Here is a 72,089-nt window from a genome sequence, read left to right on the forward strand (position 1 = left end):
CTTAGATGTGAATTCACCTCCTTGGTTTGATCTTAAGCATTTGATTTTCTTACCAGTTTCATTTTCAACCATTGCTTTGAATAGTTTAAACTTTCCAAGTGCTTCTGATTTTTCTTTGAGAAAAGTAACCCAGCACATTCTAGAATAGTCATCTATGATTAGCATGAAATATCTATCACCTTGCAAGCTTTTAGTTCTAGCTGGACCACATAAATCAGTATGAATTAAATCAAGAGCATTATTTGATTTCTCTGGAATACTTTTAAAACTAGCTCTAACGTGTTTTCCAAATTGACATTCCTTACACACTGTGTTGTGGGGTTTGACAATTTTAGGTAAATCTCTAATTGCCTTAGTAGTACTGATTTTTACCATGCAATCAAAATTTACATGACAGAGTCTCTTGTGCCATAAACAACGTTCATCAATGTGTGCAATCAAACATGTCTTTTCATTGTTGTTCAAATGAAAGATATTACCTCTAGTCTGATTATCGGTTGCAATTTCTAAACTAGTTCTATTCATAATTTTGCATTTTGCATTTTTGAATTTTAACTGAAATCCTTTCTCTACTAATTGACCAACACTCAAAAGATTATGCTTTAAACCTTCAACATAGTAAACATTTTCAGTGTTATGCTCACCATCAAGAGATACTGAACCCTTACCTTTAATTGAACAAGCTTTGTCATCACCAAATCTTACTAGACCTCCATTATATTCTTGAAAGTTCAAGAATTTACTTTTGTCACTAGTCATGTGATGTGAGCATCCTGAGTCAATGATCCACTCATCCTTCACTTCAACTTTTGCTGCCAAGGCTTGTTCTACTAGTTGCACTACAGGTGCCAGTTGATCTTCTGTTATAGCAACAAAAACCCATCCATTGTCTGTCGGATCCTCATCAAAATCATCGGTTACTCCTTCATCAACAACATAACAAGATTTGTCCTTATTTTTCTTGAATCTATATTTCTGATATTCAGGATTAGGCTTGTATGTTCTTCTAGCTTCTTCTCTTAACCTAGCATGTCTGTCAAGGCATCTTGAAGCCATATGACCAATCTTATTGCAGTTGAAACATTTAAAGGGTGCTTCACTTCTAATGACGCTTCTGTAGATGAAGACCATAATAAACCTTTGCACATCGAAGCCCTTATCCAGAAGCACAAGGTCAAACATATCTTGATAGATGGTGGATCCAGACTCAATTTATGTATATACAACTTAATAAAACAATTGGGCCTTTTGAGGACCTGGTAGATACATCAGGAAGAATCACAATAAAAGCACATGATGATGCAGAAAGAGTTTCTACAGGTATGATCACCTTGCCTCTTCAAGTGGGCCCTAATACAATTGAGAACCCTTGCCAAGTCCTAGATCTTGATCTCCCTTACAATATTCTCCTCGATCATCCATGCATTCATTCCTTGCAGGCCGTCCCTTCCACTTATTATCAATGCATCAAATTCCCCTTCAATGGAAGAGAGATCACTATAAAAGGTGATCCACAACCCTTTCAATATTGCAAGCTCTTAGAGGGGAAGCATCCATATCATTTCCCACTAAATAGACCCTCTCCAACTCCTCCATCATACCCATCAAACATCGTCTCCACCTCATCCCAAGCAGATCCTGAAATCAAGATCATGGATAATGGCTACGATGAATACAAACTCGAGGATGTTTTATTAATAGGAAATCTCCCCTTATCTCCCAAGTTATTCGATGAACCAAAAGAAATAAAAAAAGATCAAAAAACTATTATACAATACAAAGATACCACCTTTCAACAATGGGGTCCACTTGATGAGGAGAGCCTTGAGACAAATGTCTCTTCATGGTTGTATCAGGAAGACGATGAAGACCCAACAAAAATACCTAAAAAAATGTATCCAAAAGTATAAGCTATAGTAGAAAAGATGGGTTACAAAGGACACGGCTTGGGAACAAAGGAGAAAGGAAGAAAAGAACCAATAAATCCTATCTCATACAAGTATAACAGGGGCTTGGGGTATACTCTAGTGCCTAAGATCACTATCACTGGTGTCCCTTCAAGTCCTTCTTTGGATGTCAAAGACTCCGATGAAGAGGAGTTCCATGAAATTCCTTTTGAATACAAAGATGACATCTTCTTTGATGTCCACATCAACACCATCACTCCCATAACCCCTCCCATCCTGAACTTATAGATCAGGGACAATGAGAAAAACTCGCTTTAGATGTCTATGCTGATGATAACGCTGTCATAACTCTCCTCACTATGCATAATTTGGAAGACTATAACATAGTGCATGAGATTCAATTGCATGAAAAAGGGATACTTTGGTAGTTAGGTCAATGCCCTTAGTCGCAAAAATGATAATAAAAAGAAAAACCATGATTCCCTAGGTGAAAACCTCTCCAAGGCAACTTTGGATGAGAAAAAAGTCAAAACAAAGGGCGTATCCAAAAGTGAAAACCTGGAAAAGGCACTTAAGCATGAGGGACTTGACCTCCCTACCATTGGTCATCTTCCACAAGATAGGTAAAAGTTGCTAATAAAGGAAACAAACAATATCAATATGGGCATCGAAGACATTCCAAAGAACGTGTTCATTGCCAAGTCCCTCACGAATCAAGAGAAACAAGACTTCATCAGTTTCCTCACAAAGACAAAAAACAACTTCTCTTGGTGCTATGCTAACATGCTAGGCATAGATCCGGACTTGGTAGTTCATAATCTTGTTGTTTGTCTAGATGCAAAACCCATAAAGAAGAAGTTACGCAAGATGCATCCACATATTGCACTCCTGGTCAAAGAAGAACTCCAAAAGATGTTGGATCCAGAATTCATCAAACCAATAGACTACCCTGAATGGGTATCCAACATTGTACTTGTCGAAAAACCTGATGGGGGCATCCGCATCTGTACTAATTTTTGAGATCTAAAAAGGCTTGCCCAAAGGATTATTTCCCGCTCCCCAACATAGACATGATTGTAGATCTCACAACGGGACATGAGATTCTATCACTTATGGATGGATTTTTAGGATACAATCAGATTAGGATCATAGAAGAAGATCAACATGAAACTGCATTCACAATATCGTGGGGGACTTTCTGTTACTAGGTCATGCCTTTTGGTCTCAAAAATATCGGAGCTACATATCAACATGCAATGGGAATAATTTTTCATGACCTCTTGCACAAAATCATGGAGGACTATGTGGACGATCTTCTAGGTAAATCAAAGACAAGGCATGAGCACATCCCTATCTTAAGGCAGATCTTTGAAAGATTGGAAAAATACAAATTGTGCCCCAATCCTAAGAAGTGTGTCTTTGGTGTCACAATTTGAAAACTGCTAGGTTTCATTGTTTCTCACAGAGGCATTGAGGTTGATCATGCAAAGGTGAAAGCCATCATGGAAATGCCTATCCCAAAGACCCTTAGATAGTTGCACAACCTCCAAGGGAAACTCTAATCTATCAGGTGCTTCATCTCACAGCTTGTAGATAAATGGCATCCATTTGCACACCTGTTATGCAAAGACACGAAATTCAAATGAGACTTCCTGTGTCAAAAGGATTTTGAAGAACTCAAAGAATATCTGGAATTACCTCCAATTCTTATGCCTCCTACTCCTGGAAAGCCCCTTCTTTTGTACATATCTGCTACTACAGTGGCATTGGGGGCATTATTGGCACATACAGATGATCAGGGAAAGGAGCATGCCATATACTACATCAGTCGAACACTTGTGGGGTATGAGCTCAATTATACCTCCATTCTGAAAGCACTCTTAGAATTCATCTTTAGTACACAAAAACTCCGACACTACATGCTAAGGAACAAAACAAAATTGATTGCTAAGATTGACCCTCTTAAATATCTCTTGTCAAAAGCTGCCCTCACTGGCAAGATGACTAAGTGGGTCATGTTGTTAAGTGAGTTTGACATTGAATATGTCGACATAAAAGCAATCAAAGGATAGGTAATCGCAGACCAACTGGCCGATACTCCACTTCCAGGTGACCATCCGATCAAATTCATAATGATTGTCACCACATCCTCCACATGACAGTTGTACTTTGATGGCTCTTGCACCCAAAATGGATTGAGGGTGGGAATACTATTAATCACACCTCAAGGAGTTTGAATCCCACAATCATACAAGATAGCCTTTGCATGTACCAACGACATCGCATAATATGAGGCACTAATTACTAGACTACACATGGATATCCAATGGAAGATAGTGGAATTACATGTTTATGGTGATTCCCAACTTCCCATCAAACAAGTCAATGATGAATATCAAACAAAAGATGACAAGCTTCTTCCTTATCATAGTATGGTTGAAGATCTTAAGCAACATTTCACAACAATCAAGTTTGATCAAATTCCATGAACAAACAATAGAGTTGCAGATGCAATGGCCACCATTAGCTCCCTCCTTCAGATGCTGACACATAGTCAGAAGTGTGAGTTGTTGGTAGAACAATTATTCATAGTGGCATACGATTTACTACAATATGAAATGGTGTGCGTACTCGTTGGTCCCAAATCCCCTTGGTATCAAGAGACCTTCACATACTTATAAAGACAACACCATTCCCCCACACCTCACCAAAACAAAAAACAAACCTTCATCTGTTGATGTTCTCGTTACACTATCCTTGGAGATACCTTGTTTAGAAGGCATTTCGATGGTTCCCTCCTAAGGTATTTAGATAAACAAGAGGCCGAATGGGCACTACATGAAGTGCATGAAGGCATCTCAGGGCACCCTCAAGTGGGATCACCTTGGCTAAAAATCTCTTGCGAATAGGATATTACTGGCCTAAAATGGAAGTGGATGCATACAATTATGTGAAGAAATATATCCCTTACCAGAAACATGGTGACAAGATCCATGCGCCATCACAAGAATTGCAACTGTTCATTACACCCTGGCCCTTCTCATAGTGGGGGCTCGATCTCATTGAGAAAATCCACCCTCCATCCTCCAACGATCATAAATTCATTATCACTACCACCGAATATTTCACCAAGTGGGTGGAGGCCATCCCTCTTACATTCACCACTGGTAAGCAGATCTCCAAATTTATTCTAAACTACTTCATCGGTCGATATGGAATCCCCAAAGTTATCATTATAGATAACAATAGACAATTCAAAATTCAGGATGTTAAAGAGATTTTACAAAAATTCAACATCCAACAATGCTTCTCCACCCCATATTACCCACAAGGTAATGGTCAAGCTGAGGGTTCTAACAAAACCCTAATCAAAATCCTCAAAAAGATAGTCAATGAAGTTGGCCGTGATTGGCACCTCCAACTCCACCCTTCTCTATGGGCTTACCGCAGCTCCATCTGCACACCCACATGCTCCACCCCATATTCCCTTATCTTTGGCTCTAAAGCCATCCTCCCTCTTGAGATCGAGATCCCCTCTCTAAGGTTGTCGCTGTAGGATATCCTCCCAGACGAGGAATACAGAGTTGCCAGACTACAAGAGATAGAACTGCTAGATGAAAGGTGCCTCAAAGCCTTAAACCATCTTGGGGTATATCAAAATCGCCTACACTTGAGTTACCACAAGAAGGTTAGAACCCAGGAATTTGAAATTGGTGATCTTGTCCTCATGGAAAATCAGAGAAACCTTCAAAAAAGAGAGAAGAAAGGCAAGTTTGAGCCTAATTGGCTTGGACCATATGTAATCACAATGAAGTATGGATCAGGGGCATATCAATTGGCTACTCCTAAAGGAGATCCTTTGGATGATCCAATGAACATCATGCACCTAAAAAAGATTCTATGCCTAGTCCTAAGAAAGTAAAAAAAATCAAAAAATAAAGAAAAACACAGAAAAAAATGAGAAAAAGATCCTAATAAAATATCATAACTCTGGTGAAAATTTGGTAAACAGGTGCCTTGTGATACAAAAAAAAATATAACAATGAAAAAAGTAAAGAAAAATCAAATTCGTCCATTAGTGAAAACCACTTTGTGGCACTATGGGCAAGTACCTTGGTGAAAACCTACATGCAGGCGCTGAGGTAAATAATCTAGATCCATTGTCTATCAGGTTAGTGCTCCATCACCTTATATCCATCATCCTTACTATCCAATTCTCCCACCATAACATTAGTCCACACCTGCCAAAATAATCACTTGTATGATGATGAGTCTTTTCCTAATTTGTGAATAAAGATTGTCCCATCAAATTGAGCTTTCATCTCCCATTTCCTGAGCTTTTGCCTCTGTGTGAGCTTCATCAAGTCTTGAGGTTAGTCCTGAGTCCGCAAGTTAGTCTTCAAGGTCATCTGGTCAATTGCCTAGTCCAAATCCACCCACCATATCCTTTTCCCTAGGAATGAATCCTTCCCTCGCCTGGCAGTATAATCCTCTATCCTAAGCCTACTCTTGGCAAGAGGCATCAGTTGGTCATGTATAGGTGACTTGTTTGATTTCTTGGATTTTCATTTTGACTTGCTTTTGTCCTATGACTGCATCTATCTATGACTGCTTGGATCTTCCATATCCGGGTATGTTTATGATAGGTGCATACTGGGGCATATTTTCATGGCATGACGTGTTTTGGACCTCTCTTGTATGAACCGATGACTTGGTACTAGCGTTTATCAACATTTACCTTCTCGTGTATTAGAGATATCGGTGTGTTTGATGGTTTCCTTGCACATACCCACAACTTTGTATCAATGTTCATCAACACTTACAAATTTGTGTGTAAGGAATTCTCGTTTGACTGTGGGTCAGTCCACGCCTTGGGTTTCTCATGGCATCCTGGCTCCTCTAATCAGTGGTGGGGGTTACCTAGGGAAATATTAAACTAGGTTGGCTCTCCACATATTTTGTGCACAAATCTCCCCATCATTCCATAAATTCCTAAATTCTATCCATGTAATAACCCCGTGGAGTCTACAATTCACCCCACCCTCCCATGCTTCTATTTCTATCTGACATCATTCTATTAGTACGAGTATATTCATAAAAACATTCTACATTTAGAATGCATCACTCATTGCATTATCCACTCATTTCATTATCCACTTAGGTGGCATCATTCATTTCATTATTCATCTACATTACATTATCTATTCATTTAAGTTACATTATCCATTCATTTCATTACACTATTCACTTTAATTATTTTCACAAGTATTAACCATTTAGATTACATTCATCATTAATCTTGCATTATTCAATTAAATTGCATTATTTTGCATAGCGTTAATCATATGCACCCACATCTATTCACATCATCATATCCATCATATATAATCATCCTCATATACAACATATATGCACATCAAAACATCTCAAAAACGTATGCACCCGCATAATCACTCATCCTGCATCCATAAACATGTCAGTAATTCATCATAAGCATAGATATATAAGCATCCATCCTGCATCACAAATAGGTCAGCATAATACATCCATAATCATCATCCATGCATCACATCATAAAATAATAAATAGAGTCCATAATAATAAGATAAATACATCACCGCCACCAAAAATCATATATATATGAGCTCAAAAAGATGAATATGTCTATCATAATACAATGATCACCCCAAAGGGTCAAAATATAACACATAAGCCAAAATGGAGCTAGCTCTCTCCACCTGTCTCCCCAGCCCCCTCCTCAGGACCTCCTCCCCCAGATCCTCCTGCTACCCCTTCTCTAGGTGGCCTAAAACCCACTGATCCACCTATCTGTTGGCTCTGTGTGGGTCACTAGCTATGTGTCCTGTGAGATCTCACTCTCAGTGTACGAGGCTGCTCGCTACTCTGTAGGTATCACTCCCTGATATAGCCCCCTATAGCAGGTCGCCTCCCGACCTGCCCTCTCCGCCCTCTCTCTGTTGCGTCATATCATAATACAACTACCCAAACCCTATAAAGACCAACCTCTGACGTGCCACATCCCTCTCCTCCCACAGACATGTAGCATTTGCCTCTGCCCTTTGTACCCAGCCCTGCAGCTCCTCTAGCTCATCATCATGTTGGTGGAGAACGTCCTATAAGGTGCTAGTCGCGGTCCCTAACTGTACCTCCTCTAATATCTACTCAGACTCCTCCTTGTCCCTCCTCAAATCATCTACCTCTGTTCTTGCTGTATGGAGGCTCTCTATCAAGTCTTCTATCTCCCATCGAAACCGCTCCACCTCTGCCTCTAGACTCTGCCTCCTATCTCTCTCTATATGTAGATCATCCTCGAGTGAGTGTAGTCTCGCCCGAGTGGTCTCTCTCTACTGCTGGAGTCTGTCAAAATCAGCTTGTGATACTCCTCCCCTAGCCTCTGACTCAACACCCTGTACCTGTGCCTCTAGAATGTCCATAGGTATGGCCTCCTCTGCACCACCATCCCCTCCCTCAGCTGCCCTACCTACTTGTAGTGCTCCTGCCTGTCCCTGTCCTGCCTCAGGTTCTCTCCTCCATACAACCCTAACCCTCCTCTACTGTCTACCAACACCCCTCCCTACTACAACCACAACCCTCTCATCAGGTCCATCATCCTCTCTGCCCACTACCTCATCTTCTTCTGGTTGCAGCTCATCATCCTCCAAAACTCTAGGAATGGTAAGGCGCGTTGGAAAATGTCCCTCCTACCAACTCCTGTATCCTCCAATGGTCCCTGAATCCTCTCCTACCCCAACCCACTCATCCCAAACTGAATATGGTGCCATTTGGAAATTGGTCTTGCCCTCCAGTGGACTCACTGTCGGGCCCCAAAACCTCTCCTCTTGTGTCGTCCAAGGATACAACGGTATGTCTCCCACTATGTCCTGGACCAGGCCGAACTGTCTCGCTACTCTATAAGGGGCATAATACTCCATAATATATACAGACCTACCAAACAACCACATCTCCACTCCGACCCAATGCAGCTGCTAGTTCGCCCTCCATATCTCACTATCCAAAAATGGCTGCCATGCGAACTACAAAAGCTCATCGAAAATGCGGTGCCAAAACCATATCAATCCTATCTGTGTATAATGTAGCAGGCCCCTGTACTTGTTCAATATGGCCGTCAAGCACACCTATCCTATACACCTAGTGGTCGGGTAACTATAATATGCTCCCAAGCCCAGATATGAAGAAGTGTAACTCCTACAGATAAGCGAGCATACTCCCTATACACCACGAGATGCATATCATGGTACAACTGAGCCAACATCGTGGCTCCCTAGGCATACTCTACACAATGATGAACCATGTAATAAACACACTTGCTCACAAACCTCCCAGAGGTAAAAATATGCCACATCTAATCAAATCTAAGATGACGCCACGAATTGGGATCTTCAAGATCCTCCATACATCTAATAGAGTCACTGTCACCTCGCCAATAGGTAGATTGAAGGTGTTATACCTGCTATCCCATCTCTCCACTAAGGCGGTCATCATTGTCGTGTGGGCTCAAATCCTCAGCCACCTACTGACAAAGTGCAACCCCACAGCAGCTAGGATCTCTAACTCATCCGACCGCAATCGTTGATATAATCTCATGGTCGCCAACCAGTGCTCCCTTGACGCCAATGGTCCCAAATCCACCTGCATCCAACAATCCATTTCCTCATCTCATATCCTTAAGCCCTATCCTCGCCCCTGATGCACCTATACCTTACCCCAAGTAAAAAATTCTAAGCTTATTTTCCATCCCTTTCTTCCCTAGCGCACGAGCTGATTTACTCAGCACTCGTGCCAAACCCATGGCACTCGTGCCATTCTACAGGTGCGCACGCTGACAGACCTCCACATGGGACCCTAGATCAAAATAGCGCTAGCGCATGCATTGCGCTACCTTTTTCTCCCTCCCTGACCTAATCCTAATCTACCCTAACGCAACCGCCCGCGCTATGATATCCCTTTTCCCTCCCGACCTAACCCTAACTTGCCCTAGCACGATCGCTCGCACCGTGCTACCCTTTCCCAACCCTAAACCTAACCCTAACTATCCCCCAGCGCGAGCTCCCATGCCAAATGTGAGTGCTCAAGCTAACCCCTATGCTTTCCCCTTTCACTCTCAAGCACTCGCGCTACCCTAGAGGCGTGCACGCTAAAATGACGATCAACGCGATCGCCTCACTAGACATTCTACCCTAATCTAAGCCCTAATTCTAGCTTAAATCTACAAAATCACAGAGGATAGTTGTACATACCGGTGGTCTATAGCCCTTGGGTCTCTCAAACCGTTGGATCCTCTCGGCATGGTGCTCATGTGTGGGAATGTGATCCATCTCTCCTTCTCTTCTTCTAGGCTCTAGGTTGCTCCAATGCTTGTGAGTAACAATGACCCTTCATTGGACCCTTTGTGGCTTATATGGACCCCCTTGTGGGCGCATTCCCTTCGTGCTCTCCCTCATCCTATCTCCTCTTCTATTTTTCTCAATCCACTCAATCTTTCTTTCTCATTCATTTCTCACCCCTTCTTCTTTCTTCTTCTTTTCGAGAATTTTCTGTCAATTTTCTAAAAAAATCTGAAAAAAATTCTCGAGGGGGCATACACCACCCGTGTCTTACGCTGGGGCATCTTTTTTTTCTTTCTATCTTTTACCCATCACCAAATTTGCCACTATGTAAAAGAGGGGCAAAATTTAGACACTTAAATTAATTATTTTAATTTATTTATTTAAATTCCTCACATAATTAATTTATTAATTGTGCCAATTCCTATTCCTTCTCAACATTAATTACATATAATTAATGTTGTCACTATAGTTTATTGATTGATTTATTTAATACATCAATCTACCTTTATTCTTCTAAAATATCTAAAATTAATTATATCCAAATCCCTCCTTTAATTAATTAATTTCAATTAATTAATTAATCTAGGTGATTCCTACAAATCACCTTTTTCCTAATCCATCATTAACCTAATGAATTCTTCTAGAAGCCCCCTAATCTCACTTATCATTATTCTTTTAATTTTTAATTCCCTCCACTCATTCTCTCTCATAGTTAAATCCTCCTAAAAATCCCATTTGCCCTAATCCCACCTAATCATTCTTCTAATCCCACTCCTAAGGAGTTTCTAGTGGCTAATCCTCATGATTAGCCACAAAGCCAACTCCTTGTCTCTTCCATCCAACCACCTTCCTTAAATGCCCTTTTCCTAGGCGAGATTCCTCTAGACATCTCTTCCTCCAAGAAATTTTTAATTCCTCCTTATTCCTCCAATCCCTATGACTATCCTTTTTGAGGAATTTTTAATTCCTCATCCCCATCTCTCAAGAAATATTTTATTCCTTTCTCTTCCCTAGGCACATTGGGAAGTCTTCCCAATGAGCCTTGAGGAGTGTGGAGGCAAGAAATGCCTTTAAGGCATATCTCTTGGTCTCCACACTTGTCTTATCACCTCCTCTTGGGCCATGTGTGGGATCACATGGAATCCTGACCCTTCATCTTGGATCAATCCTAGCCCTCCATTTCTTCTCCTCTTCTCTTATAAATTGAGGACTCCATCCCCTTATTTCACATCTCCAATTTGGCTAAGTTTATGCTATCCAATTTAGTCTAAGAAATCATCCATAGCATCCAAACTCTACTCAAATTTCTATTTATCCATCACTTAGTCAAAATCCCTCATCCATTCCATCTAATCATCCTGTGCACAATCTTGGAGAGCCATCCACATTCAACAAGGGAGCCAGTCCAATCAAGTCAAGGAGGGGCGCATCTTTGGCTTCATCAAAGGCTCAATCTAAAGGAGAAGGTATAGATTTGCAAGGTATAAATAGTTGTTTTGTGTTTTTATGTGGTTTGTTTGATGTTTTCATGTTTTTATGTGTTTGAATTCTCTATTTGCATACTAACCATATAATCTCACCTTGCTGGGTTTTCCCATCTTCACTTTCCACTTACCACAAAATTTCAAAAAAATTGTCGCCTTCTCTAAATTGAGCTTGGTTTCTTGAATGAGAACCATGTCATTAGGTATATTATCTAATGAACATTTTACCAAGTGTTTCTTGTTAGGGGCTGACAGGCCTCTGACGTTCCAAGTCATGATTGTCATTGGCCTCCAAGGGAGGGCTTAGCTCCCTTGTATTTCTTCAAAAAGTCAATCACACTAATAATACCTTTCTCCTTTGCTCTATCTTCCCTTAATTGTTTATTACTCCTCCCTCTACCCACTCTCAGCCTTCCCAGCAGAACATTAGCAGATTGGCTTAGACATCTAGAGTCAATAATGTCTAGTTCATCTTCCAATCCTATATCACCTTCAAAACCAAATTCTAAATCCATTTCTATATCAGAGACTCTTAAAGGCAAAATATTTTCTCCACTAACCTTGCTTGTGATTGTCGGATTTTACTTTGAGGAATTTGCCTCATAAGGAACCAAAGGCAATTTCCTGAAATCTTTTTTATTTGTATACTTCTCTGGAGCATCTTCTTTCACCTTGCTAGGAGTCTGTGTTGAAATAACTGAACTAGTAACCGTTTCCTGCCTTCTCTTCTTTGGGATCCATTTCTCAGATGTTTTATTGCAAACTTTACACTTGATTTCCATGTGGTTTCTCTTGTCACGCCGCAAGTAAAATCTTCTGATTTCTTCTACTTCTATCTGTTGGATCCATTTCCTCCATTCCAACGTTAAACAAATTCTATCGAGAATTCTTCTAATGGTCGCTAATTGAATCCTAGCATATAGGTAAGAGTCTTTTTCGATCAATTCTTCATCAATTCCCAACAAAGTACCCAAAAAGCAACCAATTTTCTGCAAACAATCCTTTGCCCAATATTCAATCGGCAAATTATACAACCTAATCCATATGGGCCTATCATATGGATCTGTCTTCACATGATCAAAATTTGGACACCAAGGTTGCATATAGATCGAGCTGCCATTGATCGTCCAAAGTCCATATTCCGTAATCATCTCCTTCTCCTGCTTCTCCGCAAAAATGGCTATGAAATAACCTTTGGGAATAAATTTAATTATAACAAGTGACTTCCAGTTTTCTTCCTCCCATTTCCTAATCGACTTCCTGTGTAACTTTGGTCCGATGATTCTGCAGGTAACCGATAGGTCTTCCCATAGATCAATGTCGTTGTCCACGACATCCTCCATATCAATCGTCATGATGTCTTCGACGGGATTGGGTTCCAGGGATTTCTCTGCCACACCATCCACCAATCACTCTTCATGTTTTATAATTGCGTCATTTTTTTGCAACGGTTTTCTCGTCTCCCTCGCCATTCCTCTTCTATTTAATTTAATTTTTCTTTTGTTTGATTTTTTTTTTTTTTTAAATTTTGTTTTTGTTTTATTTGAATCTTTTATTTATTTATTTATTTTATTTATTTATTTTTTATTTTTTATTTTGTTTTAATTTGTTTTAGTTTAGATTGAGTGGTTATTGTTTTTATTGGTTTGCAATTTTGGGTTTTTTTTTTCAGTTTTTAATTTTATTTTTGGGACTATTTTTGTGAACTAACAAGTTGTGCATGTTATCCTCGTATGTCAAAGACTTGAAAACAAAACTACTAACGCTTTGTGGATGCAGATTTGGCATGGTTTTTGATAAATAACTCACATTGTCATTTTCTAAATGGTGAATGAACCTTGCTTGTTATAGATTACTCCACATTTCGTTTGGTGCTTAAAAAAGAACCCAAGTGTACGATGTGTTTGGTGCATTTGCACACCTTTTGTTAGTAGATCCCAAGGTAGAAAAAAAGTATCCTATCCCCTTGCCTTCCAATGGATCTTGGGTGTAAGAGAAATTGTTCTCTCCTCTTTTCCTTTTAGAGAGATTTGCCTTGTGGGAAAAAATAAAAAACCCAAGGGAACGACCTCAAGCAATACTTTTGACTCAATTCATTATAGAAATTGGCCAGAGGGCAAAAGCCTTCCGCTTCTTGGTGTTTAGCCATTCTGCTAGTTCCTTACATATCCACACTTGTGTGTGATATATCCGACCTTACAACAAGAGGGGAAGCTCCCTTTGAGGGTAGGCAGATCTGACACTTGAATGGACATTAAGTCCTCAAATTCTTACTAGGTACCTAGGTTAGTGACCCACCCTTTTAATTGACTTGGTGTGGCGGTTTGAGTGAAAGGGATAGATGGTTTTCCCCCCAAGATACTCACTATATGTATTTCCTTGAGATGAGATAGAACTTTCCAACTTTGTATAGACAATAAATAACTTTGTGAAAAAAGGGTAATTGGGTTATGCCTCAAATCTTTGGGCCCCCTACCTATCCTCTCTAGCAAAGACAAGACTGTTAAACACTCCTTAAAGTGCTCATCATTCAAGGTGAAGAAATACCAAGTTGTGGGCTAAATCACGTTCACATTGTAATCCAATTGACCTTAGGTAGATAGGTGTTGTCTTCAAGTGTTTTCAATTGTGTTTAGAGCCAAATATAAACATTATGAAAAACAAATATGTTCAATATCGGTTTCTTCTGTTATGCATCTCTTGCTATTGGGGACAATAGCTAAATTACAGGGAGAGAAATGTTATGGGATTTTTTCTTGTGAAAATAATTTATAATAAAAGAATATATAAATAAATGTAATTAAGAAAACATTATTATACTAATGAAAGGGTGTGACTTTTGTAATCACACTTGGCATATTATTAAAACTCGTGAATTAATAGAGAATGAAGGGGAGATATACATAGAAAAATACTAGAGAATGAATAATTAAGGAGAGCATAAGGGAGGGTGTTAGGTCCCGGGGACAACTAAGAGGGGGGGGGTGGTGAATCAGTTGTCCAAATATTAAACCAAAAACCACTTAAACAAATTACTGTTTAATACCGGTGAAACAATCTGTGATACTGGTGAAATGATTTAACTGATAAATGTAATACTAGTAAAGAATAATGCATGAAACCGAAACACAAAATCATCCACAACACATAACACCAATATTTGTACATGGAAACCCTGTAAGGGGAAAAACCATGGTGAGAAACCTTACCCACAATCAGATGATACTACTGTAGATAGTAAGTGTACATAAATAGGGTCTGCACATGCAGAAAGGCCAATAGCCTAGAGCTCACTGCTCAAACACAAATGGTAGTCACACTGACTACAATTGGATGGTTAAATCCAATAAGAATGTACTGCTTAAAATAGCATCTTCATATGTTGGATTCAGTACTGGTGTAATGCTGATATGCTTTCACAAAACCCTAGCTTGACCTTCAAATGATGTCTTCGTGTATAGCTCTGCTAAATCTCGCATATACCTTCACACACAACCTTCTTCGCATTCCACATTCGATCTTGCATTTAAGATCTTATATTTATACCATAACCTAAGACCAATTATAGTAGGTCGACTCTACAAGATATTACAATAAAATCATTTTACAACTAATACAATATTTGATGCAATAACTGATTGAACATGTCGACTCAATGCATTTACAACATTAATTAATTATCTCCATAGCGTGCCATGCTGATCTGGAAGAGTTAAACCTGCCGTTATAACCCTAGATAACCTAGACCTATTTGCCGGTAAAAGCAAATATGCAAGTATGAATATACCAATGATTAATTCTTCAAAACAAGATGTCCCCACGATGTCTTCAACTTTACCAAGTGTCTTCCATGTCATTCCAAGTGTCGGTGATGATTATATCTTGCCGGTGAACCATATACCAGTAACTGTGCAATAGTTACTTGTCTGCCAGTGAATGCTGCTAGATCTCCAAAGTGCTAGTGTTTTAGTAGGTGTTGACATCAATGACAAAACCATACCAAAATACCAACAGAGGGGAAAGTTAAGGTCTGTGGCTAGGCATTGGGCATTGGAGAAGGGGCATAGAGTGTGTGTCCAACTCGGGGTGCAACGTGTACACTCGACAATGTCGTGGTCAGGGCTACATTTTATTTCGTGTTGTGAAGGCATGCGAGGTTCTGTGTAGGAACCTGTCCTCCTGGAGTGCTTCCTTGTTGTCGAAAGCCAAGACTTGTAATTGATCCTCTACTTGTTGGATAAAATCCCTCTCTAGATTTCACACACACACACACACACACACACACACACACACACACACACACACACACACACACACACACACACACACACACACACACACACACACACACACACACACACATATATATGCATAGATAGTGATGTTTCATTGGTATATTTATTACTGTGCATATATTAATATTATTAAATTTCTATGATCGGATTAGTGATGTACATTAAGGTTTATAAAGGTTATCCTATAACATATTGTTGCATAAATATTTTTGATTATGGTAAAAACAGGTTTTGAAGAGACCTGAAACCCTTTAACAAAAGGTCTTAACCAGATATAGCATTAGGCAAAACTAACCAAAAAGAGACGTTGCCCAAAACAAATTATGTTACTATGTTTTAAATGTTTATTTAATATAAAGTAGGGTTAATTCATTTATCATTATATTAATTATCTTACTTTTGGAACTACTTTAAATATTATTTAAAGACTTAATAGCAATAGATAAATTAATTATCTTAATATTTTAAATATTTAAAGACTTAAATATGTAATATAAAGTAGGGTTAATTCATTTATCATTATATTAAATAACTTACTTTTGGAACTACATTAAATGTTATATAAAAAATTAATATCAATAGATAAATTAAGTATCTTAATATTTTAAATATTTACTTAGGGTAAAAAGGGGTAATTAAAAAATGGAACTCTAATTGTAAATCAAAATGAACATTAATTGTAAACTAAATTAAACCCTAACTGCAATAATAAATTAAATTTAGCGCTAACTCGAAATCAAATTAAACCCTCACACTAAACCTAATTTAACATTCAACCAAATTAAATCATAAACCTAAAACAAATTGAACCTTTACACTAACAATAAACCAAATTGAATCCTAAACATTAACCTTATTGTCTTAAACCAAATTGAACCTTAACCCTAGCACTACACAAAATTTAACCCTAACCCTAACCAAACTAAATCATAAACTTAAACCTAGACCATGTTGAACCATAACCCTAAGCCCTAAACCTATTATAACCTTAAAACCTAATCTTAACACTACCAAAGTAAACCCTAACCATGAACCAAATTTAAACCTAAATCTAAACATAACTCTATACCAAATTAAATCCTTACCATAAACCCTCATTGTAAACCAATTTGAACCATAACTATAAACCAAGTTGAAGCATATCCCTAAACAAAATTGAACATTAAACCAAATTAGACTCTAACTCTAAACCTAATTGTGCCCTAATCTTAACACTATACCAAATTAGAACCCAACCATAAACCAAATTTAACCCTATTACTAAAACAAATTGAACCATAACCCTTGTACTAAACCAAATTGAACTCTAGTTCCCTAACCTTAATTGAGTGCTAAATAAAATTGAACAATAACACTAAACTTAAATGGCAACTAATAAAAAATAAACCATAACCCTAACCCTACCTTATACCACATGTAATCCTAACCATAAAACCTAACCCTAAACCAAGTTGAAACACAATCATAAACCAAGTTGAACGATATCCCTAAACCTAATTGAATATTAAACCAAATTAAACTCCAACCCTAAACCAAATTGTACCTAATATTAACACTATACTAAATTAAATCCTAACCATAAACCACATTTAACCCTAAACCTATCACTAAACCAAATTGATCAATAAACCTTACAATAAACCAAATTGAACCCTAACCCTAAACCTAATTGAACAATAAAAACAATTGAATCGTAATCCTTAAAACCTTAAATGAAAATAAATCCTAACCCAAACTCAAAACCAAATGTAATTATTCATAAACAAATTGTTAATTTTGAAACTAACATTATACCAAATTCAACCATGACCCTTACACTGAACCAAAGTGAAGCCTAACCCTAAACCTAATCCTATACAAATTTCAACAATGACCTTTACACTAAACTAAATTAAACCCTAAGCCTTGCTAAATTAGCTTTAATAGTTTTTATCAAAACCCTAACCCTTGTTAAACTCTAACCCAAAATCCAATTTCAACCCTAGCTCTAAACCAAATTAAAACCTAACCCTAACTTTGATTTAAACCAAAATTGAACCATAGCCTTTATTATAAAGAAAAATAAACCTTAATTGTAAACCTAATTAAAAACACTAAATGCAATTAACCCTAATCATAAACCAAAACGAACCATAATAGAATATTATTATAAGAGTGTTAAGGTTAGGGTTAAGGTTTGATTTGGTTTAGTGTTAAATGAAACCCTAATTGTAAACCAAAAGGAACCTTAATTGTAAACCAAATTAAACCCTAACTCTAATAATAAATTAAATTTAGCACTAACTTGAAACCAAATTGAACCCTAACACTAAATCTAATTTAACATTCAACCAAATTAAATCATAAAGTTAAACAAATTAAATCTTGACACCAACAATAAATCAAATTGAACCCTAAACATTAACCTTATTGTCTTAAACCAAATTGAACCTTAACTCTAACATTAAATAGAATTGAATCCTAACCCTAAACCAAAGTGAATCATAAACATAACCCTAAACCAAACCGAATCATAAATATAACCCTAAACCATGTTGAACGATAACCCTATACCATAAACCTATTATGAAATTAAACCCTAATCTTAACACTACCAAATTAAACCCTAACCATGAACCAAATTTAACCCTAATCTTAAACCTAACTCTATACCAAATTAAATCCTTACCATAAACGCTACCATAAACCAAGTTGAGCCACATAACCATAAACCAAGTTGAACCATATCCCTAAACCAAATTGAAAATTATACCAAATTAGACTCTAACCCTAAACCTAATTGTACCCTAATCTTAGGTACATTATACCAAATTAAGCCCTAACCATAAACCAAATTTAACCCTAACACTAAAAAAATTTAAACCATAACCCTTACAATAAACCAAATTGAACACAAAGCTTTAACCTTAAATGAAAATAAATCCTAACCCAAACTCAAAGACAAATACAATTATAATCCTTAAACAAATTGTTAATCCTAAAACTAACATTATATCAAATTCAACCCTAACCATAAACCTAATTAAACGATAACCCTAAACCAAATTCAACCATGACCCTTACACTAAACCAAATTGAAGCCTTAAACTTTATTTTCTTACACCAAAATGAATCCTAACCCTAACAACAACAAAAAATAAACCATAACCCTAAACCAAATTAACCCTAATTGTAAACCAAAATGAACCCTAAAAAAACATTAATATATAAGGGTAACATTAGGGTTTGATTTAGTGTTAAATGAAACCCTATTATATACTAAAGTGAACCTTAATGATAAACATAATTAAAACCTGATCATAAACCAAAATTAACCAAATTGAACCCTAACCCAGAGACCAAAATGAACCCTAATCCTTATTAAATTAGGATTAATATTTATCCCAACCCTAACCCTAATTCTATATCTAATCCTCTCTAACACCAAATTAAATTGAATTCTTACCCTAAATTTATTTTCAACTCCTAACCCTAATACTAAATTAAAATCCAAATTAAACCCTAACCCTAAATCAAATTGAACACTAAACCAAATTGAACCCTAACCATAACACTAGGTCAAATTGAACCCTAACCTTGAACCAAATTAAACCCTAATGCTAAACCTTTAATTGAATAGTAAATCAAATTGAATCCTAATCCTAAACCAAATTAAGCACAAACATTGAACCAAATTAAGCTATAATTAAGCTATAATTGAACCCTAATATTAACTCAAACCCTAATTATATTGTAACCTTAACCCTAAGTGTACTCGTAAATGATCTTGATCCAAATTTTATCTAAATATTAGCCCTATTTAAACCCTAATCCAATTTCAACCCTAACCCTTGTTAAACTCTAACTCAAATTAAACCTTAACAATAACCTTAATTAAACAATAATATAATTAAATTATAATCCTACCCCTAATCCTAATTGTAGCATAACCCTATTTGATCTCTAATTGTGTTGTTGAATGTAAATTAAATCTTAGCACTTATCCAACCCTAACCCTAACACTTTTAATAACTCTTATTAGAATAGGATATTAACTTAAACTCTAATTGAATGCTAATTGAATTTAAACTCTATGAACCCTAACACTAACCTTGGTAAAATTAGGATTATACTTCAATAATGGCTATGTTTCAATTTGAGTTTTCTTTTAATAAGATATATATATATATATATATATATATATATATATATATATATATATATATATATATATATATATATATATATATATATATATATATATATATATATATATATATATATATATATATATATATATATATATATATATATATATATATATATATATAAAGTAATTTTATTAAAGTTAAATTATTTAAATTAAAAAATTATATTTTTAAAAATTTTATTGAAACAATTAATAAGAAATAAATTATTGAATTTAAAAATTCATAAATGAGATACGAAAATGATAGAGGATGCGAACTTTCGGTGGTCTGTACTTCTTCACTGATGTGGATTAAAGTCCCCCTGAGGTGGCGGTCGTTAGAGGAGGTCTCCCTCAGCAGGGTTTGAGTTTTTCTTCCTTGCATTTCTTTCTTTCGCTGCATTTATTTCTGCTTGTTGCTCGCATTTAATTTCCTCCCTGGCCGAACGTGCATAGCCTTTATGGAGGTTGAAACGGATGGCTCGCCCCAATCTTCTCCCCCGCCACTCGGTCCCCCGCCTTCCACTCCGCCCAAACAGTCTTTCTGCGAGGTCACTGGTGGGAGCGCTAGTTCGGTGGTACAAGATGCTAGGTTCGTGGCAATGGACGACAGCGATGGAGCCAACCAGAAGGTAAGAAACCTGGGGATGGCTCCACTTCTTTCTCCATTTCTCCGAACGAATCTATGGCTAGTGCTATTGCTAGTGAGAAATCTAGGCTCAAGGACACTGCAATCTTCTTTGCCTGCGTTGACATTAATAAATGCCCACCAAGAAAATTTATGGATGACTGGTTTTACAATTTCTGGAATATTAAACTAGGTTTTCATATTTCCTTTTGTAGACAATTGCAGAAGGGTTTGTTCATTATATTTTTTAAATCGCATGATACCCAGGTCGAAATTCTAAAAAAGGTCTATTGGAATGTGGGTAAAACCTTATTTCGTGCCCTAGGTTGGTCCCCTAAAGCTAATACCAAAGAAATATTAGCTTTGTCTTGCCCCAGGTGGCTTGTGTTGAAGAACGTCCCTCCCTTCTTATGGAAATTTATCCCGCAAATGGTTGAACCACTGGGTAGATTCATCTGGATGGATGACTCACCTCGGCTTGTGCCACACCTAGATGCTAGGGTTCTCCTATCTATTAAGCTTGGGATCGATCTACCCAGTATCCTTAGATTTAATATTGAGGATGAATCCTTCCCGTGCCCTCTGGAATTCCTAGGAGGCGCAAACGCGTGCTTTCTATGTAAGAAGGACTGCCATATCCGAAAAAATTGCCCCATTATTTCTAAAAGAGCGACAAACACGAAAAAAAACCAGGCTAGGATCTAACCCCAAGCCCCCTAATGTGGTCTCCTCCTCAGCTCCTGAATAGGAATTGCCCGTTTCAGAGGCATGCCTCTCTCCCCCTCCCCCCCCCCCCCCCCCCCTTGTTCCTCCTATTGCTTCCGCTAACCCAACCCTAGAGGAGTATATAGATGAGGGCTTCCGTATGGTCTCCTCTAGAATCAAAAAATGCAGACGGTATGTGAAATCGCCTATCTTTGATGGACCTAGAGTAGATCATGTTCACTCTAAACAGCAGGACCCCACTTCGGTTCCCACCTCTACCTCTAAGGATCGCCCTTCTGACTTTAAAAACTGCTTTGATGCCCTTGCTATGATCAGTAATGACACTATGCCAGTCGATGAAGCTGTGCCTTCCCTGAGGGATAACCCTCTCTACGTTGACCTTGGAGCCTCAGCTCTCACTGGCTCCCATAGCATCACTACTGATCATTGTGAGAGCACTCCCTTGATTGTACTCAGGGAGCCTGGCAGTGATGATGTGCTCCGTGTTATCGCTGCCGACTCTGGTGTTGAGCATAACTCTTCTTTTGTTCCCACACATGTGCCCTGGATCGACATGAATGCTGTCCCCCCCATTATCTTAGCCCCCAATGACACACCCATTGGGATTACTGCGCAGGGTGAGAATGAATCTGGGGATGACATTGATGCCCCAAATAGTAACAACGCTAAAGCTAATAGGCGAGGTCGACCCATGGGTTCCAAAAATAAATCCACCTCGAGTAAGAAAAAAGATGGCAAGGCAATGCTTGCCAATGGCAGCAGCCTTCATGCTGCTAAGGATATGTAACTCCCCGCAATTGTTAGCTATGAAGTGCATCTCATGGAATGTAAGAGGGCTGGAAGCCCCTGACAGAAAATATGTTGTTAAACGTTTCCTTAACTCTCATAAGGAGATTGATCTTCTAATGTTGCAAGAAATAAAATCTATTAACTTCACTCTTGAAGCGAACCTAAACTACATTTGGAAAAATTCTATTAAGGTTTGCTCAAAGCACTGCAAAGGTAGGGGCGGTGTTGGGCTGCTTATCAGTCCTAGATTAGGCAATCAGATCATTGATAAAGGTTGTTCCCCTTGCAATAGGGCTATCTGGGCCACCCTTAACATTGACAACACCCTCTTTGGAGTCTGTTCTATATATGCTCCGAATGACTATAAAGACAAAATTACCTTATGGGAATGGCTCACCTCCTTACCAGACATTCCTTGGATCCTAGGAGGGGACTTCAACATGGTTGAAGATTGTGAAGATAAAATGGGGGGCAACCCCTTCGAGTGGAAAGGCCCGGAGAAGTCTTCCTGGGACAGAATGAAAGCCTCTAAAAACCTACTTGATCCCTTGCTTGGAAATAAGGCTGAATCCAAAGGTCTTTGGAACACATGGTGCAACTACCAAAAAGGTGGGCATAGGATTTGCTGCTGGCTTGACCGTTTTTATGCTGATAAAGATACCTTCTCCTTTACCCCTTCTGGCCAATGCAACCCTGTTGTTGTCTGCCCCTTCACCCTTTCTGACCACGATCCCATATCTGTTGAAATCAGACTTTCTGGCTCCCTCCCTACTATCAAGAGTAGGAAATTCATCCTTAACTGTGATTTGCTTCGTGACTCCGACACCCTCATGGCTATTAAACTCATCAGCATTTTTAATAATACCCATAATCACTCGGCCTCCCTGATTGACAAATGGAATCTTAATGTTAGCTCTTGGCAAAAGCTCCTTCAAACTATTGGACAACAAAGGGCCAAGGATTATAGATTTGAAGAAAAATCTCTCACCTCTGAGCTAACTCGGTTGGAGAACGACCTCCAAGCTAACCCCTCCTGCCCATCTCTTGCCACCCTGGTGGCCAATGCCAGAATTGCTCTCCACTCCCACCAATAGGTCAAAATCAAAGGTGCTAAGATCAGAGCCCGTACCCATTGGCTACAACATGGGGACAAGGGTTCCAAGTTTTTCTTTAATCTCCTAAAGTTTAAGCATGCGAGAGAGAGGATTGGTAGACTTAACATTAATGGTACTGAAGTTACTAACCCTGGGGAAATTATGGAGGCCTTTGCCCACTTCTACCAATCCCTCTTCACCTCTGAAGATTCTGTTTCTGCTAGAGAGAACAGGTCTAAGTGTAGAGCTATCATCCCTAATATGATCTTTGAAGAAGAGTCCACCCGGCTTAAATGTCCTCTTACCCTTGAGGATATTCAATCTGTTATCAATTCTCTTCTCCCTGACAAGGCCCCGGGGCCTGATGGACTCCCCATCGAGTTCTACAAGGCCAATAGTGAGTGGATTTCCCATGATCTGCTGGACTTGTACATAGAGGCTATCTCTAAGGGCTCCCTAGGTTCCTGTATTAATAGGGGCATCATAAAACTCATCCCTAAGGATGGGGACAAGGCTCTCATTAAAAATTGGCACCCTATTACTCTCCTCAATGTCTCCTATAAAATATTGGCTAAAATTCTTGCTACTCGGCTGGAGAAACTTCTTCCGAGGTTTATCTGCCCTACCCAAACTGGGTTTATCAAGGGTAGATACATCCTTGAGAATCTCATCACTATTTGGGAAGCCATAGAGTGGGCTAGGACATCTAACCAGGATGCTGCCATGTTCCTCTTGGACTATGAGAAGGCCTATGACAGGGTGGAGTGGGAGTTTATCATCATGATGCTTGAATCCTTCGGCTTCCCGGGTGAATTTTGTCAAGTTGTTAAAGTGCTTCTACATGATGCCTCTGCTCAAATCGATATTAATGGATCCCTCTCTGCCCCTATCGTGTTATGTCGATCCATTAGGCAAGGGTGTCCCCTTGCTCCCTCCCTATTCGTCATTGCTTCCAATGCCCTCTTTTACCTTCTCAGAGATAACACTATCTCCCCTAAGGTGGAAGGTATTAGACTCCCTGATAACAATGAGCTTCTAAACATTCAGTTCGCTGATGACACTGCTCTCTTCCTCAATCTTTCCAAGCTTAACTTGGATAATCTGAACTTGAAGACTTAGTTCTTTAGCTCCATCTCTGGAGCTAAGATCTCCCAGACCAAGTCCACCTTCCTTAGCTGGAGCACTCAACCTCCTGACTAGTTTGATAGGTCTAACTACCAATGGGGAGGTCCCAACAAAATTGTTCGGTACCTTGGTGCTCCCTTCTCTGTCTCCCCATCGCTCAAAGATATGTGGCTCTGGGTCAAAGGGAAAATCGACCAAAAGTTCAATAAGTGGAACAATAGGTTCCTCTCTCTGGCTGGTAGAATGCAAGTCTGCCAAAAAATCCTCTCTACCTATAGTATTTACTACTCTTCCACCTGGATGTTTAGCAACTACCAGATCCTGGAAATCCAAAAGGGCATCAGACAGTTCCTCTGGTCTGATGGCAAAGGAAATAGTAAAGCCCATTCTGTTAAATGGAATTGTTGCTATGCTAAAAAGGAGCTCGGGGGTCTAGGCCTTAAAGATCTCAAAACTCAGGGCATTGCCCTTACGGCTAAATGGATTTTTCATGCCCTTGACGGGCATGAACCTTGGAAAGTGCTTGTTAGGAATAATATCGAGAGGGTTGTCCCTCAGAAGGCTAAATCTTGGAAAGGTCTGCCTCTTACTAGCCTGGTGGCTGGAAGCTTCCCTGTGTTTGTCCAGGGCTCATGTGTGTTTAGATCCATCTGGAAGGCTTGGGAACATGTCAGAGGGTTCTTGGTCAACACCAATGTCTGCAATGATGATCATATTCATGGTGAAAGATCCCTTTGGTGGAACTTGACCCATGCTGGTAAACCCCTGGCTTTGATCAGGGGGTGCTCGGCTAGATCTTGGGCCAGTAAAGGGATCAAACTCCTAGCCGATATTCTTGAGCATGGTTCCCTTATATCATGGGAGGATCTCAGTGCTAAGTTCAATATCCCCCCCTGCCCAAAAAAGAACGTATTACCTAATCATGCATGCCTGTACATTGCTCGGCCTCCCTAAGGATTGTGATATAGACTCTCATAGGTTCCTAGCCTTTGGATGGGCGGATGGCACTCTTCTAACCAAAATCAAAGCCCGAAATATCTACTCTCTCCTGGCTTCTGATACTTCTTATTTCTCATGTGAATAAGATCTGGTATACTAACCTCTCTGTTTTGCAGTGGAAGAAAAACTTTCGCAGGTTATGGAAGAACGCTATTGATCCCAAAGTCAAGTGCTTTAAATGGTTGTTCACTCTTAACAGGCTCCCTATAAGGGGGAACTACGACTCACATGATATTTGTTCCATATGTAAGATGCCTGATACTGGCAGGGATATCCTCTTTGAGTGCTCTGTTGCTAGGGAAGTATGGCTGATGTTTGGTGTTTCCTCTCCCCACTTGATTAATATTATGGAAATTATTTCTGGTTATATTCAGGGACTGAAGAAAGATGCTAATATTTTCTGGTTTATTTTATCTGCATACATCCTATGGTTCATTTGGAAAATTAGAAATGCTGATAGATTTTGTGGCCAGTCCAGGGCTCTTACTGAGTCTTTTCGAAGACTCACATTTCATAATATTGCCACACAGGTCTCGGTCGTGCTGAATGTGGAAAGGAACAAACTCAGAAGATTCTTGCGGGATGGTCATGCTACCATGTTTGTCTTTGAGCTTAAAGGCGGCCTCGACTGGAGGCGCAATCTTGATGACCTTTCCTCTTTTGAGCATGCTTTGCGAATGCTGAACAATGAAATCAGGGAAAACAGGCAGCCGTCCTTTGAGCAATTGGAGATGTTGAGTCAAATCCAGAGCCTTAAGAACATCATTTGGATGGAGGGACCCCAGGGATGGACCGCCTGGGTGGATTGTTATGATAACATTCTCAGCTAGTGCCTTTCTCTATAGTTTATCTTTTGTGGCTCCTTTTTGGTTTTACTATCTGCTACTGATTATTTTTGGCTTTAACTGAACTCGGGACAGGCCCGTGGTGGTGTCTGTTGTTCCTTTTTTGCTGGTGAGGCTCTGCCTCTGTATTTCTACTCCCTCTATCTTTAATATAAAAAAAAAAATTTATAAATGTTGTTTTTGTTTGATTTCTTTTTAAAATAATATAACTTTATTAAATTAAAAAAATTAAAGCTTCCATATCTGTCCCTTACTTTATATGTGTGAGTGAGTGAGTATTATAATACATTTATAATACATTAAAACATAATATAACTATTAAAAATATTATTATAATAATATGTAGTAAAAATTTAACATAATTTAATAAATAGTTTAAATATAACTTAATTAAATTCTAACTATATAATCCTAATTAAAACCAAACCTAAGTGAACCCTAATGCTAACTAATACCCTAAAATGGATTTAGCCCTTACTCTAATTAAACCATAATCCTTCACATAACTAAACGATAATCTATATTGAACTCCAACTTTTACCATAAATAGACCCTAACCCTTATTAAAACATTTATATGTAATATTAGCTTTGCTTTTTAAATAGTTTTAAATATTTTTATATTTTTTATAATTACTATTATTATCTTTTTGACATGTTTAAGACATTATATTTAATATTATTTTAGTTTTATAATTGATTACAATTTTTTTGACATGTTTAGTAACATTATTTTTAATATTAGTTTTGTTTTTATAATTAAATTAAAATTTTGCTTAAAAAATATCTTTTTTATATAAAGTATGCCAACACATACTTCATTATATTGTAATTGATATCTTATTGTATAATTAAGATTTTTTTAGAAACATTAATATTTATTATGCTATTTTTTAATTTATAGAAAGATACAACAATTTACAGATCAATCATTATATTAAGGTCAAACTAAGTTCTAAATTTTCAACATTATCTATGCTAACAAAAACGTCACGAATTTATAATTTTGAAAAATAATTTAAAATTTGGTTCAAAGTTCCAAATTTCCAATTGATATGGACTTTCATCGAAATATCAAAAATGCAACGAGCTGACCCCAAAAATCATAAAAAATATTATTTTTTAAAATTAAATTAAGATAAAAAATTTACAGAGAACAGCTCTAAGCCAGAAACAGACACAAGACTTAAAATTCAAAGAGCAGGTATTGACTGTCGGACAAGAGAAAAAGACTGAAATTGCGATAGAAACATAGAAACGTAGATTCCACCCAATCATTTTTAAATATTATCATAAACGTCATAGCTTCCGTCTGCAATCGAGTCTTATTGACTTGTCTGCATAATAAAATTTCATCATGACGATGGGTAGCTTCTGTTTATCACGCAGTTTACAGCGACCTCTTAAGAATTGGAAATTGTGGCATACAAATATAAATTCAAGTGAACAAGGAACCCCCAGTGCTGGGTTTCAAAGAAAAAGAAAATCTTCTGAGTTAACATCATGGAATGGGTTTTCTGTGTTGTAGCTCTAGTTTCGGCTGGTTTAGGATTATTTCTCTTAAAGGTCGCAAGAGATCTATGGTGGACGCCACTGCAAATTAAAAAGCACTTTGAAGTCCAAGGGATTGGAGGTCCTCCCTACAAGCTATTCTATGGAAATGCCCCTGATATTGTTCAAATGGCTAAACAGGAGAGTTCTAAGCCTTCCCTGTCAGGACACAATATAATTCCTCGAGTTCTTCCTGCCTTTCATCAATGGGGGAAAATCTACGGTTGATATATTCTCTCCATATAAAACTTTGAATTTTTGAGTTCTAAGCTTTCATGGTTCTTATAGATTTTGGTGTATATGAATTTTATCTCCGGGTGCAATCATATCAAAAGGGGGGAAAACACGAAAAGTTACTCAATTTAAAATAACATTTGAAGGAAATTCTGTATATCGTTGTTTTCAGATTTTTTTTTTCCCTTGAACATGTTTCAATTAGGTTTTTGAATGGTTTTAAAAATTAAACTATCACTGGAGTAGTAGATAAGAAGCGGAAAATCTGAATCATCCAATTCATTGGGCTTTCATTTATCTGTTATACAGGTCGGGATTATGTTTACTGGTTTGGGACTAAACCCAGACTTCTTGTTCCTCACCCTGAGCTTGCGAAGGAGGTATTATCCAACAAGTTTGGGCACTATGGAAAAATTAAATTTCAGCAATCGGGAGTGCAAGGACTTGGAGGGTTAGAAGGGGAGAGATGGGCACAGCATAGAAGAATACTTAACCCCGCTTTTCACATGGAAGCCTTAAAGGTAAACTTAGAATTACAGTCCTCATAAGTTGTATAAAAATAATGTCTAAATGAATTGAATAATACTCAATCATAAAGCTTATGCACGATGATTACTTCTCAGGTACTATATGGTATTTTCACACTGGGTGACAGACTTTAAGGTTGATAAATAGGGTGTGTTTTATGTAGGTGTGTCAAATTATGTTATTGGTATCAAGATTCTATTGTGTATTTAACGAGTTAAATTTATTGATCTATATTTCAGGAGTAATGGATTGCACAAGCTCATCTCTCAAGAATGAATGATCCATTTAAACACACTTGAGTTGGAATAGTAGTGGGATGAGTGACTTCTTTGAAAGTCCCAATAGTTAACTCTTGTGAGTGTGGCGTACACCTAGATGCATTGGGTTCTAAGTGGATCACTCATTCTCGTGAAAGATAGTTAGTTTCACACTACTCATATAATATAGATTTAATGATTTTAACTCAATAACTAATCTATTTTTAAACATTAATAGGTTCCATGAAGCAAAAGTAAAAAAGGTGCTACAAGTTTAATTGAAATCTTTTTGAAGATTAGCAGCCCCTACTTTGTACAATGGCAGATTTGAGTGGGTGGAAAAAGTACAGAGTTAAAGATTGCTTCACAAGTTATATTTATTTACTCTTGTTGAATTGAATGTGTTAAATAATAAAATTCATGAGACCACCAGCGTTCATAAATTTTGAAACTTTAAATTATACTACAAAATTAATTAGGGCCGCGACTAAACTTGTTGCACATCAATAACACTAAAAGTCAATAATAATCAGTAGGCTAAATTGATTGCACATCAATAACACGAAAAGTCAATAATAATTCATTGATCATGATCAGCAAGTTTAATTGAGGTTTCGATTGTTCTAGATTTTTTGAAAAAATCAATAACATATAATTTACAACCAATTTAACCAGATCTTAAACACACTCTAAAATAATCTTAAATTTTCCTCTTTAAGCACCACCCACTAATTTTTTTATTTATTTTTTCACTAACTAGATTCCTTTTCCTTATTCGCAATCTTTATATTAAGATCGTCAATTGTACGTTCAACACTGAGTGCTTCACTTCTATACTAGTTGACTCTTCATTGATTTTCTTAAACCAAGAAATAACATTCCGTCTTAACTCATATAATACATCTGCCATGTCAGGGCATGATACCCTCAATTGCAGAGTCTGGCACCAATATGTGCAGAGAATGGAGAAATATAATATCTTCAGGTACAAATGAAATTGACGTTTTCAAAGAATTTTCTGTTCTCACATCAGATATTATTTCACGTACAGCATTTGGAAGCAGTTATGCAGAGGGAAATCACATTTTCGATTTATTGGGCCAGTGGATCCTCCTGGTATTTGAAAGAATGCGCAGAGTTCATATTCCAGGTTCCGGGTAACATGTTTTAGCCTTATTCTGACCATAAATTTTGTTTTGGAAAGTAACTGTTGCAATGTATTTGCTAGCAATATTTTTTTAGGATGCTAAAACTTGTGGGTGTTTTCGTTGCATTTTTCCATTATACTTAATTTTTCAGAAAAGTTACACAAATTGCTGTAAACAGAGATTTTAACACTTTTCCATATCGTTATCACAAGGTTTATACGTTTTATTGCAAGGGCCTGAATGTTATTTATCTTTTATAATATTAGAAAAAGTTCTATTGGAGTCCCCATCCATAAATTTTGAAACAAAAAGTTATTACAATACCGTAACACTCGTACTGATCGAGCAAACTAAAATGAGATACCAAAAACTCTCAGTCATGGGTGACCATTAGCGATGAAACCATAAAGAAGAAAAGAAAAAAAGTACATTGAAAAAGCCATTCAATGAGGGTTTCGCTATTAGAATTTGAATTCATAAATTCATCACAAAAATCATAGTATTGTTCAGAGATTTCACATGGGCATTTCGTCAAATAGTTTGCAGCCCATACAATTTGAACAGATTATCTCAAATAGTCATCACAAAATTAAATTTCTTAACCCCCAGATGCTGCAAGTAAATTTAATATTCAAAAATACTGATTGTGATACATAACAGTCAACTCATGATAAAAATATACTTGTTGTAGACTCTAATATTCAAAAATTCTTCATAGGATTGATTAAAGCGCACAAATATTTAAATATTAATAAATTTATTTTGCTGACCTGTGAAAAACAGAAATATAGGCCAATGAGCAACTTCCCTATACTCTCATCCCTCCATAGCTGTACGGCATTCTCCCAATTGGTACGGATGCCTTTGAAAATGATGCGACAACAAACAAAATAGTACGAGATATAGTGGCGCTTGCTTGAAGCGATGCTATGGCTACTCTTTTTGAAGGCTACGGTTAGCTTGGGAAACCCAAACATAGCATAAGGAAAGGCCTAAAGCCTTCCAAAATATAAATCACCTACTTATTGAAGCCTTTGGTAGGTGTAAAGCCTGCTGGAGTAAATAATGTGGTACAGCTGGTTTGGAAACTCAGTTAATATAAAAGTTTAATGACAACCCCCGACAGGATTCAGAAATTCTGCACTTTTTTTGTAGCAAAAACATAATTCCATCACATTCAGCAATGCAAAGTAATTTTCAACAATATAATATTCCACCATTCATGCATACTACATCTTATCCACAATAAGACAATTAGATTATGTCATAATGACCAATGGACAATTAACTGCTAATAATATTAGAAGCATACCTTATGTACTCTGCAAAGATCATGTAGACTCCTTGTCCTTAATTTATCATGGTTCCCATCGGGGTGCAATGTGATTCCAACCATAGTGGATTCAATCCCTATCCACCCCTCCAAACAGATTTTGTGGCCCATGGTGAGAGAGTAGATATTCAACCAACATACAGCTCCTTTGGGTCAACTTCCTAATGACCATTCACCTAGGCTTACCTACCATTGATAAATTAAAATGCCATTCCCATATCAGGATGCACCAAGCTATACTAGGAGGTCTGTCGAAAGGTTACCTACCTATTCTTCGTTAGAAACTCTCTTCCTTGCAGTCCATTTGGACAGCTAAGCAAACAAGGTGGTCATCGCTTGCATGTTGTTGGTTGTAAGACCCAAATGCCACTAGTGGAAAACCATCCAACCCTCTAGCGTGCCCTGGACATCCATCATCAGCATGACCATGGCCCTAAGGCCCACATGCTCCTGATGGAATTCATCCAGGCCTCTTAAGTCATGGGGTATGAATCGCCTACAAATCGTTGGCTCTAAGGCCCACATGGTATTGGCAGAATCCATCCCACTATGTAAGAGGTACTATAATATCCCCAAATAGGGATAATAGAAAAACAACAATATCTCCAAAAATAGGGAACAAAAATTTCTGAATTTTTTCTTGCAAATAAGATGTTCTTCAACAAACTCAAATTTAGACTCAGATAGTGATCTGATTTTTCTGCTACTTTAAATAAATTTTTGTGTATAGAAAAGTTTTAGAAAGTCACTCTAAATCTGCCTAGAAATTTTAGAAATGATTCACATTGATTTTCTTTTATTTTCTGAGATGAAGATAATTAACATTATGTAGATTTAGACACAAATACCTTAGAAATGTCTTCAAACCCTAGCCGCCTTTGTTAAAACTCCCAGAAAACTAACACTAGGTCTGTTCCACTTGGCCTTTTTGTTGCTATCTTCAATGATGCTTAGTAATATGAAGACACCTTGCTGTAGAATATCCAAATATGATCCTGATGCTTTGAATCTCACTTCCAAAATGGCCTCCAAACTTGATAGAGAATTGCAGCCCTGAAAATGATGTGTTAGGGCATCACAGACCAAAGCCCTTCCACCAAAACACACCCTTCTAACTAGTTTGAGCTCATGTCTCTTCAAATTTGGGGATACTCAAGGGTTTCAAGCCTCAATCCCAAGATTGCAGTGGCAATAGAGAAAAGACTGATCACATTATGAGCTCCCAAGAACCCTAAAATGTTATATAATGACTCCCAAAAGAATTATTTAACTTTATCCATTGATCCATTTCCAACTCGATCCAATGCACCAAATAAAATCCCTAAAAAATGAGTCGATATGCTTCTTGAAATCTCACATCCCCTTGACCTTTTTGGCACAATTTTAATAAAATCACTTAAAGTACATGTCTCTTAAGTCATTAAACTTAAAAAAGGAGAAAACTTAAGTCCTTAGGCTTAGAATCACTTAAATTGCATAAACACTTAAGTTGCATTAAAAACATGCCCACAACATAAAATCACTTAAGTTGCATAAAAAGAAATGCACACAACTTAAGAATAGAATAGAGAACAAGCCAAAGCCTATAGCACTTACCCAATAATTCTCTAAATCCTCTTCCTCTTAGGTAATCCAAGGAAAGGACAACCAATGCAATGTTAATCCTCATGGCTTGAGTTGGGGAAATCACAGTCCTCCCTACCCAAAGAATGCTTATCCTCAAACATTTGTGTAGACCAGGATGCTTAAGAATGTCCTCTCCTTCCCATGTTGCATCCTCCAAAGGCAAGTTATTCCACTTGATGAGATACTTAGAAATTATTTTATTCCTTAGCTTCTTCTCCTTTTCTTGCAAAATTGTTTCCAGAATGTGTATCAACTTACCTTCTTCATTCATTAAAAGAAATCCTCTAGAATGAATCACTTGCTGTCCAAGAGCCTTTTCGAGGCATGACACGTGGAACGCACTGTGGATTTTTCTGTAGATGGCAGCTCCAACTCATATGCTACTTCACCAATTCTTTTAATCACCTTGAAAGGTCCATAAAACTTTGGTTTAAGCTTATTGGCTCCCCTTACTTTCAATAACGATTGTCTATTAGGTTGAAGATGCAAAAATACCATGTCTCCCACCTCAAAAGATCTTTGAACTCAATGGCGATAAGCATATTTCTTTTGTTGTTCCTATACAATCTAAATATTATCCTTAAGTGACTTAAGGATATCTTGATTCTCTTTAGCCCACTCAAGAGCTTTAGGAGCTCTAGAATCCGAAAAAACAAAGTCAACAAATGTAGAATCTTCATAACCATAAAAAGCTTTAAAAGGGGTCATATCTATGCTCATATGATATGTAGTGTTGTAATAGAATTCTGCCAAATGTAATGACCTTGCCCATGCCTTTTGCTGCCCCGAAACATAGTTTCTCAACTAAACTTCAAGCCATTTGTGTACAATCTCTATTTGGCCATTTGTTAGAGGATGATAGCTAGTGCTATGATCAAGTTTTGTTCCAACCAACTTCATCAACTCTTGCCAAAAATTTCTGATGAATATGCAATCTATATCACTTACAATTCTCTTTGGGACACCATGAAGTCTGAACACTTGTTCAAAAAGAAGACCAGCAACTTGTGGTGCTCTAAACTCAAAATACATTGACATAAAATGAGCATATTTAGTGAGTCTATCCACCATAACAAAAATACGATCCTTACCATTGATCTTGGGCAGCTGGGAAATGAAATCCATTGATATTTGTTCCCACTTTTGATTGGGAATAGGAAGTGGATGTAGCAGCCCTGATGGATAAGAAACTTCAACTTTGTTCCTTTGGCACTCTATGCATTCTCTTACATGCTTGAGAACGTCATCTTTTATACCTTTCCATGAAAATCTTTCATGGATGTACTTGTGTGTCTTCAAATAATCCTGATGACCAGCGAGCTGATTGTTATGGACAACAATAAGAATCTTATGTCTTAGCTTTACTTTCCGGTACAAAATAGATTCTATCCTTATAATAGATGATGTCATTCAACACTTAATACCTTTCATCACTGATTTTACCATCTAGAATCTTACAAGCATGCTGATTTTTTGAATATTCTACTAGTAGATGATCCTTCCAAGAAGCTGAAATTTCTGAAAGTGAGCGAAATGAGGGGTCTCTAGATAATGCATCAACAACAACATTATTTTTCCCTTATGACCAATCCATTATCAAAGTCATAGCCTTGAAGCTTACTCACCCAATGCTGTTGTCTCTCATTTAATCCCTTTTGCTCCATGAAATACTTGATGCTATTATGACCAGTCCTCACTATAAACTTGCTGCCCTCAAGATACTGACGGAACTTTTCAAGTGCATGCATGATTGCCAACATTACCTTGTCATATGTAGAGAATCTCTTTTCAACCTCATTCAATTTTCGTCTCTCATAAACAATTGGATGCTTGTCTCGCATCAAAACAACCCCAATACCAAAATTAGATGCATCACACTCAAGCACAAAAGGTTTAGAGAAATCTGGCAAAGCCAAAATAGGATGAGTACTCATTACCTTCTTAAGATGGTCCATGATCTTTTGAGTCTCATCCGTCCAAACATAGGCATCCTTCTTGATCAAATCTATCAAAGGAGTGGTTGATGAAGAAAATCCCTTCACAAACCGTCTATAGTATGTGCACCCAATGAAGCCCCTCGAATTAGGAAACCTTCTTTGATGGTGGCCAATCAAGTATAGCTTGAATCTTCTCCCTATGTGCCTTCACACCACCTTCACCAATGATATATCCCAAATATAATAGGTCAGTGATGCAGAACTCACACTTGGGACTTTTACAAAAAGGGAGCTAACCACTAAGATACCTAGCACCTCATCAATGTGTTGTATATGCTCCTCCCATTTCTTGTTGTATGTCAAGATGTTATCAAAGAAAATTAATACAAATTTCCACAATTTCTTGTTGAACACATGGTTCATGCAAGACTAAAAAGTTCTTGGAGCATTTGATAACCCAAAGGGCATCACCAAATATTAAAAATGTCTATTGTGGCACTTGAAAGTTGTTTTATGCACATTCCCCTCTTGAACCCGAATATGATAGTATCCAGAACGAAGATCTATTTTGAAGAAATAGATTGCTCCATGAAGCTCATCCATCAACTCATAACATGTAGAATAGGATACTTGTTGATGGTCTTGTTATTTAGTGCACAATAATCGATGCACATCTTCATGGTACCATCCTTCTTCACCAAAACAACAAAAGAATCGTAGGGTCTATAACTAGGTCGTATATGTCTTGCATCTAGCAACTCCAATTGTCTCCTCAATCTCATCCTTGAATCGCCTAGGATGACCATAGGATCCATAACAATTGGCTCGCTATCCACAAGCTCAATAACATGCTCAAAACCATGATCTAGAGGTAGACCATGTAGTAGATTTGAAAACACCACACTATGCTTGTCCAACAAGCCCTCTATGTCAACTTGATATCCACAATGTCTTGTATCAATGGACTTATCTAAAATGGAACATTGAATTGTCGACTTGGCCTTTAAATGCTGAACAATTCTCTCTATCCTTCTAGTTAAAATAACTCTAGGAGCATACCACCTTCCAACCATTTGTTGTGAAGCTCAACTACATAGCCTTAAAGTCCGTGACATATAGACTTATAGAATGCAACCACTAAACACCCAACACAACATTCATCTCATCAATGTTGACCACATAAAAGTCATTAGTAAGGGTTTAATTACCCAAATTTATACTCAATTGTGGATTACGATTAACACAATGCAACATCTTACCACTCACTGCCTGCACTCGAAACCCATCATGCTCCTCGACTTGCAAACCTTGCTTCTTCACATAGGATGAATCGATGAAGTTGTGGGTTGCCCCACTATTAATCAACACAAAAAATTGTTGTCCATGCATAATGCCCCTTACTTTGAAGTCATTATAATGAGGATTGGTAGTGATGGTTGCAATCGCACCATCCATCTATGTCGAATCATCTTGATGCTCATCTGTGTTTGTCTTCCCATCCATCTACTTGTGTTTCTCATGAAGAACTTGTCTTCTCCAACTCATCATCACTAGGTTCCTTGAAGACTTGAATCTAGTGGGCCTTGTCCCCACTTCTACACATGTCCAGGTGTCCAAGGGTCACGATAGTTGATGCAAGACTTTTTCGTCTCAACGCATCCTTTGAATCATGAGGTGCCCTACCAATTGCCCTAGAAATCTCACCAACTGGTCTAGAAAACTCTGGTTTCTTGTCCTTCCTCTGTGAAAATTCCGCGTTAAGGGTCTCTGTGAAAACTTGCTAGAAAGTCTAGCCTTGGTTATTATAGCTCCATGTTCCTTGCATGCTTAATAATATCCTACAAGGATGGTGGATCAAAAGATTTAACCCAGCCCCTAAGAGATTTTGACAAACTATCCATGAACCAAGAAGTCAACCTCCTCTTAGTCACATCATAAACCATAACTGACAACTAGTGAAACTCTAAAATTTATGCATCTAGTGTCCCAACCTAGCTCAATTGAGCCAACTCTCTAGAGTGTGCCTCTAAATCCTTGCGGTCAAACTGCTATATCAATGTAGTGCAAAACTGATCATAAGAAACTATTGCACCATGACTCCGTGTCACTAGACCATGATACCAACACTCATGTGCCGCTTTTTCAAGGTGAATGGTAGCAAATTTGATGGCCTCAGCCTACTTCATTTGATTAGGGGCAAGGTAAGTATCCAATTTTTGAATCCAAGCTCTAGTTGTACCCTTGGATGATACATCAAAGCTTGACAAGATAGACAAATCAACCGTTTTTGTAGCCCATAAATTTTCTTCCCTTGATTCCACTAATTCTGCTTTGGCTTTGTGTGTTTGGTGACATCCAAATAATCTCTAAAAGAGATAGCTGACTGAAAATCTATCCCCAAAGCTTGATACTTTGCCAAAATTTCAGCATCCTCATTGTTCTCCATTGATTCTTCTTCTATAGACTCGTCCTCTTGTCGAAAGGTAGGCATGAAAGGTCTAGATTGTGATGAACCCAAAAGTTTGCTAGTAGAGTGTTCATTGTTTTCTGCAGCTTTGCTACTTTCCTCTCTCTCCACATGCACTATATTTCTTCCAGTTGTTGTGTTATGAGCCATCCGACTCAAATATAGATTGGTGTTTTGTAACTGTCTTAGTGTTTCTACAAACATTTGTTTTGCCTCCTCTTCAATTGATGTTGGTGGCTGATCACTGCTATCCATTATTCCCTTTTGTTTTTCAAGGTTATGACCACCCTTTCCAGGCATGCAACCAACCCATATAGGCTACCAATACCTGCAGCTCTAATATTACTGTAATATCCCCAAATAGGGATAATAGAAAAATAACAATATCTCCAAAAATAGGGCACAAAAATTTTGAAGTTTTATTTGCAGATAAGATGTCCTTCAACAAACTCAGATTAGTGATCTGATTTTTCTGCTAGTTTAAATAAAGAGTATTTCAAAGTATAGAAAAGTTACAGAAAATCAATCTAAATTTGCCCAAAAATTTCAGAAATGATTCACTTTTTGATTTTCTTTTATTTTTTAAGATGAAGATAATTAACAATATGTAGATTTAGACACAATTAATTCAGAAATGTCTTCAAACCCTAGTCGCCTTTGCCAAAACTCCCAGAAAACCAGCATTAGGTTTGTTCCACTTGTCCTTTCTATTGCTATCTTCAGTGATGCTCAATAACCTGAAGACACCTTGTTATAGATTATCCAAAATCGGATCTTGATGCTTTGAATCTCACCTCCAAATTGGCCTCCAAACCTGATAAAAAATTGCATCCCTAAAAATGATATGCTAGGGCATGACAAACCAAAAGCCTTCCATTGGAACACACCCTTCTGCCTAGGGGAAGCTTATATGTCTCTCCGAAACTAGGGATACTCAAAGGTTTCAAGCCTCAAGCCAAATATTGCAACAGAAATAGAGGAAAGACTGATCACATAATGAGCTCTAAAAGAACCCTAAATTGTTATATGATGACTCCCAAAAAATGATTTAACCTCATCCATTGGTCCATTGCCAATTCAATCCAATGCTCCAAATAAAATCCCTTAAAAATGAGCCAATAGGCTCCTAGAAATCCCATGCCCCTTGACCTTTTTGCTAAGTTGCCAATACGGGTACGTGGGTACGGTACACTAGTATGACAAAAGAAATTGGGAGTTGGGTACGTCCATACAATTTTTTAATAAAAATCATAAATATATACATATTTGCAGCCTTAAAAGTAAATACATGAATAAAATTTAGAATACTACATTTTATGCATGCTAAACAATACTTAGAACTACCATAAATATTAGAAATTTGAAATACAATAATACTAATTTGATATCAATTTGTCAAAACTTGAATGTTATGATAGATATATTGAATTCATTGTTCATTTGTTTAACATTAAAATAACATGGTTAGTAATTAGGCATCATATGGATCATTGGAAGATTGACATCATCATTGATATTAGATGATGTATGTCGATTAGTAGAACCACATGTAACCCCACCCCACTGCCACTTGCACTAGAACGCTGGCTATCGGACTCCACAACAAGTAAAGATTGTTTGGCAGCTGAAAAATCCAAATCAGTTTGCTCTAGATCTACATCCCACAACTTTATGGCCCCTTGTACTCATTTTGTGTATTAGTAAGAAGGTGCAAGTTGGAATGCACATAAACTAGTTCTTATGCCTTGCTAGCAATTGATTGCATTTCATTGAGTGGATAAAGGAGTATGTACCCCAATTTCATTTAGATGAAGAGGAACTAACAATCTATTGAAACAAAATGAGATGGATAAAATTATTAAATTGTAAATCAAACTTTAAATTTGAAGTTAATAATTTTATTATTTTTTAAAATAGTAAACGGTATAAATTTAGAGAGTGCAATAAAAATAAAGAAATTTACTTGTGATAAAAGTTTGATTGCATTAGTTTAGAGGTGTGGTGATGTATGGCCATTGAGGTACCACCAAGCATGAGCATCCTTCATATAGTTGGCACGGAGAGTGGAAGCTCCTTGACCATTGGAGGCTACAAAATCAACAAACTCACTTGTAATTAAATCCTCCATTTCAAGATCAGGGAGTGCTTTCCTACATCCATCACTTACTTTTGTATCTCTGTATGGTTGCACCTTTGATGGCATAGCAAGAATTTCATCACTATAAAATTTGGGAGTCAATGCAAATGCAAGAAGGTGAAGTGGGTTGGTCATTTTGTTCCATCGCTCAACACAAATTGTCTACACCTCTTTGAAGAAAGTTTCTTCAAGATCTTGCGCTTTTTCATTGATGATGAGTTTCATTTTCTCAATCATTGAGTCAATGCCATTGTATACCTCTCCCAAGTATGGATGATCCATGTCAATATAATGGATCATACTCATGATGGGCTCAGTGAAACTAAGAAGATATTCCACTAGTTCCCACCATGTTTCATCTAGGATCATCCACTTTACAATTCTTGCTCTTTCTATACTTGATTGCCTCCATAGGGACCAACTTTGACTGATAAACATGCTAGCAAGTGGCTCTTGCACCTTAACAAGTCACCTCAAGATGATTGTGTTGGAGGCAAATTGAGTCTCAGCAACCTATTCAAAAGTTAAAAATTAAAATCAAATAAAAAGACATGCTCAATTTTAAAAACTAAATTTATAAATATAATGTTGTATTTAATTAACCAACATGCTCTCAAATGCAAGTTTGGGAAAAGAATTTTGGGTAGAGGCAATATATATAGTGTTGTATTTAATTAATTGAGGTCCATCCTCTCAGTTGGATTTTGAAATTCCCAAAGAAAAGTGGTTGCGAAAAAGAATTGCTTATAATCATCTATAGGTGTTTGGTTGTGAAGCTTTCGGTCATATTCCACAAGAAAGAACAAAGCTTGATGTGAAGTCAAAATATTGTATCTCCATTGGATACAAAGATGAGAAATATGACTACAGGTTATGGGACCTGTTGTGACCATTTCACACATCGCCCCATTAGAATGGGGACCCCCTCTTTTTCGCTTTTGTTTTGCCTGTTCTTCTCTCTGCTTTTAGGGTTTTGAGTGAGTGAGTGGTCTATCTGGGCTAAGACTAAGCCTTAGGGGTTCCTTTTGACATTATTCAAGCTGAGTCCAGTCAAATTTTGAAAGTTGATTAAGTGTCCTCCCTAGGATTGAGATTGTTGAAGTAAGGTGTGCCTGTCAGGTGAGTCAGATAGGTCTCAAGTTAGGTCTAATCAGGGTTTTTTGGGAAAAAATCCAATTTTTTGGCTAAGTGTTAGCATTTTGAATGTGGTCTTGCCTAGGTAAGTTTTGATCAAATTTTGGAGGTAAGATGATGCCTGAAACACAAAATTCGCTCCTGACCCTCACTGAAGGTCCAGGGCGAAATTCTTTCTAAGTGCAATTTCTTGTTTTGAGAAGGCTTACTAACTGGTTCTTGGCCTTGAAGATGACCTAACTCTGCCTTGTGAAATGATTGGAGACTTAAATTTTGGTTGGATTTGCCAGAAAGGGTAAAATCGCTCCTGACCCTCTCTCAGGGTCCAGGGCGAAAATGTTTTTTAAAGCATATTTGTCACTGACTTTTCTATTTTGCTTTATGCAGGGTCTCCAGGAGAGATAATCGGACGTGACTTGATACTTTTGAAGATTTTGAAGGCATGAAAATGGTGAATTTTGAGGGATAAGGGAAAAGTCGCTCCTGTCCCTTACTCAGGGCCCAGGGCGAAATCTTGATTTCCCTCATCCGGCAGTGAAAAAGGACCAAGTGTTGGATATGATTGGAAAACAAATGACTTTCTCCACCCGCCTGAAGGAGTTTTAGCTCGAGATGATGAAGGATTTTGTTTGAATCATCAAAATCGCTCCTGTCCCTCTCCAAGGGTCCAGGGCGAAAAGACTTAGTGGAGTCATTCCTGACCTTGTTTGGTCAAATTGAGATATCAAAGGCATGGTGGAGGACGAAATGAACGTGATAGAGCATCCAGACTTGATTAAAGACAATGAAATGATGGAGTTTTGCCTAGAAGGGTAATTTCGCTCCTGTCCCTCTCCAAGGGTCCAGGGCGAAATTCTTTATATAAACATTTTTAGACCTTCTTTGGACTGGAACTCTTATTCATGGCGTGTAACAAGATGAAATCTTCCCTAGCAAAGACATTTCGTGATGAGAGATGAAGCATTTTGGCCTAGAAGGCAAAGTTCGCTCTTGTCCCTCACTGAAGGTCCGGAGCTTGATTTTCAAATTTGCACCGTTCTTGCAGGATCAAAGTGGTTTTATGATTGGAAGAGATCAAGGAAAGCATGTTTTGTCCATTGAATATAATTTGAGTAGTCAGCAAAGGAGGAAATCAACCCAAATGACAAAAGGCGCTCCTGTCCCTTGCTGAAGGTCCAGAGCGATTTCTAAAAAGTGCAATTTCCTTGCAAGGACAAGGCAAGTTTTGTGATTGTAACGAATGGAAGAAGGCGTGTATTGCCCATTGAAGATAATTTGGAGGGCTAGCAAAGGACGGATGAACTTGAATTTGCAAAATCGCTCCTGTCCCTCTCCAAGGGACCAGGGCGAAAGACCTAGTATCCAGCCCTTCTCTCCAAGTTTGGACAAATCTAAGCCAAGGTGCAAGTTTGAAATGATGTTTGAAATGCCTTGAGGTGGAATTGAGAGGCAAGGATTACAAGTTTTGATGACAATAGGGAAAATCGCTCCTGTCCCTCACCAAGGGTCCAGGGCGAAATTTCCAAATGTGCCCATTTACCTTACATTTTCGAGATAACCTTTTGTTTCCAACACTCAAAGGGGAGTGGAGGATGATGTTCTACGCCTTGAGGGTAATTTGGAGTTGAAGTGATCAAGAATTTGTACAAAGGACTCAAAAGCGCTCCTGTCCCTCACTGAAGGACCATGGCGATTTTTGCAAAATCAATAACTTCCCTCTAAGATTATGCTAAGGCAAGGTTGTGCAAGGATGGAAAGGGTCTTCTAAAGCATGGTGAACAAAGACTTGACTTCTAAACTTGATGATCCTAGGTTAAAATACAAAATCACCCCTGTCCTTCACTGGAGGCCCAGGGCAAAAATCTTTGAAACACCTATTTTGCCTTGAAAAAGGCAAATTGAGCATGCATGGAATGAATGAAAGAGATCATTGCTTACCCCACAATGAGAATCGACAAATAAAGGTGAAGGATTAAGAGCAAAAGTGAAAAGGCGCTCCTGTCCCTCTCCAAGGGTCCAGGGCGAAAAAGGTCCTAATGCACTTCCCTCCTAGAGATCAAGTGAAATTGAACTCAAGACTCCAATTAAAAATGCCATTTTAATGCCTAGATAAAGTTTTGAGCGAGGAAAACTGAGGAATGCAAGGCCTAAATTGAAGGTTCGCTCCTGTCCCTCTCCAAGGGTCCAAGGCGAAGTTGGTAACATCTTTTTATTTTTTTCACCACATTTGAGCATTGGTATCCTCCAAATTGCATTAAATGCCAAAATTGCTAACTTCGAAATATTTGAAAAAATTAAATTAAATTGGCATTTAATAAAAGGCGCATTGGTATTTAATAAATTAATTTTGAGCCTTAGAAAATCGAATTTTTATTATAAAGGCATTTAAAATTAATTTTTGTGAAATTAAAATTAAAAATGGAGCGCTTGAGGGCTTATTTTTATTTATTTTATCAAGTCGGCCTCTCCTTTTGCAAATTTATTTATTTTTTTAGGCCTATTTTGACAAGTCGGCCTATGGGGAAGTCAAGTGGTGAGCGCCCTATATAATAGGGGTGTTTTGATCAAGTTTAATCAATCATTCACTCATTACTTCAAGTGCGAATTTGGAAAGCAAGAAGGAAGTGCGAAATCTGGTCTATTTGGAGCGAATTTATCTCAAGTGTTGGAGGCTAGAAGGTGGTAGAGTTGATTCTTGTGAAGACTAAGGGAGGCGCATTTTGCTCAAGGGAGAACTTTGATCTACATTTTGCCTAGCGAATTCTCCTATATTTTTGCATCATTTCTTAGAATTAGTACTCAAGTGGAGGTATGGCGAGATCATCCTAGTCCCAATGTTGAAGATTTGAATTTTGTGCTTCGTTTTGAAAATTCTAAGTTTGATGTAGTTAATTAGGAAATGATAACTCAAGATTTATCATGAAGTTTCCTAATTAATATCTTTTATCTTCCTTGCTACTCTTCAAGATATATTACTCATTATGAAATGTTGTGTAGGTGTCAAGATGGCGACTCCAAAGGCAGGAACATCTACTAGTCGTCCAGCTCTCATGAAGGAAGATAAGAGGAACGAAGAATTAGAGACCAGGATCGTGTCCAAGTGGAGCAATATTGGAGATACCAACTTGGGAAACTTCAGTGTGAAGAAGTTTCAAGAGGTCCCCTACATTGGCAAGCCATCACCTGTTGCGAAGAGAATAATTGAAAGTGGCATCTTCAAGGCAGCCGGTTTCCCTCCAGTAGTCCAGTGTCATGAGCTGATGATCGAGTGTGCCCGCCATTATGACGCACAATCAAGATCAATCGTATCCAAGGAAGGGAACACTTTGGCTTACCTTTCGGAGGAGGCTATAAGTGAAGCTCTCCATCTTCCAGAGCATAAAGATATGGTTTACAAAAGCCTAGAAGGAGCCAGGTCAATGTATGAAGATGATCCCGACACTTGCTTGAGTATCATCAATAAGAATTGGTTACTCAAAAGTCGTCCTCGCCTGAGCAAGATTCCCAACACACCACATAGGATCGACTTCCAAGAGGAGTACAGAGATTTGATAACTTTGCTCAATCGAGTTACAGGAGCTCCTCAAGCCTTCTACTTTGAAAAGTGGATGTTCTACTTCATCCAAGTGATAGTTCAAGGGAAAGGAACGATTCATTGGGCTCGAATTATTAGCCATTGCCTGGATGTGCAGTTAAGAAGACTAAAGCCTACCAAGTCGTTCCACATGAGCTCATACGTCATATATGCCTTGATCAGGAGTTTTGAATATGCAAGGCTACCTCATAGAGGAGTGATCGGAAGAGGACCCGAAGAAGTGAGAGTTTGTGATTCCTATGTTCATTTGCATCATCCTCCTAGAGGCGACTACAAGTTAGTCAATGACACCTTCACGATGAACATCACTAGGATATTGCAAGGTGGGATTCACAATCGACTATCTCTGGATGCACAAGAGCTTGTAACGAGGTATGGTGCTTGGTTCATCCAGTTTCAAAAGTTTACATATATCAGAGTTCATGGGTGTCCTTCACCTCCCTACATGTTGCCAAGGTATCCGACAGACAGGATAGTACTACTTGAGGTAACCAGACAGTTGGCAGCTTATGCCAAGACTTTCAGACACAGGCATGGAAATGGAATTCTCGTGCCCATCATATTGGGGAATTCAGTTGAGGTATGTCCTAATACTCAAGCCTTGGATGATGCAGAGAGGGAATTGGCCTTATATTCATTCACATTCTTTGCCTCGAGGGAGAATTTCGATCCTCATTGTTATATGGAAGAGACAGCTGGTAGGAAGTACAAGCACGAATTTCAGGTAGAGGACTTTTGGATGAATCTCTCAAGTGATTTAGAAGTGAAAAGAAAGATGCATTCCAGATTACCTTTAGATTTCATCGGGAAGTGCAAAGTTTACAGAGTGGCCGATCAAGCTCAGGACAGTGGCAGACATCTCCAGTCATCCTATGATAGAGAAGACAAAGCACTGAAGATAGATTGGAACGAGCCTGAGATTTTGGACTTGAGAGCTTTGATGGCTCCAGTTTTGTCATGTACTCGCAGATGGGTGGATGTACAACATCAAAAGTTAAGAGAACAGAACATACCAATGACTTTTACTTTGGAGGAAAGACCAGAAGGAGGAGCAAGCGCAAGTGAAGGCAATTCTCATCCTAGAGGCGCAAAGAGGAAAGAAAGACCTGAGAAAAGGGAACCCTCCAAGAAGAAGCAAGAGGCCAATCGAGATCGCTCATCAGGCACATCTTCTCGACATGAAAAAAGGACAAGTCAAGTTGAAGGACAAGAGAAGACGGTGCCTGAGGTTGATGAATCTATGGAGTCAATGGTACAGAATGATAAACCTAAAAAGGGGCAGGCAACTCAGCATTCATCAAGTCAATCTCCCCAAGTCGATGAGCTACATGGAGAAAAGAATGATGATGAAGTGACATCTCCTCTTCGAGAAGACGAACCATTGCCTAAGGAAATACAAGTTAGAGAGACGAGATCCGCCATTCCAGATTGGTTGAAGGAGAGACTGACAAGGGTGATTGTGATTGAAGATGAAGATGATGTAATTGACTTAGAGAGCCTTATCGGAAATTCTCAAGAGGCAACGGAGAAGAAGAAGGCCACAAAGATGTCCAAGATGATCACAGATGAGGCAGGACCTAGGAAGTTGTAGATAGCTACACCAGTAGTGGACAAGTATGAAGGTGAAATTCTTGCAGAAGAATATGATGCAGAAACATTTGAGCTTGGTCCACTCATTGCTGAGCAGGCACTGGATGAGGCAACAGATTCAGTTGAAGCACTTAAAGACAAGCTTAAGGAAGAAATGGAAAAGAATAGAAAGCTTGAGAGAGAGGTCGGTGCTTGGAGAGGCTACTTTAGTCATCTCAATCAGCCCTTGAGATGTCAGGATCCAACAGTATCTCCTGTGCAAGCACTTCCCCTTGAATCAATTGGTGAGGCAGAAAGAGTCAAGAGCTTGGTTCAGCTTATGAGCTCTTGGATTGACAAATCCCACACAGTAGCCGTTGAATTTACAACAAGAATGATGTAGACAATCCACCGAGCTATCCAGGTCCTTGAGATCGTCCACAACCTAATGATAACAGTAGCCACTTTCACTCACACTAGAGATGTTATCATTCCTGTTCTGCAAGTAATCAGGCAAACACCAAGGAAGATCCTAGCACAAGAAAAGATAATGGATGGAGGAGCTCATAATTTACTTCAGTGGTCAACTCTACTCCAGATGAAAGAGGTTCTTTTCGAGGACATCAGCACCAAATGCAATCAAGTTGAGGGCGTCATCCATCCAATTCAGGATAAGGTGTTTGAAGTGTTGTGTACCATTCTCGGCAGGAGGATCAAAGTTGAGACAGATGTGGACCTTCAAGAGTTGGAAAAAAGAGTCAAGATCATCTTTTGCAAGGATGAGAATGTCATCACAGATGGGCAACGGGATCTAATGTTCACTACTATGCTCCTGATTGAGAAGATCAAAGAACTCGAACTAGGATGGGAAGCTGCTCTTCTCAAGGCCTTTGATCAGGTTATCCACTTGGAGGAGCGAATGAGGAATCTTCCCGAGATTCCTATTGTTGGGATTGAAGGAATTGTGTCCAGATTCGTTGCATATGCTAAGAACATTGGAAGGGGAATAAGGTTCTAGAAGAGAGGTTGTTATAAAATGATGTGGTATCTTAATTATCATTGGTCTATGTTCCCTCGATTTTTGTGCCAATTAAATATTTGGCTATGCATTTAATAATGTTCAACTAAAAAGGGAACTTTTTGTAACAAACCCTAATTAGGGTTTAGGTGTCGAAATCTCAGCCATTGATCTTCTTTTGATCTGGGCCGTTCATTGTAATTGAGGATGCTATATATACCCTCACTCATTTTCATTTTGTCATTAGAAATTAGAAATTAGAAATAGCAGATTAGAGATTAGAGCTTTTGGAGAGAAGAAAGTTATTTTGTAGCAAGATTGAGTATTGAAGAAAGAATTTCAAACAATTGTTGTCTATTTTGGCTTTGAGATCAATAAAATATTGAAGTTATGGTGTTTTATTGCAATTCTTGTGGCTATCTTCATGGTTGTTTACTTTCTTGAATCATTCTCAGTCGAAGTAGTATTTAAGTTTGAAGGACTAAGTGTTGGGCTTGATCTTTGGTGAGATTCACGTTCCAAACCACTAGCTTCTTACTGATTGTAAGGACGCCTTGTGTGGTCAAGTGGAGATATTTGGATTGCTTGAACCTTCAATCATTATTGAACTATTGATATGTATCTTTATGGTAGTATCTATAATTCTTGATGATTTGAAAAATCACTAATCACCTTAGAAGATCGCATCAATTCCAGTAAAGTTGTAATTCCTTGGCAATACTGAAATTGGTAGAATCTTACCAAGTCTAGCCTACATTGAGTCATTCTTAGGATTAGATTAGAATTCATCTCTTGCAAACCCTATCTTTTGATCTTTTTTTTGAGAACCTGTTAGCTTTAGGAAAATTATGTTCCTGCAGCTTGAAAACGTAAGGCCCCTTGAAGAAACAGCATTTACAACGACCACTGGTGCTTATCCACACGTAGAGATCCTACAACGAAGAACCTTGAAGTCACCCTGATTGATCCTTTCTCGCGATATCTTCAGCATTCAGAGGCTTTACTCAAGAGAGGATAAGGTACCCTTAGGTATTTTATTCTATGTTTGATAGTGTACAAAATACACGTCAACAGGACCCCATTTTGAAACAAGTCACTCACAGCAAAGATGTATTTTTTAATGAAAAAGTGATGCCAAGTTTACCAAAATAGGGCATGATTGCAAAAGAATATATGCCATTGGAAGACATACCAGCCAAAGAATATCTTCCATTAGAAGACATCACAAGTGGGAGTGTTGTCTTTAATCAAAAGGAGATTTTAAATTAATGATAGGTACATCCACAAGTTCAACCCCCTAATTTTCCTGAAAATGAAGTGTAAGATCATCCCATTGGTGTCCGTGAGGAGGGTACTCCAGAGGAATTAATTCCTCAAGTTTGAAGGTACACCAGGGAGCATAAACCTCCAACAAAATATAATGATTTTATTCAACATTTGTCGCTGCCAACGACGCTGAACCTCCTACATTTGAAGAAGCATGTGAAGATAAAAACAACAAACAATGGATGGAGGCTATGAAAGATGATATGGGATCATTGATGGAAAATCACACGTGGGATTTGGTGTGTCTTCCACCTAATAGGAAAGCTTTAAAAAACAGATGGGTATATAGGTTGAAGGAAGGTGGTGGAAAGAAAAGATACAAGACCAGATTGATGGTCAAAGGTTATGATCAGTAAAATGGCATTAATTTCACAAAATAAAATTTCATGGTTGTGAAAATGACTTATATCAGAGTAGTGTTGGGTTTAGCAGCTATGTATGGCCCTGAATTGGAGCAGCTTGATGTTAAGACAGCCTTGGTACATGGTGAATTGGAAGAAGACTTATACATGCAGCAACTTGAAGGTTTTGAAAATAAAGATAAAAGAGGATTTGGTTTGCAAACATAATCAGTATGGTTTGAAACAAGCTCCAAGATAGTGGTATTTAAAATTCTATTCTTTTATGGCCGAGCAAAATTTTGCTAGGTGTGAAAATGATCCTTGTGTGTATTATAAAGTTTTGAAAAATGGTCATTTTGTGCTGCTGTTACTTCCTGTTGATATATGCTAGTGACAGGAACTAGCATGGCTGTTGTTAGCAAGCTGAAACAACAATTGGCTAAAAAGTTTTCAATGAAGGATCTAGGGGCTGCCAAGAAAATTGTTGGAGTGACAATCATCAGAGATAGGCATAAAAGAGAATTGAAATTGTCACAAGCAAAGTATATTGAAATGGTTTTGGACCACCTTATCTTGAGATAACTTATTGCTTCTGGAAATTTAATCCCTTTTATGAGAGTAGAAAACTTCCTAAGCAATCAACTTTGACTTCCAATCTCATTCCTTCTAATGAGTAAGAAGTCCATTTGCAATTCACTCTATTTTATCATTATGGAGTAACTTTGTATGAATAGCAGCTAAGATGCCATTTTGCGATTCTTTATTCTGTCTGGTACCATGCAGATTTCTTGCAATATTAAGATATTCCTATTTATGCGGTTTGTCCTCTACATTTTACTTTTGGTTTCAAGAGTTTATCCTTCAAAGCCACTGTTAAAGAGAATCATTATAGTGTGCAAGGTGCAACTTCTTTTAGGGAAATTTAGAATTTGATTTGGATTGATTTCCGATGAATATTTGTCCTATAGCTAATTCCTACTTGAGGCATTGGCAATTTGATGAAATCTAGATAGGATATTGACAAAGAGGAACCAGACCATAGAATTTTAACATAGCGGAGTTGACATTAGAATAGCATAATCCCAGAGCATATATTTAAACATTTTAGACTTTACTTGGCGCAAAGTGGCATCTGAGTCTGAATATCCAGTATGAGAAGAATGTTTGAATTTGAATACATAGGTGAAGGGTTTCGGTTCTGGACATTATTAATATCTAAAAAGATGGTTAGCATAAAAATCTAGTCATTAGAGCCTTAAGTTTATGGGTAGTGACAAAAGGTCTTTTTACGAAGGGCTGTTATGCCCTTTAGATACTAACATGCATATGCAAATGTCAAATTTAGACAAAGTTTTGCTGCACCCTTAGGAGATGGTGGTGCATATAAAATTGCAATCGGTGCCAGATGGCTCTTGCCTTTCCTTTCCTTCTCAATTTTCATAAATGGCTGGAGTTATTTTTCAGAAGAGATTAAGATTTGTGGCACAAAATGATTTTGACGTTATCCATGTTTTATTATTAACTCTAATCAAATGCCTCTTTTATAATGCTGCAAAGATGTAAGCAAGCCAGAGATATTCGTTAATGAACCATGGAAAAGGTTTTATGACTCTTGATATCCCAGGAACTTTGTAAATTTTAACTTTCAAGGAGATTCTTTGTCTAATTTTGATTTTCCTGTATAATGGCTGTGAACATTGAATTCTAGGAATAATTTGTGATAACAGGTTTCTTCCTACAAAAGAGAATAGGCTTGGATGGTGGTTGGATAAAGAAATCAAAAGATGTATAAGACAGGTGATTGAAGGCAGGGAGAGAAATGCTAGCATTGAAAATTCGAGTGACTATGGTACAGATCTACTTGGACTAATGATGAATTCCAACAAGAAGCAGGGTGGAGGAAAGATGCAGAATAACATGAGTATGACAGTAGATGAAGTAATTGCCGAATGCAGAACTTTCTATGTAGCTGGACAGGAAACTACAACAATCCTCTTGACATGGACCATGGTCTTGTTGGGAATGCATCAAGACTGGCAAGATCGAGCACGCAGGGAGGTGTTAGAAGTATGTGGGAAAAATGAATTTCCGAATGCTGATGCTGTAAATGGCCTAAAGATTGTAAGAATGCATACTCTTAAGTCTTAACCTTACCCAGATTTCATTTTTTCCAATGATTGTCTGAAATACGTTTTGTTTCATAGCATTATGTTAGAAACTAGTTGAAATGTGGAGACAAACGACAGAGGAAATTATGCAAATAGTCTGTGTTTTCCAGATATTGAACTATGCATTGAAAGTTTAATACAAAACTTTGGTTTTTAGATGAAATTATGTTGTACCGTTGTTATTGCAGATGGGAATGATACTCAACGAATCCTTGAGACTGTATCCACCTGTAGTGGCAATGAGCCGGCAACCATTAAAGCCAATGAAGCTTGGAAAAGTCTCAATTCCTGCAGGTACTCAACTTCAAATTCCAGTCCTTGCAATGCACCACGATCCATTATTGTGGGGCAATGATGTGCATGAGTTCAATCCAGAAAGGTTCAGCCAGGGAATTTCAAAAGCTGCTAAACATCCAATGGCATTCATGCCATTTTCTGTAGGTCCACGGTTTTGCATTGGTCAAAACTTTGCATTATTAGAGGCCAAAGTAGTATTGGCCATGATTCTGCAACGTTTTTCCTTTGTGACTTCACCTCATTACATCCATGCACCTGTTCATTCACTCACTCTTAAGCCCAAATATGGAGCTCAGGTCATACTCCACATAAATTGAATTTAATAACAAAGAATCCTGAGTAAACAAACTGCTATAGTCACGTATATAGTATATTATTGTGGGGTATGGATAGGGAACTGTTTGATATAAAGCGTGGTAAAATACTAATATTTTTGTGTGATGACTTTGATATAATACCATAATGCAAATTTGGTACCGTATGTTAATTATGTGATGATTTTGATCAAATGGCACTGCATGGATATATTTTAAAATATTAGTCATAAAAAAAATATTGCAATTCCCCAAGGGCATGAGTTAACCTTGTCAAATTTGGCTCATTTCATCAAATCTGGATTGAAATTATATGATTATTCGATCGATTGAACTGCTTAGTTTCAAGTCAATCTTCATTGAAATTTATTGACATCCAAACCAAATTGTCATTAGTTTACCTTGAACTCAAGGATTTAATTGTTTTTTCTCTTAATAATACTTGCATAACTAAAAGAAAGAATTTTCTTCATAGAGATGAAAAATATGGCACCTAATATGATATATCTGAAGAGTGCATGTAATTAAATGTAGATTATTTGTTTAAAGACAATTATATGATGTAAGGTAGCCTTGCACTTCACTCCATTGAAAAAAGAGTATTTCCTATAACTAACTTAGGTAAGCATCCATGATTTTGTATTTATAGACATCTTGTTAGTAATTCTACCCAAGATAAAATGCTAGTTTTCCTTTTGAGATGCAGTCATGTTTCGAGGCATTTGCGCATTACGTCTCATACAACTTCTTCGACAAAACAATAATATGTAGCTTATATTTTGTACTCAATCCATAAAAATTATTCAAATGGAATGTCTAACTATGACAAATGTATAGATTGTAATTTGATGTTCTCAATTAGTCAAGTGAATGTTAGGTTGTAGCTTGTCCTATATTTTTAAACACATTTAATCATTGAAGAAATAATTATATTCTTATTTCCATTGTAGAATGTAAAATTCTGATCCATGCTAGTGACAAGAATTCTCTTATATGGTGTTTTAGTCAATTTTTGTATCATTGGTAGAAAAACTCTAGAATGATTTGGTATACAAACAAGGTATTGGAGGCCATGTATGTTTATAGTTCTTTTGAGTCTTCATGTTTCCCTTTGTCTTGAATTGATTGTTCCTCTTGCATGTAAGCCAACTAAATTTTGCTCTTCATCTCCAGCATATTAAAACTTACTACCTTTCAAAGAAAACTGCAACCTCATATTTATAATGCTTTTACAATGTTGTTGCAAACATACACAAAATAGAAATGGTCATAGAACAAAGGAACATAAAAACTACCTTGCATACATTTTGAACAAGATTGTTGTTCAAAAAGAAGAGATATGTTAATAATAAAATAGAGTTTTAATATTGACAAGATTGTTGTATACATCTTAGTGGCTATATGGAGATTAATATTAGCATGTAATGCAACATGCTAAGATTTTCAAGAGTTGATTGTGTATTTAGTCTAGGTATGTAAGTATCATTATGGTGAAACCTTTAACAATTGTTTTCTTAAATTCAATTATTTTCATATCACTTCATTAATATATAGTTATTCATAGCTTTTATTTGCATGTTGCGCTTACTATTGTACTATGTTACATTATTGTAGGTAACAATAATGAAGATTGGGGGGGTGGGGGTGAATCAGTCTTCACCGGATCTACAAGCGACAAATACATATAAGATAAACTATTGCAATAACAGAGATAAGCAAATTGAAAGCACAACACAAACACCAAGATTTTGATGTGGAAAACTCGGTTAAGGGAAAAATCATGGTGGGAACCTACCCATAGTAAGATGATACTTTGCAATAGTATGTGAAAATATTACAATGGGGAATGCACATGCATTCAGGCACACTGCCTAGAGCTCACTGCTCAAATACAATGACCTAGAAGACTACAACCCTCAAGGAAGTCTCACTAACTTACAACAAGATTTGGACTACAATCCGGAAGAAATGAACTAAAAGAATAGCATCTCCAAATGCTTGATTATAGTTCCGGTTAAGCACAAATGTCTGCCCTGCAACACCAATCTCTGCTCAATCACAATACCGAAGGATGAATCATTGTTCACACATACACCACTCTCTGATAATGCAGACACAACCACTATCACCAAATTACATGACAATATCACCTATATATACAAATCATCAACCTTGACAACAAGGTCGACTAAACCCTCAACTCATAATTACAAAATTACATCACACAATACAAAGATCGACCACCAGACCAATATAATGATTTACATGACATAACATGGACCTAATTCAAATTTTTAAATGCACAACACCATCAGAAATTACGCCAAGATCAACCGCAACACGCTATACCACCAGAAAAACCGCATAACATGAAGAACATCACCAGATCAACAAAATCACCAAGAACTCGCACAAGGATCAATGCGGATTGTCAAAACAAATAGGACTCAATTAGGAAACCCCAGCAAGCACGTTAGAATCATCAGTAACAGTTGCATCAACACCACTTAACAAATCTTCATCGATCAACATCTGAACCTCAAGAACACTCAAACAACAACAATTGTCATGAAGAAAGATAACTTGTGGGGCACCAAATCATGAACCATCTGCAATGAAGATCACCAATCCATCCCAAACAATATCTCAAAAAATCATCTCAAGATCTAATCACATCGGAATATACCGGAGGAAATACTAAGCACCAATATAGCAAAACAAAATTGCAAACCGGATCATAAGATCTTCAAATCTGCAAATACCGAAGAAAATCATTGGAATATGTTGATATAAATGACAACAACATATCCTAGCAACATCAATGTACAATGATTTCCAACAATCTCCCCCTTTCGCATTGATGGCAACATATGAATGTGAAAAACAGTCAATGCAAAGAAAGAAGATATCTCCAACAAACTCCCCTGAAGATCAAGACATATAAAGAAATTTTTCACATGATCTCTCTCCCCCTTTGACAACAATGCCAAAGATCTCAAACTTACTCTCCCCAAAAACAGAAACATGAATTTCAGGAATCTCTCTACCCTAAAACACATACTACTCCACCAGAGGAGTAGCACCAACTCATCAATCTGGATAGAAAGATAAGGCTCTGAGATCCACCAGATTGATGAAACTTAATGCATCTAGCTCTCATCAAGAGGGGTGGATACCCCTAATTTGTCTCTCAGATAGACAAATGTATCTACAGGCAAAGTCTTAGTGAAAATATCAACAATTTGTTCCTTTGTAGATACATACTCCAGCTTCACTTTCTCTTCACTAACTTGTTCTCTCAAGTAATGATATTTGATTGACACATGTTTAGTCTTTGAACGTTGCACCAGATTCTTTGACATGTTAATAGCACTGAAATTATCGCAGTATATCACAATAGGTTCATTATAGATAACTCTAATATTCTTCAACATTTGCTTCATCCAAACTACCTGAGTGCAATTACTAGCAACATCAATATACTCAGCTTCAACAGTAGATAAAGATACTGAATCTTGTTTCTTACCCAAAAAGAATGCTCCATCAGTAGTGCTCTTCCAGTCATCTACATCACCAACCCAATCTGCATCAGTGTAAGCACATAACATGAAATAATCATTCCTTGGATACCACAAACCATAGTTCATAGTTCCCTTCAAGTATCTGAATATCCTCTTAAAAGAAGTGACATGACTCTCTTTCAGATCATCTTGATATCTAGCAGCCATGCACACAACATGCATAATGTCTGGCCTAGTTTAGTAAGATATAGCAGTCCACCAACCATAGATCTATACAAACTCTGATTAGCTTTCAGAGATTCATCATTATTAGACAATTTGCAACCAGTCACCATAGGAGTTCCAATAGGTTTGGAGTCATCTAACCCAAACTTCTTTAGCAATTCCTTCACATATTTAGTTTGAGATATAAATATACCTTTTTCCAGTCTGTGAAATCTGCAAACCTAAGAAGAATTTCATCTCACCAATCATAGATATCTCAAATTCTTTCTGCATATCATCGGCAAACTTCATGCTCAAGTTATCATCTCCTCCAAAGATAATATCATCAACAAAGACTTCAACAATCAGGATTATTCATTGTCAATCTTAAAGTACAAGTTATTGTCAACAACACCTTTATTAAATCCCAATTTCAACAAATTTTTATCTAATCTAGCATACTTGGCTCTAGGGGCTTGTTTTAATCCATAAAGGACTTTCTTCAGTTTACATACCATGTCTCCATCATCTGATAATGAAAATCCATCAGGTTGTTCAATGTAGACTTCTTCTTCAAGATCACCATTCAAAAATGCAGATTTGACATCCATCTGATATACCTTGAAATCTTTATAGGCAACATATGCAAGTAGCAGTCTAACAGTTTCAAGTTTGGCCACCGGAGCAAAAGTCTCCTCATAATCAATTCCTTCTTTTTGTGAATATCCTTTGCAAACCGATCTTGCTTTGTTTCTGACAACTTCACCAGCTTCATTCAATTTGTTTTTAAATACCCATTTAGTACCTATAACATTCTTATCTTTAGGTTTAGGTACAAGCTCCCAAGTGTTATTATTTTCAATTTGGTTTAATTCTTCTTCCATAGCTCTCATCTAATTTTCATCTTTACAAGCTTCAACGACATCTTTAGGTTCAATTTTAGAAATCAAACATACCTCTTCAGTAGCTAGATTTCTTCTAGTTATCACACCTTTATTTTTATTTCCAATAATCTGATTTTCTGAATGTTTCAATCTTACATACCTCAGGGTCTTCTGATTGTTCTGATTCTCAGGTTCCTGCATTTCTTCAATGGCAACAACAACATCCGGATTAACAGTCTCTACTGGATCATTCTGCTTTGGTTTTTCAGTTTGAATAGGGTTTAGAACAATATGTTGACCATCATCATATCTACATGCTCTGATCTCTTTTCCAAGGATCTCATCCACCTTCAAATTTGCACTTTCTACTATCTTTCTTAGTCTCTTATTGTAGCACTGGTAGGCTTTGCTCTTTGTTGAATATCCCAAAAAAATTCCTTCATCACTTGTAACATCAAACTTTCCTATATCCTCATCTCTCTTGATATAAAGTCATTTGCTACCAAATACTCTGAAATATCTCACAGTAGGAACATGACCAAACCATAACCCATAAGGAGTCTTACCGGTATCATCTTTGATATGAACTCTGTTGAATGTGTAAACATCAGTGCCAATAGCTTCTCTCCAGTAGATTTTCAGAACATTTCCTTCAATCAGCATAGTCCTTGCAGCATCCAAAATAGTTATGTTCTTCCTTTCAACAACTCCATTCTACTGAGGGGTTTTAAGAGTAGATAATTGTCTTCTAATTCCATGCATCACAGAATGAATTAAATTCATCAGAACATAATTCTCCATTTCTGTCAGATCTCAAAAGTTTCACCTTCAATCCAAACTCAGTCTCCACCTTTGCTTTGAATATTTTGAATTTGTCCAATGCTTCTGATTTCTCCTTCAAAAAGACAACCCACATCATCCTGGAATAATCATCAATTAGCAACATGAAATATTTGTCACCCAACACACTTCTAACATTTGTAGGTCCACATAGGTCAGTATGCATAAGATCTAGCAATCCATCAAATGTATACTATTTTCTCTTGAAAGAAATCTGTGTTTGCTTACCCAATTGACATTCTTTACATACCAGATTAGTAGGCTTAACAATCTTAGGCAAATCTCTAACAACTTGCGTAGAAGTGATCTTAATCATTGAATCAAAATTTACATGACACATTCTCCTATGCCATAGCCAACTCTTATCTATCTAAGCAATTAAACAACTTTTTTCATCAACATTCAAATGAAAAATGTTACCTTCAGTCTTAGTTCTAGACACAATCTCTATAACAGAGGCATTTAGGATCTTGCATTTGCCATTCTTGAATTGTAGATCATAACCTTTATCAACCATCTATCCAACATTCAAAATATTATGTTTCAAACCTTCAACATACAAGACATTATCAATATTGTGCTTACCATAAAAAAAAATAGAACCTCTACCATGGATCACACAAGCTTTGTCATCTCCAAACCTCACTATTCCACCATCATATCTTTTCATGCACACAAATTTGCTTTTATCACTGGTCATATGATGTGAACAACCACTATCAATCACCCATTCATTTTTCTCTTCAACTTTAGTAGCTAAAGATTTCTCCTCAACAACACAACTAGTGGAATCAACAAGTACAGGTCCATCTTCCTTAATGGAAAGAAATACAACTTCATCCCCTTCAGATTCATCATTTGTAACACCTTCATCAACAGAATAATAGCAATTCTTCTGATTTCTAAACTTTTGGTTAGACTTATAAGGCTTGTCATAATTCTCATGCTTCTCATATCTATCATTCCTATCATTTTTATCAAACTTATCATGCATGTCATATTTAGCCATTCTTTTCGGGGGCATCTAGAAGCAAAATGTCCTATTTTATTACAAGAGAAACATTTCGAAGGCAATTTTCCATCATACTTACCAGCTCCTTTAGGCAATCTCCGGGCAATCAATGCTTCAAGCTCATCCAACTCTCTTTCTTTCTCTTCCATCTCTCTTCTCTCTCTTTCATATCTAGATATTTTGCACTTATTAGGATCATACTTCTTCTTTTCAGATACAGATGCTGATGCTTTAAATGTTGTCTCAGACTTTCCATGTGACTCTCCAAACTTTCTTAGCTCAAATGCAGCAATCTTTCCAACCAACATATCTCTTGTTACTGAAGTCACACTCTGGATCCCATCAATAGCAGTCACCTTAGGTTTATAAGGAGGCAAAGATCTCAGCACCTTAGCAACGATTTGACCTTCTTCAAGGGTTCCATTGGCACATCTGATACCTAAGACAAGATCATTCACCTTAGCCATGAAAAATTGTATGTTCTCATCATCTCCCATCTTTGGCATCTCATACTTTCCTTTCAAACTCTGTAACTTAGCAACTTTCACTTGTTTGTCTCCTTCATACAATATTTCAAACTTCTCCCAGATCTCATGTGGGGTCTGAAGTCCCAGTACATTTGTCATCTCTGAATCAATCAAGGCACTCAACATTGTTTCTTTTGCTCTAATATTATGTTCAGCTTCCTTGATCTCATTTGCAATAACCGGTCCATTCGGAGGAGCAAAATAGGCATTCTTTGCAATCTTCCAATAATATTCTCCAAGACATTTCAAGTGCACTTCCATCCGGTTCTTCCATATAGCATAGTTACTTCCATCAAATCTCAGACTGTCCTTCTTAAAGATAACACCTGCAACTACCATCCTGGATCGCCTCAAGCAGTTAGGCTTCTTCCAGAGGATCTAGCTCTGATATTAATCATTGGCAACAATAATGAAGGAAGACTGAGAGGGGGGGAGGGGGGTGAATCAGTCTTCACTAGATCTACAAGCTACAAACACAAATCTGATAAATTGTTGCAATAACAAAGATAAGAAAATTGAAAGCACAACACACAACACCAAGATTTTGACGTGGAAAACCCGGTTAAGGGAAAAACCACGGTGGGAACTTATCCATAGTAAGATGATACTTTGCAGTAGTATGTGAAAATATTACAATGGGGAATGCACATGTATTCAAGCACACCGCCTAGAGCTCACTGCTCAAATACAATGACATGGAAGGCTACAACCCTCAAGGAAGTTTCATTGACTTACAACAAGATTTGGACTACAATCCAGAAGGAATGAACTGAAAGAATAACATCTCCAAATGCTTGATTACAATCCTAGTTGAGCACAAATGTCTGCCCTGCAACACCAATCTTTGGTCAATCACAATACCGAAGGATGAATCATTGATCACAAATACACCACTCTCTGATAATGCAGACACAACCACTGTCACCAAATTACATGACAATATCACCTATATATACAAATCATCAACCTTGACAACAAGGCCGGCTAAACCCTCAACTCATAATTACAAAATTACATCACACGATACAAAGATCGACCACTGAACCAATATAATTTATTTACATGACATAACATGGACCTAATTCAAATTCTCAAATGCACAACACCGAAAATTACGCCAAGATCAACCGCAACATGCTACACCACCAGGAAAACTGCATAACATGAAGAACATCACCGGATCAAAAAAATCACCAAGAAATCGCACAACGATCAATGCAGATCGTCAAAACAAATAGGAATCAATTAGAAAACTCTAGCAAGCACGTTAGAATCATCAGTAACAGCTACATCAATGCCACTTATCAAATCTTCATCAATCAACATCTGAACCTCAAGAACACTCAAATAGCAGCAACTGTCATGAAGAAAGATAATTTGTGAGGCACCAAATCACGAACCATCTGCACTGAAGATACACAAGTCCATCCCAAACAATATCTCAAAAAATCATCTCAAGATCTGATCACATCGGAATATATCGAAGGAAATACCGAGCTCTGCAAAACACCAATACAACAAAATAAAACTGCAAACTGGATCATAAGATCTTCTCAATCTGCAATTACCAATGAAAATCATAAGAATATGTTGACATCAATGACAACAACATATCTGTCATGCCCAAACTTTTGGGCACGAACGAAATAATATATATATATATATTTTGGAGACAACAACCTAATAACATTAAATTTGCTAACATGAAAAACACTAACAAGTTTTGTTTTAACTATGTTTTAAGTTAACTCTAACCACTAACTCAAGTAAGCGAAAATAATTTAAATTAAATGCGGAATATTAACCCTCCAAAGAATTTATTATTATCTCATCGATTAATAAATAATAAATTCATTTAAGCAAAAACCCCTAAATTAATTGACAAGAGATATTATTACTCTCAATTAATCTTTTTAATTATAATAGGAATTAATTAAATTAACTCTAGCAATTGGATTTTTAAATCCCATGAATTATTTTAACAATAATTATAAAGTGTCTAAAATTTGACTAAAGGGCTAAATAAATCCAAAATAAAATTTGCCTTATAAAGTTTTAATCTCGACAAGCCTAAATTTAGGTGAACTAAAAAAAAAATCTCCTATAGCCAAATTAACCTACAAAGTCATTATAAACTCCCTAAAAGATTAAACTCCAAAATAATTTTAAAAATTAAAAACATCATATTTAAATGTTTATATAACGTGTATATAAAATATGAATGTTTAAATAAAATAATTAAACTCAAGATATATATATATCATTAAACACATATATATTTATATAAGAGGATATTTATTTTCTATACAACCATTATTATAAAAATACCCCATGTAACCTAACTAAACTATTAAACAACAATGATAACCTAATTTTTTTTGTATAAACTTAACCCTTCATTTATTTTTTTATTTTTTTATTTTTCATGCTACCCTAACCTGAACCGGGTTAGGGTTTTATATTTTCTTTTGTGCAGGGAGGAGGGCCGAATTTGTCAAGGCAGAGGAGGAGAGGCCGCATGGGGGGGTTTTGTGTTGCAGGTAGTGGCGATGGGGTGAAGGTCATGGGGGCTCCCCACAGGGACGACCGCAGTCGTGCCTGCGGGTCACGGCCCACAATCTGACTGCGCCGCCACTATGGGGCGCCGCCCATCGGGGGGGCGAAGCCTCCCCGATTGTGGGTTGCGGTCGCTGCCCACAGCGCGAGAGGGCCGAGGCTCCCCGAAAAAAACCAATGTCATTTTTTTTTTAATAAAAATTATATTTTTTTTATAAAATAAATAAATATATATATATGGTTATATTCACATTATATATATATATGGTTACATTCATATATATATATATATATATATATATATATATATATATATATAATTTGAAACTATTTGCTTTGCTTCCTAAAATTGTGCAAAAATTAACCAAGTATGGACATCATGGAAATAGGGCAAATTTCTTTTATTTACTTTAACCATTCTGTTTATATTTATTTTTCCTAAAATCACTTAAAGCAGATTTTCAAAACTAACAGATTTAAATAAAGCGTTTCTTTTTCTATTGACAATCTATTTGCTAACTTTAGAGATGGATTACTAATTCTAGATTTATTTACTACAAATAAATAAAGTGACTCTCTGACACTCGAGACATCGGGCTACTAACTCAGCAATGAGCTGTCGCATTCCTGGCCAATGATATAACTGTCTCAAGTCAACATGCATCTTCTTAACTCCAGGATGTGCTGCATAAGGAGCTCTATGAGCCTCCGTGACAATGAACTCTCACAATCCCCCAGAAGAAGGTACATAGATGCACCCTCTATGGCGTAATAGTCTATCAGACTCTAAGGAATAATCCACATATTTCCCTTCTAGAGTATCCTGAGATCGAACCATCTAATAAACGTCTAAGTACCATCCATCCTCTGGCAACTGTTGCAATATACGATCTCTCAAATTCGCACCCATAGATATGGTGTATACCTCATGACGTCTCCTACTCAAAGCATCTGCAACTACGTTTTCTTTCCCTTTGATATAGTGAACGTCAAAATCATACTCGCACAAGAACTCCATCCATCTCCTCTGACGTGCATTAAGGTTTAGCTGAGTGAATATGTATTGAAGGCTCTGATGGTTTGAATGAAGCTCAAAATGATGACCCAAAAGGAAGTGTCTCCACCTCACAAGTGCATGCACTACTGTTGCAAGCTCAAGGTCATGAGTAGGGTAGTTAAGCTCATGAGTCTTAAGTTTCCTAGACTCAAAAGCTATAGCCCTACCATCCTGCATAAGGACTGCTCCTAAACCCTCTAGGGAAGCATCTGTGCAAACCATGAAGTCAGCTGAGGGATCTGGCACTACAAGGATAGGTGCACTAGTAAGTACCTTTTTGAGTTCCTGAAAGGCCCTCTCACACTTCTCTGTCCACTCAAATTTCTTCCCTTTACGCTGAAGAGAAATGATATGATGTGTGACTCTAGAGAATCCCTCAACAAAGCATCGGTAATAACCTGCTAAGCCCATGAAGCTCCTGACCTCTGTCACACTGGTTGGCGCTGGCCAATCCATAATAGCTCTGATCTTTGATGGGTCAACTGAGATCCCATCACTGGAGATAACATGCCCAAGGTACTTGACCTTTGAATGAAAGAATGCACACTTCGACAAACTGCCATACAACTGATTGTCCCTCAAACACTGCAAAACCTGCCTTAGGTGCTCCTCATGCTCCTTCTCATTCCGAGAATACATCAATATGTCATCGAGGAACACAATCACAAAACAATCAAGAAATGTGCGGAATACCCCATTCATGAGGCTCATGAAAACAGCTGGAGCATTCGTAAGACTGAATGGAACCACGGTGAACTCATAGTGGCCATATCTAGTGTGAAATGCGGTCTTGTGGATATCACTTTCCACTATTCTCAACTGATGGGATCCTGACTTCAAATCAATTTTGGAAAATACTTTGGCACCCTGAATTTGGTCAAATAAATTATCGATCCTGGGCAAGGGATATCGGTTCTTGATGGTTACTTTGTTCAACTGACGATAATCCATGCATAACCGAAGAGATCCATCCTTCTTCTTCACGAAGATGACTGGTGCACCCCAAGGGGATATGCTAGGATGAATGTGACCCTTCTCTAGGAGTTCCTCAAGCTGCATCTTGAGCTCATTAAGCTCATTTGTGGTCATCCTATAAGGTGCTCTTGAAATTGGCTCAGCTCCTGGTACAAGGTCTATATGAAAGTCAATCTCTCTATAGGGCAGCATTCCTGGTAGGTCTGAAGGAAACACGTCTGAATATCCCTTAAGAATAGGACGGTCGTCAATCGATGTTTCCTTTTCATCCTCTTCCTTTCTATCATTGATGGTGATGGCAAATAACTAACACTCCTTTCGTATGCTCCGCTTAAGCTGCATTGCGAAAATCATATGAAGAGACACGAGTCTCTGAATCCCAGTGATTACTATGGGCGAACCCTGATCATCCTCACACTCGATCTCTTTTCGGCGGCAATCCATCTTGGCTCTGTGGGCATAAAGCCAATCCATGCTAAGTACGATACCATAAGATCCAAGTGGTGTAACTCTAAGGTCTACTAAGGTGGTGGTATTGCTAATCTGAAGCTGACATGCCCTAACCTTTGATTCCACTGACACTCTAGCCCCTGAAGCTAACTCCACTTCCCAACTGACACCTTGTCTAGTTGCCACTAGTCTGCAATGCTCCACAACCAATGGAGATATAAAGGAGTCAGTAGCTCCTGAATCAAATAATATAAATACATCGTTACCTCTGATGATATCTGTAGCCTCAATGACTATGGCTTGGTGCTCTGCCTGGCTGTTTTCAACCGCTACGAAAACTCTATGGGACCTACCCATATCTCCAACTGTAGGCTCTAATGCTACCATCCTCTGATTTCCTTCCATCTGACCCTGAGGACACTCTCTCGCCATGTGCCCCATGGCTCCACATGTGAAACAAGCACCGCGTGCTTGAAACTGGGCCCCCTGAGGCCTAGAGAAAGGTTGTCCCCCTGTCCTGCTAGAACCATTGTACCCAACCCTGGAGGACTGCTAAGTCCTCATCGGAGGTGTGTAAGGAACCTGGGATCGCTGATCTCACCTCTGACCCTGAGGCTGCCATTGCTTGGGCTTTGTGCCCTTCTGACTCTGTGGAGGCCTCTGCCTCTGGTTCTGTTGTGATTGTTGCGGAGGAGGGGGTTTGGAGAACCTTGATGCGTATCTGTTATTACCCTTCCGATGGGGTTTCTGAAAACTGTATGTCTGGGGCATAGGGTTTTGATTCTGGAACTGATCCCTTGTATCCTATGGCTTGACCTGAATCTCCTCTGCTATCAAGGCCTTTTCTACGGTAATCCAAAGGCTCCCTGGAGCGGACATCCTCATTGGTCCTGCTATACGGGCATTCAAACCTCTGATAAAACAGTTGACGATAAGTTTCTCGTCTTTCAGGTAGTCCACGTAGGGCAAGAGCTCGAAGAAATTGCTCTTGTACTGGGTCACTGAGAGACCCTTCTGCTGGAGGTCATGGAACTCATCTATCCTACGCTGTCTGTAATGCTCTGACAAATACCTCTCCCTGAACCTCTCTGTTAAAATCTCCCATGTGAGGGTATCAGCAACTAAACCACACTTGTATTCCTCCTATCTCCACCATGTGGAGGTCATTCCTCTCAATAGGTGGATTGCTACACGTTCCTTTAGATTGCTCTCGTAGGAGCGCAATGCAAAGCACCTATCTAGGCTCAAAAGCCAAGCCTCAGCTTCTACCCCGTCGGTAGATCACCCAAAAAAATTTGGCTGGAGGTGCATAACCTCTCTAATTAAATCCCCTGGATCCCGACATGATCTATCATAATACACTGGCTTTGCTACTGGAGGTGGTCCTGGTAGGTGAACGGACTTGGGCTCATGCCCAACCCGACTCTCTGCGAGATTAGGAGGTGGACTTCTACTCCGTTCCCTATCTGTCGATCTATGGTTCCCTGAGTTCTGATTTTCAACATGATGATCCTCTGGTGGAAGCCTATCCTGGACTATCCCTATCAGGTTTTGGAGTGCTAATAAGATGTCTCGGTTTGGGTCAACTGGTTGTTCGAGAGGAGCCTCTGGGTTCCCTTCTGGAACCGATTCCTCCCTATCGACCTCTTCGCGTGCCATGCTTTCACGCCTAGGACCTCTACCACGTCTGCGAGCTTGTCGCGTAGTCGGAGGCATCCTTATAAAAAATAAAAGATACCAAAATGTCATGCCCAAACTTTTAGGCACGAACGAAATAATTTTTTTTCGGAGAAAAATTTAATTAATTAAAAATAAATATAATAAAATTAATTAATTAATTAACTAATTAAAGCGAACTGTAATGGAGAACGGTTCCTAGTGTTGGAAACCTTGCTCTGATACCAAAATGTCATGCACTTTTGGGCACGAACGAAATAATTTTTTTTTTTTTTTTGGAGATAACAACCTAATAACATTAAATTTGCTAACATGAAACGCACTAACAAGTTTTGTCTTAACTATGTTTTGAGTTAACTCTAACCACTAACTTAAGTAAACGAAAATAATTCAAATTAAATGTGGAATATTAACCCTCCAAAGAACTTATTATTATCTCATCGATTAATAAATAATAAATTCATTTAAGCAAAAACCCCTAAATTAATTGACAAGAGATATTATTACTCTCAATTAATCTTTTTAATTATAATAGGAATTAATTAAATTAACTCTAGCAATTGGATTTTTAAATCCCATGAATTATTTTAACAATAATTATAAAGTGTCTAAAATTTGACTAAAGGGCTAAATAAATCCAAAATAAAATTTGCCCTATAAAGTTTTAATCTCGACAAGCCTAAATTTAGGTGAACTAAAAAAAATAATCCCCTATAGCCAAATTAACCTACAAAGTCATTATAAACTCCCTAAAAGATTAAACTCCAAAATAATTTTAAAAATTAAAAACATCATATTTAAATGTTTATATAACATGTATATAAAATATGAATGTTTAAATAAAATAATTAAACTCAAGATAAATTTATATATATATATATATATATATATATATATATTTCATTAAACACATATATATTTATATAAGAGGATATTTATTTTCTATACAACCATTATTATAAAATACCCCATGTAACCTAACTAAACTATTAAACAACAATGATAACCTAATTTTTTTTGTATAAACCTAACCCATCATTTATTTTTAATTTTTTTAATTTTTCATGCTAGCCTAACCCGAACCGGGTTAGGATTTTATATTTTCTTTTGTGCAGGGAGGAGGGCCGAATTTGCCAAGGCAGAGGAGGAGAGGCCGCATGGGGGGGTTTTGTGTTGTAGGTAGTGGCGGTGGGGCGGAGGTCATGGGGGGCTCCCCACAGGGATGACCGCAACCGTGCCTGCAGGTCACGGCCCACAGAGGCGGCATTGGCTAGTATGGACATCATGGAAATAGGGCAAATTTCTTCTATTTACTTTAACCATTATGTTTATATTTATTTTTCCTAAAATCACTTAAAGCAGATTTTCAAAACTAACAGATTTAAATAAAGCATTTCTTTTTCTATTGACAATCTATTTGCTAACTTTAGAGATGGATTACTAATTCTAGATTTATTTACTGCAAATAAATAAAGTGATAGAATTTAATAATTTTTAACCGCAACTATATTAGACTAGAATCATTTAAATTAACCTTAGAGATAGACACGATAAATCTATTAAACCAGGATTGGTATTTGGGAATAAACAATTAGGACCAATGCTTAATTTTCTCTTACTAACATGCAAGCTTTCTACTTTACTCATTTCCATTATTTCAATATGCATAAGGAGATAAAATGAACTTTTATTTTCAAAATAATATAAATACAACAACATTATTTCAATAGCTATAGGAACTTATTTCCAAATATAAAAATTTCATTTTTGCAATAATAACTTAAAAGAATTTTTATTTATTTTTGATAAAACAAGAAATAGAAAATTGTTATCATTTCCAAAATAGTAACTTTTACAAAGGGGAAGAAAACCCCACTTAGCCTCTCTTTACTATCATAGGAGGCTCAAACAAATAAATATATTTCTTTTCAAAATAAATACAACATGCAACCTTTCATTTAAATTTCTGCAACTAAAATATAGCATTCCAATCCTTAATCTTTTTCTGCAAATCAAGTAAAACTAGCAACTCCTAGCTTGTCTTTTTTTTTTTTTTTTTAGCAACCTGCAAATAAATTATAAGGTTTTGACCATAGAGAGCTCACCTCCCAGCCTAGGCTTACTAGAAGCCATCCCCGAGCTTGGAGAACCAAGCTTTAGACAGGTTACACACATGCAAACACAACAAGCAAAGGAAAAACATACAACAAACACTTTCCCAACCAAGGCTACACTTCATCACAAAATGTGATGTTTTTTAACACAGGTGGTAGTGAACCAAATACCCTGAGGAGACTGCAAGAATGGTAGATCACAAATCCACCTCATGACAAACAAAGATATATCATAAGTTTATTAACCCCACATCCTTATGCCCCCCAAGGCATTCATGCCATACTTTCTTCGCTTATGACCCCCAAATGCATAAACCAGGCCATGCAACAAGGGTCACATATACACCCCTTGAGTTCACTCTCATCATGAGAGCCTCTCACTCAAGGGCTATCAAACTTCTACCACCCACAAGACCATTCTACTCTCCCAAGAGTATAAGGCCTTGGTTACTCCAAATCACAAGAAAATGCATAAAAGAAATAACAAATAGGTCACATAATAATTTTCACAAAGGAAAATAAAATAACCAACTTTTCATACAAGCAATCTTTCCAACAAAAACATGCAACGTAAAAAGAAACAAAAAGGAGAAGATGAACCAACCTTCAATCTGCCCAAAGGTTTGCTAGAACTAGTTTGAGGATGAGCAGCCCAATTCCACAATTCTCCCTTCTACACTTAGCCAAAATTCTATCCCAAAACCTATTCTTTTCAAAATTGCATGATCTCCAAAAATGGAGAGTGGGTGATTACCCACAAAATCTCTAATCCTTGCCTAAAAAGACCTCAGTGAGAGTTCTCACAGGTTTCTAAAACTGAAAAAGGAAAAAGTAAGAGAAAGTGGAAAAAGGATCTCACATCAAAAAGGAAGGTTATCTAACCTAGATGGCACCTTCTAATTTGAATTTTCGCTCACCTTAGGAAACCCACTTTTTGAGCTGACTAAACAGTCACATGGGAGTAGACACATGCCTAAAAATGCTCCTAACCCATAGGTATACCTTATGGACTTTAGGAAACATCTTTAAACTACCCCTAGGAGTCTATTTGACCCCTTATAAACCCATCTGAAGTTAACTTTCGGGTCAAACCTAAGTTGACCACTCCAAAGACTTTCTATCCAAGGAAAATTTAGAACCACATTCAAATGTTTGAAAAAGCTATGGTTGAAACAACTCCCTCCAAGAGACGAGTCAAAAATCAAGACATAAATCAACACATGTGTAAAGTGACACAATAAAATACTTTACAAAATTACACATGAAATTTGTCTCTTGTTGGATTTACACAAATTAATAATTTTAATTTAACACACACGCAACATTTACTTTCACAAATAAAATACGATACATATGAGGTATTGTCTCTCCAAATAGACAACCCTTGGCTTTACGAACGTACATAGGTCTAGGTTTGGTTCTCCATAATATTTCCATGGTCACATGCATAATTTTCCTACGCATCTCAATTACACATTAGTACTTCCAAATAACCTCATATAATATTTAAACACATGAATAAGAATATACGTCAAACACTCTGCATACAATTAACATTAAACAAAATCAATATATCTTGTATCAAAATAAATCCACATAAGTAATTATCATAATCCTCATAATTTTGATCCATACATAAGACATGCATCCTATTTCTATCAATATAGTAAAGTCCTGCAAATCCAATAATGACATACATCATCCCAAATTTATCCTATTCTAGAATCATATAGAGTTCTATATCTATAATGCATAGAAATGAAGCATCCATATATATCAATGTTATCCAAATCATGGAATCATATAAGTCCTAAATCCATAATGCATAAAAATAAAGCATCCATGATAGTCTCAACATGAAAATCACTGAAATGCTAGGATGAGTCAAGGTAGGGCCTCACAATATCCTAGCAGCAACAATGTATAATGATTTCCAACATTTTTTCTATAACTATTTGTATAATTTCTATGTAAGTTATAAAGAATACTTTAGACCCCTTGCATGTTGCTTTGTTCCATATAAATGCAGCACATTTAGTTTGAAATGGCCCACTAACAATCATCCTAGTAATTATACCTCTGATGGATTCAAAAATAATTTGCTTTTGTTTAAAAAAGGAATCAAATGTTTTAAGTTTGTATCTTAAGCTTTGAGGTATCCATGAGTCATTCTTTTGTGTAACAAAATATTTACTAAGAATGATTCAAAGCGACAATAACTATATCAACATCCTTAAATGCACCTATTAAAATATAAAAATTACATCACTATAAGAGAAAGAAATAATTTTACAAAGATAAGTATTATAACTAATAATGCCAAACAAATATCATGATCTCTATGAGCTTTCTCCTGAGTTCCTTTGAAACATCCATATCAATCCCACAAAAGGAAAATAACTATAAAGCAAACAACTAGGAGATATTATACTCCTATTTTCTCTCCTACATGTTTTATGGGACTAACATTCCTATTAATATGCATATTATTTATCACAGTGCTAATTATTCTTCACAAGTGCAAGGAGGTGATAATAAATCAGCTTATATTTGATCAATATGTGAGTTTTTTACCATTTTAAATCTAAAATGATTTAAAGAATAAAGAGATTGTATCATTTTAAATCTACAATTCCATTTACTTCACAAAATACCCATCTACTAGTTTCACAACACCTTGTTAACCAATCACCTCCTTTTACATTCCATAACACAAATCAATATATAATTAGTTCCAATGCATCACATTCCACTGATACACCTAGTGTTTCTATCATAAATCGAGTCTTGCAAAATGTCACATCCCTCCAACAATTAGCCAATTTAAACCAAAACCAATGTCAACCTAATATCCCTTCTTATTGCACTTGTAGCCCATTTTCATATACCACCTAAACACTCCCATACCCTCCCATATTGAGTCACCCAGTTTTGAGAAGTATAATGAAAAAGGATACCCCAATAACCATATGTGGACCTTTACTATGCTTTATGGTGATTTTATCTTTGAGGATGCTCTTCTAGGAAAACATTTTCCTAGGTTATTAATAGACTTGGCTTTATATTGTTTCTTCTCATGACCTAATAATTCAATTTATTCCTTCTTGCAACATTTTAATCAGTTTCTCCAAAATTTTCAAGCCAACAATGGAACTCAAGTCTCCTTGAATGATTTGATTCATTGTAAACAATGGGTGAAGGAGAAAGTGATTGATTTTATAGGGTGTTATCAAGCCCTTTTCTCTCAAATTTCTTAGCCCCTTTTGGATGTTGATGCACAACAAGTTTTCATTGGGAACTTACAACTTCACATTCATCAGAAGTTTATCTTGATGAAATATCCTTTGTTTACACATTTATTCAAAACTCTGAATGATTACCAATTATTAGTTAGCCAGTATGAGGCCTCTTCCTCGATGACTCCTGTTGAAAAATTTGAAGTTTTTTTTCAATCATTAAAGAAGCAAAACAAGAATTTCAACAAGATTAATCCTTCTTCAAATCATATCAAATCTTAAGTTATGGTCGTAGCACCTTCTAGTGTGCCCCTTGCTCCTCTTAAACTGAGGACTTGACACTTTTCCCAACTTTTTGAATCCCTCCACTTGGTCATGCTATAGCTACTTAATAGTAACCTAATCCAACTTCCCCATATATATCCCATAGATACAATGAAGCCTTTACCTCCCTCCTTTAATTCTAAAGTCTTTTTCCATATCATCATGCTCCTAAATGACACACTGGGTAATCTTTGCATCTCAGGAATGAAATACAAAACCTCATTGATTTTAATGTCATCAAAGTGGATGGCGTCAATGAAAAAGGGAATAAATTTGTAGCTCCTCCTAACTAAAATTTGCAAATATTTATGGATCCCTTTCCATCCCATTCAACTAACCTTGTAAAGCCTTGCATAGATGTAGTGCATTATGATCCTGAACTTCAATGTTAGCAACTTACAAACATGGTTAATGTGATAGAAGCTCATCCTCGCCAACCTAAACTTAAACCTAGCATTACCTTTACTATAATTTGTCATCATCTCAATCAAGCATCACATGATTGTAGTTGTTTGCATACATGTGGATTGACAAATATTTTCAGCTAAGGAATGAAGTATTTTTCAATTGAAGATTAATTCAATCTTCAAAGTAGTTTTCAATCATTTCAATGCTCACATCTCTTGTACATTTAATAATAATAATTCATTATTGTAGTTGTTGATCTAGTTTCACATTGTCGATTTTGATAAAATTAGCCAATGAACTATTGATTTCAAATTTTGAATAGGTGCAAAAATATTTTTGCATATCATAATAACACAATGGTGAATAGTTTCAATTGGAGAAAATAAAATTCATTGTGCACATACATTTGATTTGGATGAAGAATCAAATAAATTATGGTAGTCAAAATGTACTTTTAATTTAAATTGATTCATGCAATTTCTTGGAGAAAATAGTTTCTAACGTTCATGATAAAGATCAATTTGAGCTGATTTCTTTTGAGTAGTGTGTTGTTTTGATAGATAAACTATTTTTCCAATTTTTTACGATCATGATTGGTAGTAGAGTTAGAGATGATATATAAATTAATTAAATTTTAAGTGATACATAATTCTTTGTTTATCACCCAAAAGTATTTTGGGTAGGTTCCAAATGTTGCATAAGGATATAACACCAACAAAAAATAAAATCATAGAGTGAATTAGTATGAGGCATTCTATTTTATAGAGGAAGAATCCATATCTTCTAGGTACTTGTAGTGGAGGAAATTTGTTACCTCAAGGATGATAATCCCAAGAGAACAAATTGAACCTTTAGTACCTCACTTATACTGGTGCTAAGGGTGAGCCAGGGGATGA

The 72,089-nt window shown here is 37.2% G+C and overlaps 1 protein-coding gene across 1 annotated transcript; it reads left to right on the forward strand.

Moving 5' to 3' along the window:
* Nucleotides 1-27,724: 27,724 nt before the first annotated feature.
* LOC131038738 (cytochrome P450 734A1) lies at nt 27,725-51,584 on the forward strand. Its single transcript, XM_057971276.2, has 5 exons — nt 27,725-28,202; nt 28,523-28,734; nt 29,914-30,155; nt 50,357-50,750; nt 50,986-51,584. Exons 1-5 carry the CDS (start codon nt 27,932-27,934, stop codon nt 51,409-51,411), a joined length of 1,545 nt encoding a protein of 514 aa, XP_057827259.2. The 5' UTR covers nt 27,725-27,931; the 3' UTR covers nt 51,412-51,584.
* The last annotated feature ends 20,505 nt before the right edge of the window (nt 51,585-72,089 follow it).

Source organism: Cryptomeria japonica, chromosome 3 (genome assembly GCF_030272615.1).
Source record: "Cryptomeria japonica chromosome 3, Sugi_1.0, whole genome shotgun sequence".
NCBI lineage: Eukaryota > Viridiplantae > Streptophyta > Pinopsida > Cupressales > Cupressaceae > Cryptomeria > Cryptomeria japonica.

Bases quoted from the DNA above. Each gene is read 5' to 3' on its own strand.
- LOC131038738 (XM_057971276.2), top strand. From the start codon at position 27,932: ATGGAATGGGTTTTCTGTGTTGTAGCTCTAGTTTCGGCTGGTTTAGGA. The intron at 30,156-50,356 runs GTAACATGTTTT...TTGTGATAACAG, and splicing joins GTTCATATTCCAGGTTCCGG to GTTTCTTCCTACAAAAGAGA. The intron at 50,751-50,985 runs GTAAGAATGCAT...TTGTTATTGCAG, and splicing joins CTGTAAATGGCCTAAAGATT to ATGGGAATGATACTCAACGA.